Below are 72089 nucleotides of genomic sequence, written 5' to 3'. Positions count from 1 at the left end.
AAGGATTCCATATACTATGATACTCCTGTTTTTTCCCTAAATTAGCGTACACTGCTTTTTCCATTGTTTTTTGGAAGTTTATCTGTGCTTGTATCTCCTTCCATGATGGAATTATACTTGTTTTCCATCTCCTAGCTAGGCATATCTTTACTGCCATTAATATATGTATTGTCAATCTATTAGAGTAGGTATTACTATCTGGTAGCTCCAAATGAAATAGGAATGAGTGAGACGTTAATCTAATACTCATTCCATAGATTCTACCCAGTACTAAGTCCAGTTTGTTTTTCACTGGTTGTAACTTTGGGCAGTCCCACCAGATATGTAAATGTGTACCCGTGGTCCCATTACATCGCCAACATATATCACTAGCGCCATTTTGGAATTTAAAGAGTTTTGCTGGTACCATGTACCACCGGTGTAAAATCTTAATATAATTCTCATAAATAATAATGTTGTGTATTGTTTTTTTGGTTAGAGTAAGTGCCTTTGCCCATTCTTCTACACTGAACTCTTTATTTATTTCTAGTTCCCACGTACTGATTTTATTCATTTTATTCCTGGGTATATATTCATATAATATTTTGTTTATTTTTGATATTAGCTTATCTTTCCCATTTATAGAAACAATTTTGTCAAAGAGATCTTCTTCAACTCGTTTATTTTTCAAAATGTTTCTTATTTTCTGGTACGTTAGAAACTCGGGTTTTAAAAGAGAGTTTACTTCATAAATTTCTTGAAAGGTCTTTATGTTATTATCCATGAAAAAATCACCTATAACTTTGTATACTTCCTGTTTCCATTTACTCAGGTCTATATCATTTATATATCCCTTCAATACTTCTATTGGGGCGGAAGCGGAGATATTATTTTCGATTTTATATCTTTTTTTTAGGTAGTTCATATAGTTATATAGTTCTGTCAGAATATTATTTTGTACCTTTAATTTCTTAAACGCAGTTTTATCCAGCCAGATTAGAGCAATTGGATCTAAATTTTTCGGTATTCTTTCAATATTTACCCAGGGATTCTGTTCCAAGTCTTTATGCTTTGAGTTAATTAGATGCATAATCATAATTGCGTCATGTCTCATTATTAAATCTGGAAAGGATACCCCTCCCTCATTTTGTGTCCTACATAACGTCTTATATGATGTTCTTGGCTTTTTAGATCCCCAAACGAATTTCAGGAAGGTTTCGTGAAACTCAATCAATATTTTTTTTGGTATCCTCATTGGGATCGATCTCATTAAGTATTCGAGTTTAGGTAGTATATAATCTTTGATAACACTTATTCTTCCCATCCATGAGATATATAAAGGTTTCCATATGGATAAAATGTTTTTTATATCCTGAAGAAGAGGTAGATAATTTATCTCAATAATTTTATTCCATTTAAATCCCAATCTGACTCCCAAATATTCAATATGTTCAGTTGACCATTTAAATTTATACTTCTCTTTTAAAGTAATAAGATCTGATTCTGAGATGTTATTGTACAAAACAAGAGATTTGGTCAAGTTAATTTTATAATTTGAAAAAAGGCTATATTGTTCGATACATGAAATAACTGCGGGGATAGATGAGTTAGGTGAAGATAATGTGAGGATTACATCATCCGCATAAAGAGAGATTTTATGCTCTAAAGCTGCAATATTAATTCCCTGTATCTCTTTTGTTTGTCTGATCATTGCAGCCAATGGTTCAATAGAGAGAATATATAGCATTGGGGCCAGTGGGCATCCCTGTCTCGTCCCGTTATTTATCATAAATCCTTTGGAGTTCAGTCCCCCCCCCACACTTTTGCCGATGGTGATTTATATAGGCTCATTATTCGATCGTGGAAAATATCTTGTATACCTAGAGTTATTAAAACTTCCGACATAAATTCCCATCTTACTCTATCGAAAGCCTTCTCGGCGTCTAAGGCAGCAAAAACTGCAGGGACTTTGGTACTACTTGTTTTTTGAAATAAGTTCATTATTTTACGTATGTTATCGCTTCCGCTCCTTTTAGGCACGAAGCCTGTTTGATCTAAATGAATTAAAGTATGTATAACATATTTCAGTCTTTCCGCCAGAATCTTTGAATATATCTTAATATCGATATTTATTAACGAGATCGGACGGTAGTTGCTAACATAATTCGGGTCCTTACCAGCCTTAGGAATTGGAATTATATTAGTTTGTAACATTTCTTTAGGAAAATTCGTATTATTAGAGATACCATTGAATAGTTTATTTAATATATTAAGAACCGATCCCCCAAATTTCCTAAAAAACAAAGGGGTAAACCCATCTGGGCCTGGAGCTTTCCCTGTTTTTAATTCTTTAATATTCTTCTCTATCTCTTCATTAGTTATGGGAGCGTTCAACTCTTCTAGAATTATATTATCCACCTTTGGGAGTTTAATATTCTTCAGAAAGTCTCTGATATCAGATGTAGATACCTTAGGAGTATTCAGATTATATAATGATTTATAATATTCTTCAAAGGCATCACTGATTGATTCAGGAGACAGACAAACCTTATCTCCTACCACTATTTTCTTTATTAGAGATAGGTTTTTCTTGGGTTTTAATTTATTTGAAAAAACTTTCCCAACTCTATTATCTGTGTAATACCATGTTTGATTTAATTTCAATATAGCATTAGATGTTTTAATTTCTATTCTCTTTTTTATTTCTTCTTGGAGATCATTTATTTTTTGTGTATTATATTCTGTTACCTTCTGTTTGTTCTCCTGTTCTAGTAGTGCCAAGGAAATATATAAATCTTGTAATGGTTTACCCATCTTACGCTTTTGTCTAATCCCCATTTTGATTAAGACTCCTCTTATATAACATTTGAAGGTGCACCATAGAGTACCCGTATTTACCTCCACATTGTCATTATTTCTAAAAAATTCGTCGATTTTGGATTGCAAGAATTTATTATTCTCTTCAGATTTCAATATACCTTCATCTAATCTCCATTGAGGTCTATTTACCCATTTGTTTTCCTCAGTTATCTCCAAGGTTATTGGGGCATGATCTGACCATGTAATAACTTCTATCTTAGAATTTACAAACGTTCTTAAATTATATGCATCTGTGATAAATAAATCAATTCTAGAATAAACCTTGTGAACCTTTGAAAAATACGAATAGTCTCTTTCTCTGGGGTGATGCACCCTCCATATGTCATAATAATTAAATTCTGACATAAGAGCTTGGAATTTTTTAATTTTCTTCCTATCCCCTTGGTTTTTGTTATTTATTATCTGTTTTTTTGTTCTGTCTAGTTTATCATCTGGGGCCACATTCATATCACCCGCTATTATCAATCTTCCTTTTTGAATTTTAAGAATTCTTGAAAAAACCTTCCTGAAAATTTTTTGGGAGTATACGTTTGGGGCGTAGATATTTACTAATGTATACTGTATGTCATTAATCTTACAGATAATTATGATATATCTGCCTTCAGTATCCTTTTGTTCTAGTATCAATTCAAATTTTAAACGTGCAGCAATCATTATAGCGACCCCTCTCTTCTTATTTTTATCTAGTCTGGAGTCGAAAACAAGTGGAAATTTTGCAAATCTCCATCTTTGTTTGTCTCCCTCTTTCCAGTGTGTCTCTTGTGTAAAACAGATATCTATCTTTCCTTTTATTAATGAGTTATACAGACAACCCCTTTTCTGTGGTGAATTTAAGCCCTGGGAGTTTATTGAGAGCACCTTAATCGTCATGAATTACGATAGGTGATATGTTCTTATCAGGAGCGACCTAGGCCGCCACCCCGCTCCCGAACCGACATCGCTCAATCATACATTCTAACACTTCATACCATTTGAATCCATGCCTAGACTAATGCTAAGCAAATTCCTAGCTAAAGAAAAATATGAATCCAAACTAAAATATCCAAAAATAAAAAAACAAATTACTTAGCTAGATACTGTTGCTGGCGCGGTGAGGGACCTAGAGCGAGTGAGAGAACATATTATATTTTATCCCCAGTCCTTCCTGCGTAGAATTGGGACAACTCACGTAATTTCCTCCCTTATCCTACTATGATATTATTAATAGTCATCTTCCTCTACCCCCTCCCTTTATGCTTATGTGAACAGATCTTTTCAGTCATCTCTATTTCTTTAGATGTGTTTTTTTTTTTTTTTTTTAGGATGAACGGTATTCTTGCCCCCTTCTTATTTGGCGGGGACTAATATTCAATTTTAATCTCTCCTACCTATATAAGACTGTAAAGGAATAACCATATATAAAAAAAAGATTCCCCCTACCCTAATCTTTACAACCCCAAGTGAGTGGTTTATTTTAGTGTATAATCGTTTTTAAATCATTCTATGGTGAGTATTCCTATTTCTGATATCATTTTATCCTGTCATCTCTTTCGATGCTTTTTAGTGTGTAAATTTCTCAAATATCTATACATTTCCTCTCTGCATTCATTTATATTGTGAGTTGTATCTACTGATTGTATATTTTATTAGTGCTTATAACTTTAGATTTTTATTGTTTGTGTGTATATATATATATTTTTTTTTTTCCCCCCCCACCCTTCCCTGCCCCTAGCTACCTTAATTATTATTATGTCCCCTCTATAGTTACGAGAAATTATCTCCCGGATTCCCCTTTAAAATTCTTATCCCATAATTCTTTAACCGGGATAGTTCTCTACGTATTAGATTGGGATCTGATGGAGGCGTACCAAATAATGGGTTAGCAATCTTCCGTATGTCCGTCAGTCCTGCTATAAGGAGGTATAAATAACTCCTGCGAATTTTGCTTATTGCACATCTATTTCCTTGGGAGGGGGATATGTTTGTTGTTTTAATTCTCATATTCTATTAAATTCCCCTTAGTACCCACTTTCCTCTTTAAACTCCTCATCCCATTGTGCCTTGCCCATGATGGTTCTCTGAATATTGAGATGATATCTTGGTGGGAGACATCCCTCTTTATGGGATAGCAATTTTCCATTTGTTAATCTTCCCAGATATAAGGAGGTATATAGTGTCTCCTTCCATTCTTATTGTACAGCTATATCCTTAGTAGGAGGATATAATTGTTAATTTATTTCACATTTAATGTGGAAGTCACTGTGATACCCGCTTTTCATAATAGGAGGGAATGATTGTTAGTTTATTTCTCATTTACTGTGGAAGTCACTTTGGTACCCGCTTTCCAGAGTAGGAGGATATGGTTGTTAATTTATTTCTCATATACTGTGGAGGTCACATTTTTTTTTTTTTCCTTATTTACATATCTGTACATAGTCCAATCTGGATACCCAATTTATCTAGCTCCTCTGTTGGGTTCTTAGCCACGATTATTTTCATTAACTCGTGCTGCTCTGGAGATATTGATCGTCTTTGATCTTTCCGAGAAGGGACGTTTATTTTTGGTGAAAAGAGGGTATTTATATTTGATGTTTTATTTTTCTCCAGTTCCGTTATTTTCTCTTTTTTTGGACCCATTTTCAGGGGAATTTTTTTTTTTTTTTTTTTTCCCCCTCCTTAAGTATAGAGTCCTGGTAGAAGGATCTAAATAGAGGATTACATTCTTGAGAATGTTAGCTCAGTATTTACTCAGTATTAGCTCAAATTAATTCTGCTGCATTCCCGGTTGTGTCGTGGAATATTCTAACCACGTTATATGTTTTCCGCTATTACCCCAGGTGTCACTGGTTCGTCTGGGTAGTCTGGGTAGTCTGGAAAGGCTTATAGAAGCTTATAGAGGCTTTATGCTAATTGTTTTCTAATCATCCAAATTCATCCAAGGTATAGTACCCAGATAGTACCCAGATAAAAGGATCTGTATAGAGATGTTTAATTCTGGGGAGTATTAGCTCAGTATTAGCTCAATGTTAGCTCAATATTAGCTCAGGTTGATACTACTGCATTCCCAATTATATCGTGGAATATTCTATCCCCATTATCTGTTTTCCGCTTATTACCCCAGGTGTCGCTGGTTCGATCTGGTGGGGTCTGGAGAGGCTTATAGAAGCTTATAAAAGCTTATAGAGGCTTTATACTAATTATTTTGCTAATCATCCAAAATTCATTTATCCAATGTTTAGGAGTGTGTGTTGCTTAAAAGAAAAAAGAGGGAACATTTTTTTTTTCTAAACCTGTCTAAATTGCCAGTTGCTAGTTAAGCCTTGTATTGCTGAAACTATAAAAAGAGATTTAGCAGTATCTAACAACCCCCATATCTAATCTTGAATGATATGCAAATATACTAAAAAAAACCTATTCCTTTTGCGGTACAGCAGGTAGCCAAACAATTATTGCCAAATTGCCAAACAATTATATGGTGACAAGTGTTATTGTAGTTATTGCAATAATATTAATTTAAAATACTTGCGACCTCCATCGGCACCATCGTTTTTTTTTTTTCCCCCGCCAGTACTTGAGATGGGTTTGCCAGTGCTGCACAACCTCCCGAAAACCCACTGATACCATCCAGTGTCCAGCCAGCCAGTCCAGCCAGCCAGTGATTCAGTGTGCCGCCGGTTCAGTAAGCTGGTTCAGTAAGCCGCCGGTATCCCACTTGTCTGTTCAGATGATTAGCGTTCGTCAAACCGGCATTTCTGAGCCGTTCCGACCACCCCTGTACCGAAGCCTCTGCAGCGCTCTCTCTCTCTTCCCGCTCAGCCGCCCTCCTCGCGCACCCGCAACGTCACTCCGCTGTCTACGTCATCACGCCCACACCACGTCCATTACAATGAGATTTGGGGGAGTGGGTTGTAACATTTTACAGTCGTAATCATGTATCAGTTATTCCTCTATTCAGATTTTTTGGCTATTTAATTTGTCTGTTTAAACTAACAATTCATTTGTAATATCTATTTTCATCTATGTGTGTGGTTCATCTTACCTTGAGTATTGGGTAGTGTTATTAGATTCTTTGTTTTTCTTAATTACTATGTTTTAGTTAGTTAATTAGTGTTTTTTGCCATTTTTGCTTATATGGTTTTGTATCTTTTATAACTGCAAAAATAAGGGTTATATGTATTTTTTTTAAAGTAACACAATGTAGCAATAATTATCCATGTATTGTTCAACTGGGCCTCTGGACAGTCAAGCTTCATTCCTCCAATGGTGAGATAAGTATTTCATTTATATTTTCTTTTTATTTACTTTAGTGGATATGACCAGTTTTCTGTGGATTATTTGACATTATGGATTCAATTTTATTTTGTTGGATTTTCAAATGGTTTCATGTTTTTAACCTACTTTTAACCCCTTAAGGACCGGACTTTTTTTGCGATGTTGTACATTTGCGACCAGGCATCTTTTTGACACTTTTGTGGTGGTTGTGTTTAGCTGTAATTTTCCGCTCTCTCATTTACTGTTCCTATACAAATTATATATTGTTTTTTTCAGGACAAAAGGGGCTTTCTTTACATACCATTATTTATATAATCTCATGTAATTTAATTTTTAAAAAATGAAAAAATATGATGAAAAATTGAAAAAAATACATGTTTTTTGACTTTTATGTAAAAAATCTTTTACTCATCTACAAAAGCGAATGAAAAAAACTGCTAAATAGATTCAAAATTTTGTCCTGAGTTTAAAAATACCCAGTGTTTACATGCTTTTTGCTATTTTTTTGCATGTTATAGGGCTATAGGTACAAGTAGGATATTGAGGTTTCAAAACCTATATTTTTAAAATGTATCAATAGTGACATTGTAACACTATTATCTGTCATAAATCGCTAAATAACACCCCACATGTACATATTTTTTTTAAAGTAGACAACCCAGGGTATTCAATATGGGGTATGTCCAGACTTTTTTAGTAGCCACTTAGTCGCAAACACTGGCCAAAGTTAGCGTTCATATTTGTTTGTGTGTGAAAAAAGTAAAAAACTAAATTGAACGCTAATTTTGGCCAGTGTTTGTGACTAAGTGGTTACTAAAAAAGACTGGACATACCCCATTTGCAATACCTTGGGTTGTCTACTTTTGCAAATGGTATGCCATCATGGGGGTAATTCTCATTCCTGGGCTACCATACGCTCTCAAAGGCAACGTAACCAACCTGGCCATTTTCAATGTAAAAATATGACCCATATATTTGACCCTGTAACTTTCAAAAACGCTATAAAACCTGTACATGGGGGGTACTGTTATACTCAGGAGACTTTGCTGAACACAAATATTAGTGTTTCAAAACTGGAAAATGTATCACAACAATTATATCATCAGTAAAAGTGCTGTTTGTGTGTGAAAAATGCAAAAAAGTCACTTTCACTGACAATATCATCGCTGTGATATGTTTTACTGTTTTGAATCACTAATATTTGTGTTCAGCGAAGTCTCCCGAGTAAAACAGTACCCCCCATGTACAGGTTTTAGGGTGTCGTAGAACGTTACAGGGTAAAATACAGTGATAGCAAATTAAATTCTCTGTACTCTCGGCCTGGGTTGGCAGGCAGGTCCCTTAAATTGCAATCAATAAAATAACTTAATTATGTAAAAATATTACATAAATACGCACGTAGAATTTAAATATATATGCATATTTATATATTTGAAGTCTACGTGTATATTTATATAATTATTTATGTAATTTTGTATATGGACATATGAATAGCTCGTATTCTTTTTATTTATTTATATATACATAGATATATATACAATTTCATTCTAAGTGTATTTTGATGTAAATATATATATATTAATATCAAAATACAGTTAGAATAAAATTTTGTATAGATATATAATTTTTTTTAAAATTTTTATTATTATTTTTAATTTTTTTAGTTTAATTTAAATTACTTATTATTTGTAGTTTATAATAATATATACACAATATATAGTTATTATATATATTATATATATACACGTGTGTAATTTAATTATAAGTGTATTTTTATATTAATATATGTACATATTAATATAAAAATACACTTAGTATGACATTATATATATGATATTTAGACGTATATTATCTATATATAATATACGTCTATATATCATATATATATACACACATATATAATTATAATTTTTATTTATTAACTTTAAACTTTATTTTTTTTATGATTTTACACTAAGCAGGGAGACTGCCTGTCAGCACAGACAGTCCCCCTGCAGGCAGAGACATGGACACCTATTGTGACCATGTGGTCGCCCTGTTGGGCGATCACATGGCCACAGAGGTTAACACAGTAAAGGAGTTTAAGCATGCGTGGGATAGGCATAAGGCTATCCTAACTATAAGATAAGGCCAGGGACTAATGAAAGTATTTAGAAAACTGGGCAGACTAGATGGGCCGAATGGTTCTTATCTGCCGTCACATTCTATGTTTCTATGTTTCTATGTTTCTAATCCGCCATGGGGAGACTGTCTGGGCTGCAGGCAGTCTCCCCACAACGGGAGCACCGCCGATCGCCGCCGGGGGAACGACGGCGATCGGGTAAGTACATTGGACCGTTAGGACGGTTCAGGACCGTCCTCGGTCGGCAATGCAAAAATGCCGATGACGGTCCTGAACCGTCCTCGGTCCTTAAGGGGTTAATGTGAATTAATTGTGAAAAATATTTTAATTTTGTAATATTCTGTTTTCCAGGCTAATCATGGCAGCATATACACATGGGTTAGCTCCTCCCCTTACAGCCGATAGGACAGGAAAACCACCAAGGTTTTAAAAGGAGGCTCCATCCCTAAGGTCCTCAGTCTTTTTCCTGTCCTACAGCCCTTAGGACGTGAGCAATTTGCTCCCTTAACTTACGGACATGTATGTTTTTTTATCTTTATTACTTTATTTGCCTGTTTTACTGTAGTACATTATGCAGTTGTGCTTTTATGCTGTGATGCATTTAAGCTTTGATATCTTTAAACTAGTGCATTATACTGCTGTACCTTATTTTTAAGATTGTGGTACATTATGCGGTTGTGCTTTTGCTAGGAAGCATTTAACCCCTTAAGGACCAAACTTCTGGAATAAAAGGGAATCATGACATGTCCCACATGTCATATGTCCTTAAGGGGTTAAGCTGTGTTGCATTTCAGCTGTGTGGCATTTAAAACTGTTTCATTTAAATTTGCATTTAATACTTTTGCATGTATTGAAACTGCAGTACATTTGGAAAACTGCAGTACATTTGGAAAACTGCAGTGCATTTGAAGACTGATATATTTAAAACTGTGATACATTTTGAAAACTGTGTTACCTTTTATATCTTGAGGCCTTTAGACTGTGGTGCCTTTAAACTTTGACTTTTTGCACGTGGTTGCCTTTTCAACTCCCTTGCAGGCACTTTTGTTATCTATTTTGCTTCCCCTCGGTCCCAGTGATTTATTCCCGGTACCCTGGGTGTTTAGGGGCCATGTAGGCTTCAGACAGAGTCCTCTCCCTGGTCTCTAAACAGCAAACACACTCGGAATAGGCCCACATGTGTGCAGTTTGTGCCTTATTGGGCCTAATACAGATGACTTGCATTGTGGGAATACAAGTTGTGGCAGCCATCTTGGATAAGGGCAATTGCCAGAAAGTGCCTAAAATAAAGGGAAAAGTACAGTAAACCTACCACACTTATTTGGTAAGTATTTGCAGTGTCTCCAGACATGGATAAGTGCTGTCTTCAGCCTGTTTTAAAGCTGTTTCGCTGGTTTCTTATAGAATTTAACAGTGCACATTTTTTCTTAATACTTACCACAGGTAATATTTAGTTATTATTATTTGTCAGGTGTCTGATTCTTCACCAGGATCTGGTTATGAGGTGAAAACAGTGGAAGGAATCGGTTATGCACTGACTTCCTCCAGAAGGTTCTCGCTTCAGCATGACCTATCACTGTGCAGCCACATGACATGCAGGCAGGGCTTACAAAGTAAGTTCCAGAGGCCTTAGGGGTAAGAAAAGAGGCCAGGCTTTACCCTGTGGAGGAAGTTATTTCCAACCCCAGAACTACACCACCTAAGTTGCACACTTATGGATCATAGGTGGACGCAGACCTATCCTATTTTACGCCTACCATTGCAGGAGGCCAGCCAGCTGTGACTTCCGCTGCTGTTTCTACAAACATGAAATATGTGATTTAAGATCTCAAGGCTACTATGGAGAGAGATATTAAAAGCCAAGATTGAAGAGGCAGTCTGAAGTCTTCAGGTTACAACTGACTTCTTCACAGAAACTTCCCTAGATGTAACTAGGATATTCTCTGGATCAAATGGCTTTGTCTATAGCAGCTAGGAAAGCATTATGGTTCTATTTCTGGGATGATGACTCATCCTCCAAGTCTGCCCTCTACACCATTCTATTTGAAGGGGTGGTGCTGTTTGGGGAAACTTTGGATAATTCCATTGAATAGGCGAATGAGGGCTGCAAGATATTGGTACCTTAGGATGGAAGTTCCAAGGATCCCAGCTCCTCATAGTCATAGTCAGACCGGAGAACCTCCAGTGACCAGTATTTCTGAGATACATGGAGCTGCTGGCCCTGCAGGGAATACTCCAGAGGTGACTCATGGCAGTTGGTAAACCTGCCTTTCAAGGTTCTAATGGAGCTATAACGCAGTCGTTTTGCTCTTCAGCAATGAACATATCTCCTCCAGTACTAGGAGCCTCATTTTCCTGATCACACATACCTGGGCTCATCATACTCTGGAGGCTTGTGTGTGGTATCCATGGTCCAGATTGATATAGACTGGAGTTTTTTCTTAACGGGCACAGGAGTCCCCATACCAACAGGAGTATTAAGACCAATGAATCAAAAGGTAAAGCACTGAAGGAAGAAGCCTTCTGGACGAAGAGGTGATATTTTTTTTAGGTCCCAGAACAAGAGCAGTTCCAGGGACAAGTTTCGCCTCTCTTCTGGTGCTTAGAGGAAAAGCACAGGAAAGCCTACATTGGACATAAGAGGGGCCAACAAGAGGCTGAATGTCAGTCTTCGGGATGGAGTCAAGCAGATCCATATCTCAAGCAATCTGGAAGGATAATTTCCTTACCTCTATATATCTCAAGGATGCTTATTTTCAGTCCAATCTGCAGAGATCTTCGGCATTAGCTCCGAAGAGAACCTACCATTTGGCCTCAATGTGGCCCCAAGAATCTTTATATGTGCTTATAGTGTTATTGAGAGTCCAGAACTCCACCTGGTTCCATTAGCTGGAGGATCTACTTCTGATAGCCTTAGACCCTCAGAAGGCAGGCACACAGAGGTATATAGTTCTTTCATAACTCCTAAAGTTTGGCTGCTTGATGAATATCAAGAAAAGCCGTTTCAGACCAGCTCAGTGGTTGACATTCCCGAGTGGAAAATTCTATGCTCTGCTTTTCCCTATCTCGGGAACAGTTCCACAGATTGTAAAGGTTTTCTCTCCCAGTTTCTTCATTTCTGCTTGGTAACAGCAAGAAAATAGATACAACTACTAGGAATCCTGGCTTCCACCAGCAGACTTGTCAGATGGGCCCAATGGCATCTCGGGATTCCTTACAGATCCTTCCTATCTTGATCCAACAAGAGAAAGATTATTGGAGTCAGCCACTTACTATGTCCCCCATCAGTGGAGTTACACCTTCCCTGGCAGCTGAAAGAGGGATTAGATCTCTGAGTTTCCTGTGAACAGAACCTCATTGGTCGATTATTAGCTCGAATTCCAGTTTTTATAAGATTGGTTGCACAGTGTTTGGAACATGTTGCACAATATTTCCATTCATTTGTATGGAACTAAGAGTCATTTTCAAGGTTCTTCTTCACTTCAGATGCTTGCTGAAGAATGAGTGGGTCCAGATTTGCTCAAAAATCAATGCAACTGTATCCTATATTTACCAAGATGGGTCTCACAGATACGTATTGATGGAATTCCAGCCCATAATCAGGGCACAGAAGAACAACCAGTGGCTCAGAATACAATGGCTGTTTGCTAGAGCTGAATAACTGTGGACAAGGTGGATTGGCAACCAGGTCCTGACGTAACACTCTAGAGGAGCACTTAGCTGCACTTTGCTTCATATAGGCATTGATTTAAATCATGCCTCCACTGAGTGTGGTGAAGCCAATATGTGACGTACCACTGGTCTCACGGGCCCTGACTGAACCATTATTCGAACCTCTAGAATGAGCTTCCATGGTGGTAGCACAGAAAGTGCTGGTGGCTGGTACCCCAGCAAGGAAAATGGGTGAACTCCAGGCTTGATCCTGTGAACCCCCTTTCACTACTTTTCAACAGATATGGTCATCTTGCATTTGGCATCTGAAGATCCTGCCTATGGTGAATGCTTATCTAGGTCATTCTCTACCTGTACTGAAGGGTACCGATTGAGCGTTGATATCCCTTGTGCTTTGCTTCATGTAAGCAACAATTGAACTCAAGCCTCCGCTGAGGGTGTTGAAACCAATATGTGACGTACCACTGGTCTCACAGACTCTGACTGAACTTCTAGCAGGAGCTTCCATGATTTTAGCCCAGACGTTGCTGTTGCTGGTGACTTGTACCTCAGCAAGGTGAATGTGTGCACTTAGCTGCACTTTGCTTCATATAGGCATTGAATGAAATCATGCCTCCACGGAGTGTGGTGAAGCCAATGTGTGACGTACCACTGCTCTCATGGGCTCTGACTGAACCATTATTCAAACCTCTAGAAGGTGCTTTCATGGTGGTAGCACAGAAAGTGCTCGTGGCTAGTACCCCAGCAAGGAAAATGGGTGAACTCCAGGCTTGACCCTGTGTACCCCCATTCACTGAATTTCAACAGGATATGGTTGTCTTGCTGGTAGCACCAGAGATCCTGCCTAAAGTGAGAGCCTTTCAATGCCATTCTCTACCTGTACCAAAGGATTTGGGGCATTCTCCACTAGTACTGTTACAGCATCTCGTGGGCTTCCATGGCAATGGTCTCTGCTGAAACTTTGTAAAGTTGGCATTTGGACCTCTTTGAAATTGTTTGTCCTGCATTACATATTGGACATTGAAGTAATTCGTGAGGCACAATTTGGACGTCACGTCCGTTCTCTACCTGTGCTGGAGGGTATCAGGGCACTCTCCTCTCATGCTGTTGCAGCATCATGGGTTGCCATGGTAATGGTTTCCGCTGACACTTTTTGTTAGCTAGCATTTGAACCTCTTTAGACACGTTTGTCTGGCATTTCATACTGTTCGTTAAAACAGTCTATGATGCACATTTTGGTACTCAAGTACTTAACTCAGTTAATTCTTCTATCTATGTTGAATTATTCTGATTATTTGATTGGCTATACTGTCCCTCCCTTTGTAAGCGTGGGTATTCCCCATGTGTATATGCTGCCATGATTAGCCTGGAAAATGGAAAATTTACTCATACTTACCGTAATTTTCTTTTCCTGGCTATTATTCATGGCAGCATATACTTCCCACCCATTAATGTCTCTATTTATGTACTGTAGAGCTTGTAAACTGACTGAGGACCTTAGGGATGGAGCCTCCTTTTAAAACCTTGGTGGTTTTCCTGTCCTATCGGCTGTAAGGGGAGGAGCTAACCCATGTGTATATGCTGCCATGAATAATAGCCAGGAAAAGAAAATTACGGTAAGTATGAGTAAATTTTCCATTATTTTTTTTATATATTGGTGTTTTTTATAATTTATGTTTTATTTATGTTTTATTCTTTATTTATCATGTGGAGGTGCATACAATTGATGAACAAAAGCAATATGTCCACATTGTTTTGTAATATTTGATAACATGAGATCAAGTAGTAATTTGTGTAAAATATGTTCAGTAAAGGGGAAAAAAAACATAACACTATTTTGATAGGGGTAGTAAGAACATTAAAGAGCAACTTAGCTGTTGGCTATTCTTCCATTCTCTCTTCCATCCATTTAGACACACACTTACTCTCTTGTTGCACATTCTTCCCTCCCAATCTCTCCGGCTGCGTTAGGCTTTAAACTAGGGCAATCAAAACTTTCTCTCAGCATCTTGTACGGCTTTCTTATGGCTCTCTCCACCCGTGTTTGCTTCCCTCTCTTCATATTCATTTCCACACTCAACTGACATGTGGTCATCATTCTCTGGCATTCCGCTCCAGCCAGATTGGAAACTAATATAAATTAAATTAAAAAAATAAAAGTGTGTGAGGCATTCTGGTCTATGTGATTACATGCGGGTTGTGTTCACAACATCTATAATAAAACTGAGATGGTTAAGCTTAATGAAAAGATAAAAGGATAAATGTAAAATGCAACTCCCATCACGCTTATTCACTATGGACTGTTCTTGCTTTGCAACTATTCTCAGCTAATTGATTATTGTTCCTATAGAAGATTATTCTCATGAACTAATGTTACTTAATGCATCTCTGAAGAAATACTTAATACTGAACTTTGTGTTGTTGAATTACTTGCAATTCTTATTATTGGATTATTGCCTAAATTCAATTCATTTAAGTTTAACTCTTATTAAAACTTCGGTTGAATCAAGTTACCAGTGATTCTCTCTTTTCTTAAAGCTACAGTATTGATACTTAAGGATTCTCCATTTCTTTACTATTGTAATTAGGGAGTTTACAAGCTGCAGTTGAGTTCCAACCCAAATCACCCCTAGTAGCGTAACAGAATCACCAAGCCTCTAACAGACATCCCTGGTGACCGCTATGATTAGGAGTTTTTTAATGTCTCCTTTGGTGGAAGGTGAGGCATCAGAGTCAGATTCTACCAGATTCTACTTTCTGGTGTATTTCACTTGAAGTCCGCGGGACCCTGATTCTTTCCTGTGACACTTCGGAGTCACTTGAGCCTCGCAGCCCTTTAGACGCCATCTTGTGTTGTGGCCTGTCAAAGGACCAGCGAATGACTGGTAAGTGGGAGCTCTCTGAGTGGCCCAACTTGCGATTTTTTTCACCCCATGTCACTGCTGGGGGGTCAGAGTCTCAGTTGTTGCATTTACTCAGGATTTGGGGCTGTTTTCGTGGTAATTTGGTCAATATTTTGGTGGTGGGAACCGGAGCTCTTCACCAACATGCCTAGTTAGGATCGCAGCTAGCAACGCCCCCCCCATTTGATATTTTAACATTTTGAAAAATATATTTTAAAAGTTTACCCAAAGATATGAAATCATTTTAAAAGCATTTTTTGAATTGTGTTGTCAGCGCTTAGTAGATAATCCCCTTAGATTTAGTTAGGGGTATACACATTCACAAATGTATCTGCAACAATTGGAAACAGCAATGAAATACAGTATAAAATAAAAAAGTATCAATGTTGCTGATTGTAACAATGAAAATATTGCATGAAGCTAAATTATATCACAGTCCAATATGTGTGATTTATGGCAGGGTCCAAAGTGTAGGGAAGTCCACAGAATTATTGAAAACACAATATTGTGCTTGAAATCCCTTAAAAAAGACAGAAAATAAATATGGTGTAATACTGTATTTAATGTCTTAAAATAAAAAGGGAATGGGGGGGCGGAGCCAGCGCCTGAATGAGCAAGTCGCACTTCACCGCAGCTCTGAACGTGAGACTCGAAAAGAGGAAAATACAGTGCCAAAATTACCCTCTGGGACCCAAAAATCCGATCCACAAAGGACCCTACACTATGGGGAAAAAAGCTAAGAAGAGCAGAGCAGATCCCGGATCGGGGTCAAAAGATATCGACACTTTTATGCGCCCGTCTCAGCGGCAAGATCCCGCCAAGATGGCGCCGATAGAGGCCTATACCCCACAATCCTCAGACGAAGACAGCGTCTATGATTCCTTCCAGGTCCCCGACAAGGTACCTACTACATTTCAGCAGCCTAAAGACCTAGGCGACGCAGCACCCGCCACGAAAGCTGATATTAAAGCATTAATGCTGAACATTAAGGCGATGTTCGACGCCGATATAGCGCTTGTCCGTGGGGAAATCTCCACGCTCTCAGGCTGTGTGGTCTCCATTGAGGAGTCCCTCGGGGGCACAAAGATGGCACAGGCGGCAACAGACACAGCTCTGGGACTCTTACAAAAGCAGTGTGCAACGCTGACTGCACAAATTGCGGGAATGGAGGAAAAAACGAAAGCCAGAAGCCTGCGGATCAGGGGAGTGCCCGAATCGGTTGTGAACCAAGAGCTGCCTCACTATTGCAGGAGGCTACTAGTGACCTTATTGATCCTCAAGCAAGCAAAGCAAGCAGGGATTGACTCCTGCTTTCGCATTCCCAAAGCACCCAAGGCACCCGAAGAGGCACCCAGGGATGTGCTGATTAAATTTGTCAGGGACTCTGACCGGGGGGCCCTCATGGGAGCTACGAGAGGCTCTCCCACGGTTATATTTGAGGGAGCAAGCCTGACTTTCTATAGAGACTTATCACGGCATACACTTACCTGGCGCAGATCCCTCCGCCACATCACCGCGCTGCTGAGGGAACATTCTATCCCCTATAAGTGGGGACCCCACCGTTTAACTATGGAACACGCAGGCAAGACGATCCACCTGACACACAGCACCGAAGCACCCAAGTTTCTCCAGTCCCTGGGACTCCCGACACCTGCAGCAGCAACAGGATCCAGCCCAATATGGAACGTCGACGAAATAACCCCGTTTATACCCAGAGAAGCAACGCCGAGGACAACGAACTCCCTAACGCAGGATAAGCGATCATAAACGCAAGTGCACCTTCAACCTGTCAAACAGGTGCCCTACTACGGGACTATATATGGGACACTGAAAGTTAACTACATCTGCCGGGACTTCACTCTTACTTTGCAGGCAATGTAGCTTATGAAGCTGTTATTAAGTTTAGTTATTGTTTTTACACAAGTCAAGTTTCTAAATGTCTCAGGGTACCAGACATACTAACGATACTGGCTCTGCAAGCAGATGACTAGCGCTGACGGCTAAGCAGACCTCGCCCCCCTCAAGCCAGTGCGGGGTCCCTTACCTCTACCCAAAGGCTCCCCACTAAAGGAGCGATGATATACCGCACATCCACTCTGACACAATGGGACCCACACCAAAACTAACGGCCAATACACCCGCACCCCCCCCCCCCCCCACCTCCCATACACGTGCCCAGGCTAAGCCCGCAACCCCAACACTTCTGAGCAGTGCGCATAACGCTATTCATTAGCCCCCTTCGAGATACTACATGTTTCCACTGTCCCTAGCACGAGGGAGTGAAGCAGGAATTAACTTATAAAAAACGGGTGGACTAGCACCTGTGCAACTATATCTGTTAACTGTTGGTTATATGGAATGTAATTGATGCATGTTATCCTTTATGCGCATGTTATCCTTTATGCACATGTTGTCAAACGAATTTCATACTTGCATACCAACTAAAATAAAGAAAAAAAAAAAGGGAATCCCCCTCCCCAACATAGAAACCCTTACAGGAAAAAAATGTGGTGCTTATTTCTAAGGACCACACTAAAAGATTATCTGGCTGCAGTCTCTCCTCCGTTCCAAATGTGCCGTCCGGTTTGCAGATGAAAGCAGCATTTGCCTCGTGCACTGGGGCAAGCTGTATGTCCGGTAAAGTCCTCCTCTCCGCAGATGTAACTCCGGTTGGCATGGAAAGCTAGACGTACAGGGTATTGGCAGCCACACAAAGAAGTATAAAAACAAATAAACACCTAATCAACGCGTTTCGCCCCTCTTGTGTGGGCTTTTTCAAGATAGGTGTTTCGTGTGCTGTTCGGCGGTTATATACCGTGCCGGGAAAAGCACATTTAAATCCTTAAAGGTGTATACATTTACTTGCACATATCAAATACTATTGTATAGAAATTGTCCTTGGAAATACAATTTGATAATCTTAAGTAATAGCAAGCTATGCATCTTACTTGATTTAACAATTAAGAGACAATTTGTACAAATAAAAAGGAACAACAGAACTCTTTTAAAACATATATGGTTACACATACATATTGCATAATATTATACAATTCTATCCATACATGTAAAACTAAAAATTCTCAACTCATTCTTGGGAATATATAAAATAATAACCAACACAAATCTTATTCTAAAATATATGCAAAAGATGCACACAGAAAATATGCAAAAAATATTGAAAATGCATATCTATTTTCTATTTAAGTGCTTCATTTTCAAATGCTTTTTTCAAATGCTTTTTTCAAAAATGTAATAATTTATTGGATGGATAGGTTAAAAAAATACAATAAGTGGTTATAATGACAAATAATGCTGATAAACTTCTTGTCTGTTGGTAACTAGAGGTGCAAATTATCCATAATTTCTCTATAGGTATTAGATATATTTATAGTATATTTGCTAATTCTAGTTCAGCATTTAAGCCCATAGGGGCTAAAGTTTTTAAATTGTAAATCCAATACATTTCTCTATAGGTTAAGATCTTATTCAGTTCGCCTCCCCTCCAAGGTATTTCTGTTTTTTGAATACCACTACATTTGAGTAATGTCGGGTCGCTGTTATGATGTGTTTTAAAATGACTCGAGAGGGAAGGTTCATCAAAACCTTTTCTGATATTATAGACGTGTTCCCTAAGTCTGACTTTTAGGATTTTTTTCGTTTGTCCTACATATTGGAGGCCACAAGGGCACTCCAACATGTAGATCACTTGTTTGGTATTACAGGTGATGCACTCTTTAATATCAAACACTTCTTTCGTAACAGATGATATAAAAGTGGTGGGGTTTTCTCCTTTCGGGTTTAATTTACATATATTACATGTACCACATTTATAAAAAACATTTTTTCCTATTAAAAAATGATTACTTTTTACAGGTTTGTTGTAACTGTGTACTAGTTTATTTCTTAATGTAGGTGCACCCCTAAACACTATCCTTGGTTTTGGGCAGGATTTAAACTAGAAACGGATCCTGACACAATAAGTGCCAGTGCTTTTGTATACTCTTTTTTAGGAAGCCAGCTTGGATACTGTAGTTAAAGACTAGGGGGCGTAGGTCTCCCATAATTTCATTTTGTTTTGCCTTTTTGGTTTTATTGGCAAAAAGTGTTGAACGGTCTATGGTTTGAATTTTTTGAACGGCTGTTCTTAAGCAATTCTCATCATAGTTCTTTTCCACGAATTGTTGTTTAACCTTTTGTAGTTGTGAATCGCACACATCTGTACAGTTCTTCTTCACTCTCAAAAATTGACTAAAGGGAAGTCCCGATAGCCAAGATGGATAATGACAACTAGTCATGATGTAGCTGTTCACATCTACGCTTTTAAAAAAGGTTTTAGATTTCAAGACTCCTTGTTGGTCTGTATATAGTACCAGATCTAAAAAATCTATATCCGTGGAGCTGTATTTATACGTAAAAGACAGATTATATTCATTATTATTGATATAGGCAAGGAATTCCAGTAACTCTGGTTCTTTCCCCTTCCATACAAAAAAACTATCGTCAATGTACCGTCTATAGAAGACCAGGTTCGCCCCCCACTGGTGACCCTGCCAAATAAACAGGTTCTCCCAATGAGCCATAAAAATGTTGGCATAACTAGGGGCGAACCTGGTCCCCATAGCGCTACCATTGACTTGAAGATAAATGTCCTTTTCATACCAGAACAAAAATATTAGTATGAAATCTATACACTCAATAAGAAATTCCACCTGTTCTATCAGCATAGTGGGGTCCTCATACAGGATTTTCCTCACTGCCTTGATTCCTAGATCGTGCTTGATGACAGTGTATAAAGATGTGACATCACATGTCACCATGAGGAAGTCTTCTTCCCATTTCAGACCTTCTACGTTTTTTTAGCAAGTCCCCACTGTCTCTTAAATATGACCTGGCTTTCTTCACAAAGGGCTGTAGGATCTCATCGATATATTGTGATAGATTACATGTATAGGACCCTATCCCTGAAATTATAGGTCTACCTGGGGGACTCTCTAAAGTTTTGTGAACATTTGGTAATTGGTAGGTTTACAACACAGGTTTTATCGGATGTACAACCATATCAAACTCCAATTCTTTTTTATTTAATATATTCAAAAACCTTCCTTTTTTCTAAAATATTAAACAGACTCTTCTTCATGTCTAAAATGAGTTTATAAGTGAGTGGATCATTGAGTATTTTTCTACACTCTATGTCATAATCTTTGGTATTAAGAATAAACGACCCCCCCTCCCTTATCTGCTGGTTTCACTGTGATTTCCCTATTTTCACATAGCTCTCTTAATGCTCTTTTCTCCCAAATGTTTAGATTCTGTTTATGTTTCGGTACTCTTCTCGGTAATTTTTCTATATCTGCAATGACTGCCAAATTGAAAGCTGACATAGGGCCACTCATTTGGTTCATTGGACAGAACTTCAATTTATTTTTTAAGGTGGTATGATGGAAGTTGTCGAGTATGTTGTTAAGTATGTCCTAAGGCATACTTAATAATTCATGATATGGAATGATAGGTATGGAACAAAGATAGGACTTGATAGTGTAGTATGCTATGGTCAAAAAGGAGTAGGATAAAGAAATGCACTTACTACACTATATTGGTGCCTAATTTAGCTCCACTTAGCTCCTAATTAAGCTTCATACAGAGCTCTTATTAAGCTCCACTTAATGCGCTTGAGTGGTACATCCCCGCTTATGAGTATTCTGTAAGATATGTAATGAATCATACAGAAAAGAAAAAGACACCAATATAGTTTAGTATATCTGGTAAATCAGTACTGGATCAGTAAATAAATCAAAATGCACTCACATATTCCGATTCAGATACATTTGGAAGCTCTGGAATATGTCAGTGCATTTTCATTTGAATTCTAGCAGTCACAGTTGCACTATTTGTATTTTTTCTTTTTATAACAGAATACATAGCCCTAACAAAATTATAAAGGAAAGTATACTAAATTTTTAGTACTCCATTCATATATTGTTTTGGATGTTTCACTCTAACAATTTCTTTTTGCGTATTTTATATCAAGTGTGGTTTATGGGAGTTATACATACATGAGTGCAGTAGCAGCTTGTACACTTATTTGTTAGATTATTGTTATAAGCATCTCTGTTTCACACTTTCATCATTTGTTTTGATATTTGTTTATAATTTATATTGTAATTAATTCCCTGAAGATTGTAGTTTGGGATTTACACAGAATACATTTGTACATTTATAGGAGAGATGCATATGCACATTTCCATCTGGGTTAATCATTATATTAATCAGAGGTAAAAGGAAACACTTGATTGTTTATGATCAGATTTTGCCAGGCTGAACTGGGTTTGTTAGATTAAATACAGCAATGTCTAAATGAGCTCAAGAAGCCCATTAGACACAAAAAGGTCCCTTGTAATATGTAAAAGATAGAAAGAAAAAGAACAACTAATTATTGCAAAACAGAAAAGAAAAACTTACATATCCAAAAGAGACATAAATGAAAATAAAAAAAATAAAAAACACCCTATAAAAAGCCAAAAGCTCGAAAGCTGAAGGGGAGGTAATTCTAAATCCTATCTCAATGTTGCTTTTAATACAACCTAGCGTCTCTCCCAAGAACCACAAGCTACAGTGAGACATTGACTTATTTAGTCTTACTTATTAATGTGGGTTAACCCCCATAAGTGGTTCCCTTAGCATACCTTCTAGTTTATTTACATGCACTAAGTTTTTGATCTCGGTTTGTGAGTTTATATTTTCTGTTCACACCTTCGCCTTTCTCCACTTTTCAGGCTGCAAATTTCTAGAATAAATCCTTGTTTGTTTAATATTATAAAGGATTATAAAAGAAATTAGAAATACAACAAAAGTTACATAGTTTCTACTAACTGCTCTGTCAGATAATCTATGATAAAGGGAAAGGAAAAGAGAAAGAAAGGATTAGTAAAGTAATGGTGGAGGGAAAGGGAAGCAAAGAAGAAAAGAAGGGTGAAAGAGAGGGGGGAAATGGTGCCTTAAGCACATACAATAATGTGGAGATCTAGAAGGCAGTTAAAAGTCCAAAAATAAGGAATTATATAAACTGAAAAAGAGTCATATTTACTGAGTCACCATAGAAACAACTGATGGGGCAAGTCAAGACTCTTACCTCTAATAGTAATTGAGAATGCAATTTATAGGACCTAGATTGGTGGTCCAGAACTGGACTAAAATATCTATTGCTAGCTTTTTTTTTTTTTTTTAGGAAAGGCTCTGTGTATGTTATATTATTGTTGAGTATTCAGTTTGATTTGGTGATTTATCATTTATGTTGTAACAAAATAGGGATTATATATTTTGAAAACGGGAAAGGCATACTGGATACAATTAAAAAATCATGTTTTTTTCCCCCCTCCTTTCGCTCTCTCTATTTCTCTATACATGAACAGAGTTACCACAGGACACATGTCCATGCATATTATGGTTAAGACACTCATCCCCAGGGCTAATCGAGACTGTATTTTACAGGACTCCAATAATTGGTCCAGTTTTGGACTAATATATCCACTGTCAATCTTTTTAGGAAAGACTTTATGTGTATGTTTTATTATTGTTCGGTTCTTTGTGATAGTGATTTGTGATGGTGATTTGGAGTTATTTATGTCCTTTTCTCTCTCTCTCTCTCTCTCTCTCTCTCTCTCTCTCCTCATCCTTACAGTCCCCCCTCTTACTTGCCACTTGCTAAAATTGCAATGACCTTTCTTGTGGAAATATTAAGAGTATTTTTTGAAACTTGAACATTCTGCTCGGATTGTAACCTCAAACAGGACTCTAGCGAATACTTAACTCTCCTTGTTCACTCAGGAGTTATTTTCTAGAGTTTTAGCACTTCTGAACCACATGCAGGCCAGAATTGATTTTGAGGCCTATGCATATGGGCAGGGGCGTACCTAGAGAGCATTTTCCTCCGCACCCACTCCCCCATCTTTAAAATGTAGAAAACACCCAAATATATTTTATTATTTCAAAAATACACCCCCTTCCATAAAGTATACACCCCTATTCACAAATAAAACCCTGCACCCCCCTTCCATAAATAAATACACCACCCCTTTAAAAATAAATCCCTGCACCCACCTTCCATAAATAAATACACCCCCCTTCACAAATAAAATCCTTCACCCCCTTCCATAAATAAATGCACCCTACTTCACAAATAAAACCCTGCACCCCCCTTCCATGAATAAAGACACCTCCCCTTCACACAAAAAAGCCCTGCACTCCTTACATTCTGGACTCACAATTATAGATGACTCGATGGAGAATGCTGCTCTCTGCTCCGGCCTCACTACTGCCTGCATTGCTGACCTCACATCAGAGTGGATCCTTCTGCTACTGGAGTTCCGTGAATGCGGATAGGCGACGCCCGTCGGCGTGACGTGGAGCGCTTCAACACTCCCCCCCCTCCTTCCAATGTATATATTGCTGGTCCCTTCCAATGTATCCTCTCAAATACAGCCTTAAGAAATGTCAAACATATGAAGAAGTGATTCACTCATTGGACTATGGGTCAATGTAGGTCCTCAAAAGGCATCAGTCTTAATTTATTTAACAATTTTGTTCCATAATTAAAAAAACAAAAAGGACACTTAAACTATGAAAAGTACTATTAATCAATGGAAATACAGCAAACATACTACAGTGGGACCTCGGTTTACAAATTGAATGCGTTCTCTGGGACATTTCTTATTGCGAAAAATTTGTAAACCTATGCGGTTCCCCATAAGAATGCATTGAAAACCAATTAATCCGTTCTGGAGGTCAGAAAAATGTTTTGACCTCCACAGACACAGAAGCGTTTGACAGGGTAGACTGGGAGCTCATGATTGGTGTACTATGTGAGATGGGTATGGGTCCAACATTCTTGTCCTGGATTTCAGCTTTATAATCCAATTTGTGAGCTTGATTTAGAATTAACAGAGCCTTAACTGAGCCATATAAGATATGCAACGGAACATGGCAGGGCTGCCCCCATCCCCTCTCCTTTTCTTGTTGATGCTCGAGCTGTTCCTGAACAGAATAAGTGGCAACAGGGCCATACACAGCATGCAAGGGGCAGCTGTTTTCAGAACTTATAATGTGCTCCTTGAGCTTAAAGGAACTATAAAGGCACCAAGACCATTTCATCTCAATAATGCAATGGTTAAATTGCAGGTTTAACCTTCCTCTAGTGCCTCTATTATGTTGGTCAGATAATCTCAGGAGACCTTCTGATGTGCTCTACACATGCATACTAGCATGCCAATGCTTTCCTATGGAAAAGCATTGCATTTACTGATATCATCAACATTTAGGTGCCTGGAGTGTCCCTTTAAACCGCTCTCAAACTTTTCATCTTCTTAACACTAAATGTTATATGTAATCTAAATCTGACATTATACCCTCTAAAACCTTGACCCTAACCACTTATAATATTATATTTACCCCTGCATACATTTACACTATACTCACTGATTCAAACTCAATACATTAAAAGCTGAGCACAAATATGCATATACAAAAATGTATATATTAGGTACTGTTTTGCACGTGAGACTTTGCTGAATACAAATGTGTATTTTATTGCAGTAAAAGCAAACAATATTATGACATTGACAGTTAAAATGTCATGCAGAACTAAAATAATAACATTTCTTATTTTCTCCCATTTTTTTCATATTAAATTATGTTTCATAGCTAAATATTTGATATTAAATGAAAGCCCTGTTTCCCCTGAATAAAATTATATATAATAAGTGTGGGTGCATTTAATATGAAAGAGGTGAGTTACGGTTGGACAGATATGTAGCGCAAATGCCAGGTTTTGTTTACGTTTTGTTTTGTTCACAACGTGTACATTTTGCTAAGTCCTTAAGGGGTTAAGGGGTTAATATATATTCTTCAGGTTTGCATTGTCTAGTTAATAAATCCATTATACTCACTTTAACTGCCTCTTTCTAGTTTGGGAAGCAGGGTGTGCCTTGGAGTTTTGTGCCTACAAGGTCCTGACATGTGAATCTAGACCTGACAGCCTTCATAAAAAAAAAACATTCTGTCCACTACTTTCTGGAATAGTATTTTGACATCAAAAGGCACACTTCTTGAAGCTCAGGAGGATTTTGCAATGTGGCATGCCATAGCCTTAGCTTGCCTTAGGGGTGTCAGGGAAAAAAGGGAAAATGTATCCATACTTACCGTAATTTTCTTTTCCTGGTCATATGCCATGGCAGCACAATGATGGGTAGCTCCTCCCTATCCCTAATTAGACAGGAACTAATTAAAATAAATGTATAACTACCTCCTCCTATCCCCTCCTCCATCAGTCTTGTTACTAGCAATATCCCAGGGCGGGACCTTTGTGCTGCCATGGCATATGACCAGGAAAATAAAATTACGGTAAGCATGGATACATTTTCCCTTTTCCTGGCCATATCCATGGCAGCACAACGATGGGTAATACCCAAGCAATAACCAAGGGAGGGAAGAATAAATAAAGAATCCATCATATGCAAAGTATATTGGTACCACAAACCAAGTGACAAACACCAAAACTTCAGGAATCAAGGGTTTCATACAGAAAGGACACTTTTAGCAAATTGGTCCGAATGACCGGCTCTGACATCCACTTGGTAATGTCTGATGAAAGTAGTGGCGGAGGAGCAAGTGGCAGCTCTACCAATCAGTTCAGGAGATACCTTGGCAGAGGAGGCCCAAGAGAAGGAAAGGGATCTCGTGGAATGAGCTTTGAGTCCATCCGGGACTGGAGCTTTCAAGGCCTTATAAGCATGGCTGAAACAATCCATCTGCTAATGGTAGATTTAGGCGCCTGACTGCCCTTCCTACATCCGTTATAAAGGACAAAGAGGCCTGGAGATGAACGCCAAGGGGCGGTTCTGTCAATGTAGATTCTGAGGCATCTCACCAAATCCAAGGAGGAAAGATCTCTGACATCATCTACTTGTGGAACTGGATGCAAAGCTGGGAGAACAATTTCCTCGTTAATATGAAAATCAGAGGTGACCTTAGGCCGAAATTCTGGGATAGGACAAAGGACGACCCTGTCCTTGTGGAAGACTGTGGAAGGCTGACAGAGCATGAAGTTCCGAGACCCTTCTGCCTGAGGTCAAAGCCACCAGTAAGGCAGTTTTAATGGAGAGGAAATGCACTGAGTCTAAAGGTTCAAAGGTGTGAGACTTTAGAGCTTGGAGAACCAGAGGCAAGTCCCAAGTTGGAGTGAACGGCTTAATCGGAGGTCTGATTTTTAGAACAGCTTTAAGAAACCTGGCCATGTCCGAATCAAAGTCCCATTTGTGGTTAGTTAAAGCCGACAAGGCAGATACGTGAACTTTCAAGGTGTTGTAGCTCAGACCCTTCTCGAGGCCAGACTGAAGAAAGTCTAAGATATTCCCTGTGGATGGACACTGGACCGAGACATCCCTCGAGGAAGCCCAGGAAGAGAAAGCATCCCAGATTCTATAGAATGCGTTAGAAGTGGAACGCTTCCACCCTGAGTAGGGTGTCTACCACCGCATGAGAGAAGCCCTTATTCAACAGTCTTTCCCTTTCAACCTCCATGCCATCAGGTTGAGGGAGGATGGGTCTGGGTGAAGAACAGGACCTTGACACAGAAGGTCTGGGACTCTCGGAAGACTCCAGGGTGGCGCTACACAAAGGCTCTGCAAAAGAGGAAACCAGGGTTTGCACGGCCAAAACAGGGCTATGTGTATGAGAGAGACACGAAGCATCCTCATTCTCCTTAGAATGGGAAAAATCAGAGGGAAAGGGGGAAAATGCATACCCCTCTTGAAATCGCCAGTTGCTGGAAAGGGCATCCCTCCCCAGGGCTAGAGGATCATTGTCCTTCTTGAAGAAACACTCCACCTTCCTGTTCTTTTGTGACGCAAACAAGTCCACTTGAGGAAGGCCCCATCTGTCCACTATCATTTGGAACATGTCGACCGACAAAGGCCACTCTCCCAGATCGATTCTGGATCTGCTGAGGAAATCGGCGATCTGATTTTGTTTCCCCGGAAGATGAATTGCTGTGAGGCCTGTCACGTGTCGTTGGGACCATGACATCAACTGATGCATAAACACCATCATCCTGCGGCTCCTGGTGCCACCCTGATGGTTGATGTAGGCTACGACCGCAGCATTGTCTGACTGAATCTTCACCCAACGGTGACGAATTAACAGAGAGAAGTGTTTCAGGGCTTTGAGAACAGCAAAGAGTTCCAGGAGATTGGAAGGCAAGTTGTCCGCAGGGAACTTCCACTCCTCCTGCGCAAAGTCGCGTTGACAATGGGCTCCCCAACCCCAATGGCTGGCATCCATCATTATTACTATCCACAGTACGTCTCCCAGAGGGAAGCCCTTGGCTAAGGAGACACTGTTCAGCCACCAAACCAGAGAATTGTGAACCGACAACGGAATCTTGATGGGCTGGAGTAGACTCTTTGAGGAGAATTGGAGGAGGAAGTTCACCTGAAACCTCCTCATTCTCCATTGTGCCCACCTTCTCAGTCCTATCGTGGAGGACATGGAACCCAGGAGACTCATCGCCTTCTTTGCTGAAGTCACCTTGATGACCAATTCTCCATCCAAACTTTAAGCGCCCTGGATACTGACATAAGGGCCACAGCTGGGTGTAGGCCAGTGCCTGAAGCCACATACGCTTTGTAAAGACAGAAGTCCATCTTTCTGTCCATAGGGTCTTTGAAGGAACCCGCATCATCAACAGGCTAACACACAATAAAAGGCATGCAAACGACAAAGCTCAGCTTCCTACCTTTCCACAGCTTGAGAACTGCACCAAAAAGTCCCAAGACAACTGCAAACAATTTCCAGAATGGCTCCAAAACTCGATGCAAAAGCCGCTCCAACACCTCCACACTCGACGCCACGTGCTTCCCACAGGCTCCAGCATGCAGGGGGCGGTGCTATAAACCTCCCAGGTACAATGCATCCTGGGGAAACTTGCTTTGTATTGCGAAAAAAAATTGTAAACCAAGGCATTATTTTCAATGGATTTTCATTTGTAAACCAAAAATTATGTTAACCGAGGTCCCACTGTATATATAACGCCAGAAATTGTAGCCTATTTCACATCCCAACATACCTTCCAATATATATTTTTTAAAGGCATAGGTTTTGATTTGTCTGTTACACATTTTAAATCTCAGTTTAATTAGTTTTTGTCTCTTTAATGGATAATTCAACTCTGTCTACTTTCTTTTTAGGCTCATTCTGTGAGTGAAAGTCTTATTTGGTTCTTTTCTTGACATTGAAAATTAGCCACCTGATGTACAAAAGGCTTCCATCTTCCTCTTTATCGAGAACCAAGAACTCTGATTACAGGAGTGTTTCCATAAGCTTCTTGATAATTTAAAAAATAAAATTTTCAGATTTATTGTCTTTCACTTTAGCCAAAAAAAGGAAGAAGCAAACTGGTATGTTTGGATAGAAGGAACTAGGAATTTTATACACATGTTGTCTAGGAAATTAATGAATTACTTTCTATTAGAGATTAAAATGTTAGCAATGCACATGTCCTTAACCAGAGTGGAAACAATTTTGTTGAACTTTAAACCATTAATACATTTGAAAACATTGATAGGCTACCTATGTCTTCCAAGAGTTAGATTTCCATGAGATATGTAACTTTCATTTATGTACATTGTTTCTTGTTACATGATATATATATTATTGTAATGCATAGTATAATTTTATTATTTGTGCTGAAAATAAGGTCCATGTTACTTTTAAGAGTTTAAGAAAACCAGCCCCACCTTCATTCACCACAATTCGTTTTCCTGGCACTGCAGGTCCCCTCTCCCTCCCACCTCCCATCCCCGGTTGCTGAAGACCCCTTCAGTGACTTACCAGAGGCAGCGACATGTCCCACATCGCTGCTTCTTCCTACGCTCATGCTCCTCCCCTTCATCACGTCAGCCGGTGGGGGAGACTGATCACGCCCGCCGGCGGGGGAGACCTAATGCGCCTGCGCAGCAATGCAGAAGTGGTCTGGGTGCCTGGAGTGCCCCTTTAAATTGCTTGTGTATTGCTACTGAGCTTGTGTGTTATCGCTTTGTAATAATTGGGTGAACATCAGAGATTTTTCTTTAGAGGATGTTTTTTCTATATGTTTGTCAAAACCGAGCCACTTAACATTGCATTTAAATATTTAAGCAGTACACCCGCAGCCCTGGAGTACAGAAGGATACCTACCCATACCCTCTCGATTATCTCCACTCCAAGTCAAAGGATCATAGGATTCTTTTTTTTTTTTCTTAAGTCTCAATTCACTTCCTCATAAACATAGTGATAATTTTGCAATTGTTCTATGTAATGGTTAGCATTTAGTAATAAGTTACCAAGGGATGCCAATTTTCTATTTTCCCTCTGAACTTTGTGATTATGTTTTATAATTACAGTGTTGACAGTGATATTTCAAATTGAGCAAGATTTTTTTGGACTATGACCAGTGTATCGTTTGAGTTTTATAGCAGGACCAGGATTGGCTGAAAGATTTCAGATGCTTTTTATCTGACAAGAGCTCCCTATAGAATTTTGAGTTCATAGGTGTGCTGTAAGTCAGGCTCCCCAAACTCTGGCCCTCCAGATGTTGCTGAACTACAACTCCCATGATTCTATGAATGAAATAGGCTGAGAATCATGGGAGTTGTAGTTCAGCAACATCTGAAGGGCCGGAGTTTGGGAAAGTCTGCTTTAAGTGCATGAATGTCAAAGGTGAGTGCTGTATATGAATTTAAATGTATTTTGAACTGAGTTTTGAACTCTTTTTATTCTTTTTTTTTTTTTACTTTTAATGTCATATTTTTCTAGTCTTCGGTATATGTATCTAAATCACGGCAAAAATGCATCATGTATGAGAACTTAATTCACTTAAGCTGCAATTTTCTCCTTTACGCCCTTATTCTGGTGTTTTAAATATTCGTGCAATTTAGGGTTAACGATCATTCAGGCATCCAGTGCATTCAGACAATAATTGTTCAGGAGTAATGTGCTGACATGCCAATCTAAATTTAACATGGCAATTAAGCATATGATGTTGCAGGCACATGCCACGTCCTCAAATGCTAAATCTAAAACTAACAGACTTTTCAACTGCTAACATAACTTTATATTATTTTTGTGGCAATTTATAATAATTTTCTAAATAAAACCCACAAAGGAAACATTATAATTACAACATTTCAAGGTTTTCATGAAGTCAGCTGGTCATTTGCAAAATGTACTCATTCAATGCTTGATTACTGAAGAAAATGTTTATAGGGAACACTGTTGATTATCATACCAAAATATTATGGTGATGTGCACCTTTTTCAGGTATGTGTCCAGGCTGCCCAATTCATGCCCATATTCTGCTTAGTCTCTATCTTACTCTCATTGATGGTGTAATTAATAAGGATGCAAGGCCACAGAAGGCCCTGTGTGAATTTAGTGGCCCATTTAATATTCATTAAGTTTTATTGCTGCAAAGTTCTGTTAATACACTCTTACAGGCCAAACATGTTGAGTCCCTAGAAAACAAATTACATAGGATAAGAAGGAGGCATAGATAGATTTGGGCCTACATATGGACTGTCACTCCTGAAGAGAAAACATACAGGGTTATTTACTGAAGTAAGAATTGTTAAAAAAAAAAAAAAAAAAAAAAAAAAACTGTAGTACAAAGTAATGAATAATGTGTACAGAACCAACACATTCAAGTATTTTCTGCCTTTAATTACAGTGATGCCACTAAAAGAAATACACACTGTTATTCCTCACATTTAATGCAAGTGAATATTTACTGAAAAACAAATAGTCCCTTATTCTAAAAGAGACTGTTGGGTATATTTATACATACAAGGAGCAATTTCAGTAAAAAAAAACATAGGAATTGTGGGAAACTGACAACAGAACTAAAAGGTCTAGGCCAAAATAGCCAAGCTGGGAAAATTCACCATCACAAATATTTTTTCAGTCAGACTTTGGTTCTTCCCTATTTCTGATTTAGTGAATAAACATGTTAAAATGTTAAAACATAAAATATCACTACGAGCTACATCTAGGTAAATGTATTTGTAAATTATACAGGGTTAATTTGCAATCTAGCATCTGTAACCAATTGATAAAATTTTGTGACCTTTGACTAGAATCATAGGACTGTTTTCAAAGCAATAACAAGCCAAATTTAATGGACAATTTTAGTGCCAAGGAAACTAGGAAGCTTTATTAAAGGACACTGTAGTCACCAGAATAACTACAGCTTAATGTATCTGTTCTGGTGAGAATTGTCAATGCCTCGTTTTGCTGTAAACACTGACTTTTCAGAAGAAAAGGCAATGTTTACATTACAGCCTAGGGACACCTGTAGTGGTCACTCCTCATATGGCCATTAGAGGTGCTTCCTGGGTCTCAGTGTCTCCACCCTCTGCATGGAGACAGTGAACTGATTGGCCAGGGTGGTGTTTGACTCCGTCGCCGGCCTGCTCCCTTGGCTGAGATCATCAGAATTGACAATCTCAGAAATCACCACTTCTGATGATGTCAGCCTCCTTGGCTGATGATGTCAGCCTCCTTGGCTGATGATGTCAGCCAAGGAGGCACATCAGGGACAGAGCCAGCATCAGCAAATCAAAATAAAGGCAAGCTTTTACTTTATTTAGGTGGGGGCAGAGGGGATAGATAGTGTTTTTAACATTATAGGGTCATAAATACATGTTTGTGTTCCTGACCCGATAGTGTTCCTTAAAAAATGGGCCCAACTCATAGCTGACTACTTTCTCTCACAGTTTAAGGATTATTGAAAACAAACTTTCTCTTTTGCAGCCTTATGCAAAGTACATAAATGATCCCAATTGGTGACAGGTGCATCATTACTCTGTTATGTTCTATATGGACATTGCAGTGTGTCTTTCTTTATGGTGCCTGTAATCAGACATTAATTGTTTAACAAGGAATCATTAACCCCTTCACAGCTTTAGGACATCCCATGCCATTAAAAAAAACAGTGGGGTTTAACGACGTTAGGGCAGCATGGATTGTCTTGTAGTTCTAGTGTGAGCAGAGTTAAATCCCTGCTCACACCAGGGAGATACTAATTATCAATATATACTTGGAGCTCCCCTCTGTCAGCTGGGACCAAATGTAGTGGTCCCAGACTGCTAGATGAACTGCATGCAGTGCTCCAAATGAGAGCTGTATTTAATTATATTTAAATCACTGAGACTGTGCAATAGAGCTCAGCTTTGAAGATTCTAAACCTACCCCAGTCTAAGGGTCTCCCTATATGGCCACCCGCCTATAATTGACATTGTTCTTTACCAATTGTCCAGCACTGATCATTGTGTAATTGGTAGGGACAGCATGCAGGAGCTGCAGCATTATAGGTTGATCTCTTGCAGCAATCTTCCAGTGCAGATCACTCACAACTTACATCAGGAGAAGGAATGCTCCTGAGTTAGGGTTAGTGTTACAGTTATGACTAACGTTAGGGTAGAGTTACTGATAGGGTTAGCATCGGGTTAGGGTTAGTGTAGGGTTAGTGCAAGGCAAACTTTTTGCTATACTTTTGCATTCGGTGATTGTACAAATCACAGTTCTTGTGAATATAGGCCAATTAGCCTATGCCACACGGATGTATAACCAAGCAAACAACTAGCGTGATGACAAAATATGTTTGTTTGATTCAGTATTTTGAGTTCCGCCAGTAGCACCAAAAAAATAGAGATGATTGCTGGAAAAAGTTAGCTAGGGGACAACCACTAAATGTTCATTGTATTCTCAGTGAGAAGTGACCAATAGACAGGAAAAAAGTCTAGTTTATGATGGGTTCGGGTTAACGCTGGTTTAGGGTTAAGGATAGTGATGTCGCGAACATAAAATATTCGGTTCGCGAATGGCGAGGAGCTTGTATGGTCTTTTAGCACAGGTTGCAAATGGCATCGCTGTTGTCAGAGGCAGAAACACAAAAAAAATGCCACACTGCTGAGCTCTGCAATGATGGCATTCTGGTGGTGGCAACTGCATGCGTTGATTGGCGTGCTGTCTGGCTGACCCCGGGTGCTGATGCATGCTGTCTGACTGTACCACTAGCTCCTTGCGACGACCTCCCCCTGCTTCCAACTCGTCTCCTCCTCCTCCTCTCTGTCTCCCCATCTGAACTTTCCCCCTGTTCTTCTTCTGTTCTAGCAGGCACCCACGTGACATCCACGGACGCATCGTCATCATCAACCGCTTCACTTATATCTGACAACTCAGCAAAGGAAGCAGCAGCGGGTACAACATCATCATCATCACACCGTACGTGTGTAATGCTGCCTGACTGAGACATATCCCTGTTATCTACATCCTCTGGCAATAATGGTTGAGCATCACTCATTTCTTCCAACTGATGTGTAAATAACTCCTCTGACAGATCAAGTGAAGCGGCTGTGGTGCTAGTGTTGGTGGTGGCGGCAGGCGGGCGAGTGGTAACTTGAGAGGTGCCCGAAGCTAAGCTGCAGGAGGATGGTGCGTCAAGGTTCCGAGCGGAAGCTGTAGAAGATTGGGTGTCCTGTGTTAGCCAGTCAACTATTTCCTCAGAACTTTTCAAGTTCAGGGTACGTGGCCTCTGAACACTGGGCATTATTCTAGGGCCAAAGGGAATCACAGCACCACGACCCCGACGGTCCCTGCAGGGTGGCCTGCCTCTGCCTGTCATTTTTTTTTCGATTAGTGGTACTATGCGTGCAAGCTACTGTGACAACAGATATGAGTGGCACTGGTGTGACACTGTGCCCTGGCAGGCCCTGAAGTGCACACTCGTGAAGGAAACTGACTGCTATTATATTACAGTCCAAAAAGTTTAGTTTTTTTTAAATGCAAGCTATTGGGACACCAGATATGAGTGAGTGGTGGCACTGGGCAGGCCCTGAAACGCACACTCGTGAAGGAAACTGACTGCTATTATATTACAGTCCAAAAAGTTTAGTTTTTTTTAAATGCAAGCTATTGGGACACCAGATATGAGTGAGTGGTGGCACTGAGCAGGCCCTGAAACGCACACTCGTGAAGGAAACTGACTGCTATTATATTACAGTCCAAAAAGTGTATTTTTTTTAAAAGGCAAGCTATTGGGACACCAGATATGAGTGAGTGGTGGCACTGGGCAGGCCCTGAACCCCCCCCCCCCCCCCCCCCCGGTTGAAGGAAACTGACTGCTATTATATTACAGTCCAAAAAGCTTAGTTTTTTTTAAATGCAAGCTATTGGGACACCAGATATGAGGGAGTGGTGGCAGTGGGCAGGCCCTGAAACGCACACTAGTGAAGGAAACTGACTGCTATTATATTACAGTCCAAAAAGTTTTTTTTGTTAAATGCAAGCTATTGTGACACCAGATATGAGTGGTGGCACTGGGCAAGTGGGCACAGTATACGCTGTGAGCCTGACACACATGCTGGCAGACAACTAACTGCTATTCAATCTATTACAGTCAAAATTATTTTTATTTTTTTTTATTTTTTTTTAAATGTACACTACTGTTACACCAGATATGAGTTGCACTGGTGTGACACTGTGCCCTGGCAGGCCCTGAAACGCACACTCGTGAAGGAAACTGACTGCTATTATATTACAGTCCAAAAAGTTATTTTTTTTTTTTAAATGCAAGCTATTGTGACACCAGATATGAGTGGTGGCAATGGGCAAGTGGGCACAGTATACGCTGTGAGCCTGACACACAGGCTGGCAGGCAGGCAACTGCAATTACATTACACAGAAGAAAAAAAAGCAGACTGATGTTCTAGCCCTAAAAAGGGCTTTTTGCGGTGCTGTCCTTACAGCAGAGATCAGATGAGTCCTTCAGCACTGTAGTGGACACTGAATACACTAGCCTAGCTATCAATTTCCCTATCAAATCAGCAGCAGCTACACTGTCCCTACTCTCACTAAGAATGCAGCTTCACAATGAATGTAAAATGGATGCTGTCCAGGAGGTGGGAGGGTCTGGGAGGGAGGGTCTGCTGCTGATTGGCTGGAATGTGTCTGCTGACTGTGAGGTACAGGCAGGGTCAAAGTTTACTCAATGATGACGAATAGGGGGCGGACCGAACAGCGCATGTGTTCGCCGTCTGTGGCGAACGCGAACAAGTGATGTTCGCCAGGAACTATTCGCCAGCGAACAGTTCGGGACATCACTAGTTAGGGATAGTGCATATTTAAGATTAGGGTAAGGTTGGGTTAGATGTACAGTTAGAGTTTTAATGTTAGCATAAGGTTAGAGATAGTTGTACTTAATGTTGTGATGCATAAACATATAGAGTATTAAAAGACAGCCATTTGAAAAAATAATATATAATATACATAGGTGCTCTTAAATTCTTAAAATGCAGTGGAACAAACTCAGATATTTTCGGTTTTGTTTTGGTTCAGAAGTTGGACAAGTCTAAGTCTGTGTGACTGTTTTATATGAATTAGCATAACTCAGGGATGGGTTGCCATATAAAGCAACCTCTTGTAAAATCACTGACTGGGTCCCATAGAAACACTCTCCGAGACACATACACTCCCAAACAGACGCATGCACCAAAACACACAAATACAAACTATGAGACACACCGACACAAATATAAATATACCTTGACGCACACGGATACATTCTTAAACACGTCTTAATTCCCATTATGAAAGTGCTGGCCGTAGACTCCTAATGGCAGCCATGTCAGAGGGCAATATGCCACAGACTTGTGCACCGAAAGAAAAAAAAAATAATCGGTTCAGTCGAATATGTTCATCTAAAAAAAAAAAATGTTTAGAGCAATCTGAATTTTGTCCTGCCGGTATTTCAGGTAGATCCATTTGTTAATCTGAAATTATTCAGAATGGGAAAAAAACTTTTGGAGGTCAATGTGATTGGCACATTAGTTAAAGGACCACTATAGGCACCCAGACCACTTCAGCTCAATGAAGTGGTCTGGGTGCCAGGTCCCCCTAGTTTTAACCCTGCAGCGTCAAATAAGATCCCCATAGGAAAGCATTAAGTAATTAAGTAATGCTTTCCTATGGGCGGGTATGAATGCGCGCAACCTCTTGCCACGCATGTGCATTCGGATCCACTTGGGAGCTGGCGTTGGCGGGGGAGGAGAGGTTACCAGTGCAGAGGAAGCCCGACGCTGGATTAAGGTTAGTGGCTGAAGGGGGACCCCAACGTAGGGGAGCACTCCAAGAGACTATAGTGCCAGGAAAACGGGTTTGTTTACCTGGCATTATAGGATCCCTTTAATATTCCCCCTCTCTCCATGCTACAGGTGGGGTATATCTACTAACCAGTGAGCATGCACCGGCCTCCCCCCCCCCCTCCACCCCCCCATTTCATCACCCATGGACATCTGGTGGGGGCCTAAAATTAAATAATGGAAAGTGGACAGGTAGGTCCCTGGTATGGGCGGGCATCCTAGTGTTCCCTCCAGCCCCACCCTTTAGCAGGCATTGAAAAGAGACAACACTTTATGATAGCATGTCCCTCTGTTAAAATGGCAGTTAACTAAGCAATAAGCATTTCAGATTTTATGTGGAGCACTGAATACCATATTGCAAATTTGTGACTAAATGCGACTTTATAGATGTGGTGGAGACTTTTTTCTAATATTTGCCTAAATGTTGCAGTTTGGTACAACCACACAATTCACCACACTTGATTGTTTAGTGAATAAACCATTTTATTTTATTAAAGGAACGTATATATATAATTTATATATTTGTTTATTTTACTTTAAATGAATGGGCTCCATTTCTAAAATAAATACAAAGTTCTTTACTTCTTTACTTTATTTCTTTACTTTATTCTGGTGCCAGTAAAGAACTCCACTGCAGCTCAATCCTTCTAAAGTGAGATCAAATGCTGTGATCTGTGTTCAATCAAATTCTTCATATAGAGAATAAATGAGGACCAACAGTGAATGTGCAGCTATTGCCACAAGTGTTCAAACCAACACGTCTTCTCTTAAAGCATTGGATGGACACAGTGTCAGCCATCAAGATATTTTGCATGCTGACGCCAGACATCAAATAAAGTAAATAAATTAATCTCTTTCTGTTGGAAGCTCCTTGCAATTATTTGGCAACCACGTGTAGGCATGGATATTGCAAGCAAATTAATTTAAAATATCCCACAAGCAATACGATTTATTCGAGATTTGTATTAAAATACATCTAATAAGCAATATGGAATAAATAGTAGGATTGAAATAATTAGATACGAAAACAACAAAACAATACCCTTAATAGGAACGCAATAATGACAAAATGATACTGGTAATAATACATTATATCACTAGAGGGCATCTGCTATCTGTAATATGGTTAACTGCAAGGGAGCTACTTTGAAGACATACTCCAAATACAATTATCAGTCTCTATCAGTTATTTCAGTGGTTATTTAATTAGGAATTTATGTATTTTACAAATTATGTTGGTTTAACAACAAATGAGGTATTTTTTGCAATTTTCTGCCATCCTCTTTTCATTGGATGTAGTGTTGGATACAGTGTTGAGGAAATTTAACTTCCTCATTATTCCTTCAAAATAAGTATCTGGTATTTAAGATTCTGATATGTTAAATCGCATTAACCCTGTTTTTTTTTTCAGACAGCAGGATGAGTACCTGTCATTGCAATGGACGGCTATGCGAGTGAGTCCAAGGGGTTGAATCTTCTTTAGTCATTCAAAGATTTTGGACAAATTATAGACAAGTTAAACTTTACGGTGAAGATGCAATAATAAGAATCTTTCTATATTTGTTAAACTGCTTTAAACAGTTTGACAAAAAATAAAGGAACTACACCATATTGACTATAATATACTATGGAGGCATATTTCTTTAGAGGGACACTAGTCACCAGCTTAATATAGTTATTCTGGCGCCTACAGCCTGTCCCTACAGATCCCTGCAGATTTTTTAATGTACACACTGTCTTTTCAGAGAAAAGTCTGTGTTTACATTACTGCCTAGCAGTAGCGTAGCTATTGGAAAAGGGGGGTAGGGGATACAGGCGCACAATTATCAGAGAAGACACCTTCTCAGCTGATATATATTGGGGGAGAGAGGATACAGGCAGCAGCGGTGAGAGAGCGCTGACGTTCCTCACTACTCCCTCGCACCCTGCAGTGAAGCTGGAAGATGGAATATGGACCACAGGTATAGAGGTCACAACAACTCTCGCAAAGGTAGAGAAGCTGGATGGGCCTAAAAACCACAAAACTACAAAACATAACTGTACATACAAACACCTTCAAACACATGTACACCACTGTTTTTAAAGAGCAACAGTACATGCAAACATACAACTACATTTAAATTTCAACACTACACACAAATACATACAAACATTCAACAACAAAAAAAACATGCTTGAATTATTACCAGTTATTTTTTCTTTTGCTTTATGAAGTATTTATTCATAAAAATGGTAATGCACTTTATCAACAAATACTATAGTCTTTACATGTGTTGAATTAGCCTTACGACAAGATAAAAAGAGTGGATGGGGTGGTACATGGGGGGGCAAAATGATGCTGTTCCACAGGCAACTGTAAGTCTGGTTGCGCCACTGCTTCCTAAGGACACCTCTAGTGGCAGTCACTCAGACTGCCACCAGAGGTGCTTTAAGGGTAAGTGCTGCCCAGTGTGAAACACTGACGTTCTGCATGGAGACACTGAACATTCCCCAAAGAGATGCATTGATTCAATGCATCTCTATGAGGAGATGCTAATTGGCACAGTGTGATATTTTGCTGCTCATGCGCAATGCTCAATAGCCTCCCAATTCTCTTTAATGGGAAAGCATTGAATTGGCTGAGATGGTCAAATTTAAAGATCTCAACCACAAAGGCAGAGCAAGGCAGGGCCATCCATGACATGACTGGCATGGCACTGCAATAAAGGTGAGTAAAATAACTTTTTAACCAGAAGCAAGGGAGACCAGGGACCTAAAATGTGTTTGTAGAACTGTATGTGTGTGAAGGCTGCTGTGTGTGTGTTTGTTTGTGTGTGTGTGTGTGTGTGTGTGTGTGTGTGTGTGTAGCTGTGTGCCTATGTGTGACTGTAAATGTGTGTGTGTGTGTGTGTGTGTGTGTGACTAACTGAGTGTGTGACTGTCTGCCTCTGTCTGTGTGGTTGTGTGCCTATGTGTGACTGTGTGTGTGTTTTTTCGCACAGGGTGCCTAAAGGCCAAGGCCAGCCCTGGCTCGATCTATCCCAAAGTGCCCACATGGACATCCTGTTTTCCTCCTGTTTTGGAGGAAGCCGTTTATGGACCCCCAAGGCGGGCGGCTGTGAGAATATCAGGGACAGCAAGAGAGCTGTAATCCTCCTGCTCTGCTCCTTCTCGAGCCATCTACTGATGCCGGGAGCCGGAATCTGACGTCATATTCTGGCTCCCTGCATCGGTAGACATCACACATGTGAGCAGAGCATGAGGATTACAGCTCTCTCGCCACCACGTTCCCTCACAGCCACCCGCCTCACAGCAGCGCCACTGGACCCCAGGTACGGATCCATTCCAGCACTCCCAAAGTTAGGGAGGCTGGGTTAACAAATTAAAATAATAATATTAGTAATTTCTGAGTGTGTGTGAGAGAATGTGTGTGTATGTCTGTCAGTGAATTTGTATGTGTCTGTCTGTGAGTGTCTGTCACATCAGTGAGAGTCTGTGTTTGTCATTGAGTGTTTGCGTGCCTGTCAGTGAATGTGTGTATGTCAGTGGGTGTATCTGTCAGTGAATGTGTGTATGTCAAATCAGTGAGAGTCTGTGTCTGTCAGTGATGTGTGTGTGTGTGTGTGTGTGTCTGTTAGTAAGTGTCTGTATGCTAGTGAGTGCACGAGTCTCTGAGAGTGTGCTTGTGTCAGTGTGTGTCTGTCAGTGAACATGTGTGTTAGTTAAACAGTGTGTGAGACAATGACTGTCAGTGAGTGTATATCAGTGAGGGCATGTTGGCTGTTAGTCTGCCTATCCACACAGTCATCCCCACACCCTGCCCCCCACATTATTACCTTCCTACACCCTGCCCCCACACTGTCACCTACCAACACACTTCACCACCCCCCACACACACACACACTGCCACCTTCCTACACACTGCACCCCATATTTTCACCTTCCTACACACTGCCCTGCTATACTGTCACCTTCCTACACACTGTCCCCACTACTGTCTCCTTCCTACATACTGTCCCTCCCCTTCCAGCCCACAGGTAAGAGGCAGGGAGGGGGGTTAAGCCCAATTTAATTTAAACGGCTCACCCCCCAGCACTTATCCAAAAGTACATGCACTTCACAGACACTACTACATGCACATACACTAAATCCACTGCACAGACACTGTATCCATTAGACACACTGTATGCACCACAAACACTAGTTACACTATACAAACACAGACACTGCATCCACTACACACACACACACAATGTATTCAATACACACACTGCATACAATACAAATGACCTCAACAACATGGGAGAAGGGGGGAGAAAATACATGAAAAAGAGGGGAACAGAGACATGGATGGTGGTGGGGGGGGGAATGGATTCTTTAATCCATAGGGTAGATGAGAGCTGAACTAGTAGGCAGTAGGGGTCAGGTTGACTACCAATGCTTTAAGTAAATGTTATATGGTAGCTGATTGCAATGCACCATAACCATGATTGGTCAGATAATTTTACGTACCTTACACACGCTCACATAATTTATTAAATCCATTCCATGCAGCAAACAGTGATTGAGTAGGAATACAGTAGTATATTCATTTTGCATTACACTAGCTCAAAATTATTACTCTAATTATCTTGAAATAGTACTTATTAACACAAGGGGAATCATATGAGTAAATTTAATATAACATTTCATAAACTACTACGCCACCTGTTGTAAAAAATAAATTAATCATAACGCACATACGGATCTGTAAATTACAAACTTCTGTGGAAAAGGTCCAATCTAGAATGGAAAGAAATGTGCAGTTTTAAATAGATTTCTTCTAGATTGGATTGGATCCATAAAACCAACAATCTCAGTACAGGGGCAAAAACACCAAAAATTCAACCAGCTGGACATTATCTGATTGCCCAAAAATGCAAGCAGCTGGACATTCTGTTCAGCAGGCTGGATTGACATGCCAAAGATGACTGCTCCCAGTGACAAACTAGATGAATCTTTTGAGAATATGAGAAAATTAGTTGAAATCTGTCTGTTGTTACAGATACCTCCTGATTTTTTCTGGTCACTATAAACATGACCTTGACAAAATCAGACATTTGCTTAGTATCATTGACTGCTTGTGACCTACTGACCCATGGTGCTATTTTTAACTTTATGTAATTTAGAACTTTGACCATGTGTTTTCTCAGTTACACCTGATCGGCACAGGTTTACACCAATCCCTAATGCTATTGCTATTTTAAAATGGACACAGCCTATGCCAGTGATGGCAAACCTATGGGACGCATGCCACAAGTGGCACGCCGAGCCCTCTCTGTGGGCACGCAGCCATAGGGCGTCGGGGGATGGGGCTGCTGGCGCTGGTCGGCAGCAATGCAGAGTAGGCACCTGCCTGCCCAAACAGCAGACGCCTACTCTGCTTTCGTGTCGGGAGGACCTGGAGGCGCAGAGGGAGGGATCTGGGAAGCAGCTCTCCTGTCCTCCCACAAGTAATCTGTGTGGAGCGTTGCTGCGAGTTTCCATGGCAACGCTCCACACAGAAATGTGCAGGAGTACAGGAGAGCTGCAGCCAGGCACATACTTACCACCACCGGACCACCTGGGCTGGCTGTGTGTCTTTTATGTATCTTTACCATCCCCCCACACACAGCACCTCTACCCCCACACACACAGCACCCCCACACACACACACCGCACTCCTCCCCACACACAGCACCCCACCACACACAGCACCCCACCACACACTGCATCCCTACCCCCCCACACACACTGCACCCCTACTCCCACACACACAGGACTCCTCCCCACACAGCACCTCCCCCCACACAGCACCCCCAACGCATACAACACCCCCCCACACACACAGCATTCCTCTCCCCACACAGCACCCCCCACAAACACAACGCACTCCTCCCCCCCACACACAGCACCCCATACACCCGACATACACAGCACCCCCTACACACACACAGCACTCCTCACACACAGCACCCCACACACACACAGAAGCCCTCAGACAGACACACAGCACCCCTCACACACAGCACTCCACACACACTCTGCACTCGTACACACACAATCACATACTCTGCACCCCCCACGCATTATGTGTGTTTGTATTCAGCAGTCTGTATTTATTCAGCAATTTGTATGCAATTAGTAGTCTGTGTGTATTCAGCAGACTGTGTGTGTGTATTCAGCAGTTTGTGTGCATGTATTCAGCAGTCTGTGTGTACTCAGAATTATGTGTGTGTGTGTATTCAGCAGTCTGTCTGTATGTGCTTACAGCAGTCTTTATGTATTCAGCAGTTTGTGTGTGTGACGGACCGCCTGGCACTCCGACCGAGTGCCACCGCCAATCGATGCACCTCGTGTTCACCGAGAAATTCCAGCACTCCACCAGACACCATAAGCACTGCAGACCCCACTTCAATGCAGCTGCATCAGGGTCTCGCAATGCAGCTGCATCAGGGTCTCGCCGTCCTTCACCCACCCTGGATCCAAGACTGGGATCCAGCTTCCAGTGGGCAGACGTCTTCTACTCCAAGAGAGCGTAGCAGGAACAGCTCTTATAAGAGCTAGTGATTATAATTCCTGGGGAGTATAGTGATATAGCAATCCCCAGGATAAATACAGCCATTTCCCCCACACATGAGATGAGACTCTATGTTGAGGGTAAGAAGGAACATCATTTTAATGGAGGCACACTGGCCTTTTATCCAAGTTTCCCAACAAGGGTGACATCCAGGTGGACCTTTTTGGGCACAGGGACACAAAGTGAATAAACCAATAAGAACAGAGTCATACAGTGAGACACTCCCATACACAAACAATAGAATCCCTCCTCTGTGCTTGGGAGATAATTGAATCAGGAACTGTACTAATCTAACCCAATTATCTCCAAGCACAGAAAAACATAAAAATTTTATAAAACCCCAAAAAGTACCTTAAGAACACATAACCCCCCATAATTACATCCCCTGATAGCCCTGATCTGAGTGAACAACATATCTAAAAATCACCCAGATCGGTTCAGGGGTTCAGCAGTCTGTGACTGTATTCATCAGTCCGTGTGTATGTATTGTATGTATGTACTGCATTTGTTGGAGATACTAATAAATATTAGCGTAATTGTATCTATTATTTATAGCATTATTTAAAATTTGTATCATTGAACTCTCTGTTGTTGTGTTCTTTTAAAACAAAAGATGTTAATTAGTTCGGACTCAAAAAGGTTCACCATCACTGGCCTATACCTTAGCTAAAAAGACGACTGAATGGCAGTGTTTTTGAGTGCTTCTTGCAGGAAAAAAAGGATATGTAAGATTACAGTATCTAAAATGGGCATTATTATCAGTTGATCCAAAGAATCCTATTGCCACTTTTTAAAAGTCTAAAAAGATTTTTCTTTTTACAGCTCTATGGCAAATTGTTACTTTTTTGTGTTAATCTATATATGCAGTGCATTGAGAAAGTGTTCATAATCTTTTTTTACATTTTTATAAACCCCTCCAGTCAGTACTTCTATGTGTCTCATTCACCTCCCTGGCCCCTTCAGGTGTCTCATTAACCCCCCCCCCCCCCTTCCATGACCTCATTAACACCAGCACCTCTCTGTGTCTCAATAATGCCCCAAGCCCCTCCATATGTAGCACTAATCCCCCAATTTCCCATGCATCTTATAAACCCCCCCAACCGCCTCAATGTTTCTCATTAACCCCCAATCCACTCCATGTGTCTCATTCACACCTACCTTCCCTCCATGGTCTCATATACCCACCAGCCCCTCCATGTGCCTCATTAACGCCTCCCAAACTCTCTAGGTGTCTCATTTACCTTCCCCCCAGACCCTCTGTGTATCTCATTCACCCCCCCCCCCAGTTTCTCCATGTGTCTCATTCCACCCCAGCCCCATCTATGTATCTCACTCACACACATCTAGCCACTGCATGTGTCTCATTTACCTTCCCAGCACTTCCATGTATTTCATTAAAAACCCCAACGCCTTTATGTGTCTCAATTTCCCTCCAGCCCCTCCATTTATCTCATTCGCACACACCCTCAGCCCCCCTCCCATTTCTTATTGTAGAGTGACTGAGCTGCAGATCGCAGTAGAGGAGCTTCTGTTCCTCTCCCCGGTCTGACAGGGAGTGTTTCTGTGCTCTCTGTGAGCACTTCCTGTCAGACCACGTAGGGTAACAGAAGCTCCTCCATTTGTGCCCCCCTCCTGCTGGTCACCTTCAGGCTAGTGCACCATAGGTGGGCGCACACTGGCCCAAAGGTATGGAAGGCCAGTCCGGCCCTGATGGCACACCCCTAATGCGTGCCCCCCACCGCCCCCTAATACGCCGCTGCATCCTACTGCATACTACAGTCGTTTAAATAAAATGTTTTCCCATCAAGCTACACTAAATACCAGATTTGTGACACCATTGCATATATATTGTTGAGGATTATGTCATACTTATGACATAAGTATTCATACCCTTAAAGGGATACTATAGGCACCCAGACCACTTCATCTCAATGATGTGGTCTGGGTATCATATCTCTGCAGTTTTGTCCCTGCAAATCATTGTTGTACTGCAGAATGTCTATGTTTACATTGCAGGATTTAAATGCTTCTAGTGGCTCTCACTTTCTATTGAAATCCAATGGTCTCACATAGACGTAGCACTGCATTTTGCCACGCCTGCGCAATGGCCTGCCAATGCTTTCATGTGGGAATGCATTTGATTGGCTGAGATTATCAAGCTCAATGATCTCAGAGAAGTTAACAGCTTTTTAATCCTTCATGTGATGACCTGGGGCCTAACATTTAACATTTGTATTCATTGTGCAATAGTGTTCCTTTAACTCAGTACTTTGTAGAAACACCTTTAGCAATGATTTTAACCTCAAGTATTTTTCGGTATGATGCAACAAGCTTTGCATACCTGGATTTGGGTTGTTTCTGCCATTTTTCTTCGTAGATACTCTTAAGCTCTGTCAAGATGGATGGGGACCATCGGTGGACAGCCATTTTCAGGTCTCTCCAGAGATGTCTGACTGGGTTCATGTCCTGGCTCTGTCTGGACCACTCAAGGCCCTTAGCCACCCTTGCATTGTATTGGCTGTGTGCCTCAGACTGGGCTAACTTTTGGCCCAGTCTGAGGTCCAGAGTGCTCTGGATCCGATTTCCATACACACTTGTATTCCTAAAGTAATAATGTGCATGTCCCTAGTTTTATATAGGTGCCACCCCTTTCCTATAAATGTAAAGAAATAATGCTCTTTACCTTACTTTTTCCTGTAACAAGGCTCACTCTGAGCTGTTCACCTCTCCACTTCTACAGCGTCACGCAGGAGGCATGGCCTTCTCCAGTATGGTCCAATCCAGTGCTCATCATGGAAGAGTATTGGGGAATGGGGAACTGATGTTCATGCATGATGAGCACTTTGTGCGCATCCAATTCTTTATAGGTTAGGTTAGAGGAAGCATCTCTAAAGGCCATATTGGTGGAGTGTTGAAGTGATGGTTGTCTTTCTACCTGTTTTGTCCAGTTTGGCTGAGTGGACAGCTCTATGTACTGGTTGTTCCAAACGTCTTCCATCTAAGAATGGTGGAGGCCGCTGTGCTCTTGTGAACCTTCAAAACAGCTGAAATATTTTTGTATCATTCCCCAGATCTGTTCCTCAACACAATCATGTTTCTGAGCTCTGCATGCAGTTCCTTTGACCTTATTGCTTGGTTTTTGCTCTGATAAATATTTACAGCTTTGAGATCTGATATAGACAGGTGTGTGCCTTTCAAATCATGTCAGTCAGTTGCATTTGCCACAAAAAGACTCCAATCAAAGTGTAGGAACATCTTGTAAAATGAGATGTAAATGAGTTAAATTTGCCACAGCAAAGGGACTGAATACTTATATTAATGTGATCTTTCAGTTTTTTCTTTTTAATAAATGTGCAAAGTTTTAAAAAAAAATCTGATTTTGTTCTTTATCATTATGGGGTATTGAGTATAGATTGATGTGACAATCACAAAAAATGTGTGCAGCGAGTTTCACTATAAATATATCCAGCCACAGATCCGGGGCCATTGCAGGCCTTTGTGTTAAAGGGGGACCCAGGAGACTCTCTGCTTCCTCCTCCGCTGGGTCTTTATCTCATGAGCCCCAGTTGTCAGAGCGTGGTAACCCACGACAACTCTCTGATACCACATAGTGACAAGACTCACGACATGGGTCTGCTGTCAGCACATATGATGGAGTTAAAAATGTGGAACCTCTGCAGTACCAGAGGACCACCGGGGGATGTGGTGTCCCCTTTCACGGCCACAGATATAGGCAGGGGGAGCTCAAATGCAGTTGCAAATAAAAACAATGATAAAATATAATATAAACTGCTCCTGTCTCATCCCCAGAACACAGCCACCCCCCCCCCCCCCCACTTAACAGTTGCACACACACTGCATCCCTTACACACCCACTGCCTCCTCTACACACACTACAATTATATCACGTACACACACTGCATCCCTTATACACACGTACAAATGTATTTAAATCTATTTAGGTGCTATTAAAGTATGTGTAAATCTCCTGGGTCTTTTTCTACGCTTTGAAGATCTAATTTTATCACAAATTAGTGTTAGAACATGATAGGATCATATAAACATTTTTAAATATAAATGTAAAGTACAGAATATCACATAGGTCATTATATGTCAATTGGACAAAGCCACGAGAATGCTACTCAAAGAGCTAATATTACAGATAACATTAATTTAAAAAGGACAAATCATTAACATTAATAATAGAATTACAAAGTGTTTTAGTACCATACTACAAAAATGTAATGTGTGATATATCTTTAGACTTCTGTCCCAATAAAGTAAGCCTCATATAACCTTCACGACGTACATCCTCTGCCCTTACGTTTGACTTTGTGAGGACACTTATGTTTAGATTTAATGTCACTTTTCGTTTTTTCCATGTGGTGTTCATTATCATATTTAAGAGAGTGGTAATTAAACTCAGTTATGCCACAATCCATTCCATGCATTCTTACATTCTTCCTTTAAGATGGAACTTCCAGCAATAGCATTGTAGGCATGTGTAACAGTGTGCCTTACCCAGAAGTGTTAAATGTCAGACTAATTGGGGATGAGACCTTTATATACCTAACCAAAACTGAACAGTATTGTTATAAATGCTCAAATTAAATAGGCTAGGTTAGGATGTCATAAATTAAACACAGGCACATACATACATATTCCCCGTGTTTCAATTAATATGTCATTAACTGGAATAGACAAAACCGAGCAAATATAAACTAAAATTGATTTTAAAAAGTTTGAAAACTTTTTTTAAATCAGTTTTATTTTTTTCTGTTTTGTTATGTTAATGGTATTTTACTTGAAACATGGGAAATATGTATGTGGTAACATGGGAATTACATATGTATGTTTGCAGGTTTAAGCACGATACAGACTTAAAGCATTCCTATTTATATAGCATGCCTAGTTATATAGCTTACCTACCAACAAGTGTCCTGACATCCACAACTGCCCCAAGTTGTCACACCATATTAAGACAGCTTGACATGTTTCAATGGGAATGCATAATGGCATTCCTTGTACCATAACCTCTACAAGATTTTGCAGTGGTTTTAGACATTGTGGTGTTCTCTTAACTAAGAGATTTTCCCAGACATAGTCATGTTAGATTGAGGGATATCTCCAAACAAGCCATAGTCTTTAAAAGAAGATATTGTTTTATTTTTGTCAATTTAAAGGTTTTGTTATATTTATAATTTTGTGTATTGATGAACCCAGCAGGCTGCAGTGGTTATAGTACTTGGAGTGCTCCTTTAACACCCTAGTAAGAGTGTCGGGTTCAGATACAAATGAAAAGGCATCACAGTCAATATATTGCAAATTGATTTATTAGCAGAACATAATGTTTTAACACCAGGGTTATAGACTGACACTTCTCAGAAGATTGCAAAGTGTACTGAATGAAGCTTTACTCAACACTCCCGTAATCAAAGAGTTAAACAGTAAACATTTGCGTATATATGTCTGCAGAGTAACATGGTTTTCATACTTATCAATTACATTATATATAAAATTAATGGGTGGCATATTACAAAGTATTCACAATGTTTCTGTTTGGAAGTACAGTGATTGTCAGCTCAATTACTTAAACTTTACAGGTCTTGTTTATCAAAGCAAAACAGTTCCTAATCTGGGAAGCGCTAAATGTTGAGGTATATTGCATGGGTTGCTATGGTGATACCTACTCATTTAGCACTTTGTTACAGAATACCACCATTTCTTTTCCCTTTATAAATATAGCCCTGTATACTTTAAGGGTTCCAAGGTCACAGTGAGGACGATGTTTTATATGGTCACATATAGTCTGCTGACTTTGCTTTAGGTTCAACATTTTTACTGTCCCTGTTCCCAGTAGACATCATAAGCGCTAATCAGTAGTCAAAATGTTACTCTTCAAATTAGCATATAAATTAAAATCACAATTTAAGCAGTTATGCCGGTCCTTCTTCTGTATTTCCAAAATATCTTACATGGCAATAACAAAATCATTTCACATGACTGCAACAACAAATCCAGTATTTTTTATTTTGTGTATGACATCTTTATTTTATTTTTGTAATGAGATGCTGTTTCAAGATCCAGTCCAGGGGTCATAAAACAAATGGGTGGTAACAGACAATGGGTTCACATATTGAAGTTGCGATAGGTTGATATTTATTCAACACCCTTCATGAATTCCAGGAATTCTAAAAGATATTAAAAAAATATATATATTTATTTCACTTTCAAAGTTTTATACATAACAAACTTATTATAATTATGTAATATATATATAGTAGACTTGGAGATTTGCTATGTTCCGAACTGTAATTCATCCGAACCTGGGCTAACTGAGTGATCGTCTGAATTGCAGAGCCTTAAAGGATCACTATAGTGTCAGTCAAACAAACTTGTTTTCCTGACACTATAGCATCCTTATAACCCCCTCCCCCCCCCCCCCCCCCACCCTTAGGGCCCCCCTCCCTTGGCACTGAAGAGGTTAAAACCCCTTCAGCTACTTGCCTTTATCCAGCGCCGGGCTCCCTGGCACTGGTGACCTCTCCTCCCCCGCCAACATCAGCTCCCGAGTGGAACAGAATGCACATGTGCGGCAAGAGCCGTGCACGCATTCAAACAGTCCATAGGAAAGCATTTCTCAATGCTTTCCTATGAACGTTCAGCACGCTGAATGCGAATTTCTCTGAAACTGCTATGTTTACATCTGATGGGTTGAAACCTGGGGGAGCTGGTAGCCAGACCACTTCATTGAGCTGAAGTGGTCTGGGTGACTATAGTGTCCCTTTAAGTTGAAATGTAGATGAATCACAAAACAAACTAAGTGCACAATCGACGAGCATGTTTGTTTTGATTTATGATTCAGAATTCCGCCCACGGCACCAAAAAAGTAGATGATTGACAGGGAAAAAATTATTTATGGCTAGATGACTTGCTGAGAATTCAGCAATAGAGGGAGAAAAAGCAGGAGCAGTAATATGTATATATATATGTATATATATATATATATATATATATATATATATATATATATATATATACACATAATATATAAATACATAATATATAAATATAATTTTTACTGCTCCTCATTTTCCCTATTTTGGCTACTTTTTCTACTTGATGTGTGAAATAAATGGCAGGAAAACGCACCTATCAGCGTATGCAAAATATAATATATACATACTTTTTATGATAGGTATATGTTTTGCAGTACACTGATTGGCTTGTTTTTGTGCTCTTTAGTACGTCCAATTCATTTTCCAGAATCTCTTTACGGTAACAAGATTTGGACGAGTCGAACCACCATATTGCTCAAATTCTGCCTTCATGAAAATGTTCTGCCAAAACATTTTTATTGCACTGTACACGTCTAGTAAAGCACTCCATTTCATTTGCAATCCATTAAAACCATCACAGTCAAAACAGCTCATTCATGTTGAGCATTATAATGACAATATTATAGGGGTTACTAAGTATGAGTAGGTTGGGTCCTTAGGGTGGGGAGTACTTAGGAATATGGCATAGGATAATTAATATAATAATCTAGTTAGAATTTAGGGGTTTAGGTACGACACAATGTCTTATATAGTGTACCTGTACTCTGATGTAGACTATATCTCTAATCATTCTCAACCAGGTGAGTGTCAATGCAATAAAGTGGGGTGCAACCTGCACTGTAATAAGGCACTATATTATAGATGGAGCTCACCATCACATACTCATTCAGTCCAAAATTATTGACAAGAAGGGCAAGGGGTTAATTCGTTAAAAACTTAATTAACAGCACATGTGCAAAATTTCGATTTAAAAATAAATAAATAAATACAATTTCAGCTGAATATGGCTTTTTTATTACCTTAAAAGTCACAATCAATTCAATTTGGTTTATAGACCACCATATTTGTGGCTCGTCAGTTGATACTGAACGGAAACTCTCATCATCCTCTTCCCGTTCTTCATGTCTAATAATCAGTCTCCCAAAATATTTCTTATCGCTTGCATTTATATACACTTCCTATGTTTTCATAACTCTTGTGCTGCAATCTGTCTTACTGCCATCTAAAGATTTAAATTACACATAAACCGAACAATCCCTGCTTCTAAGATGTTGCGAAAGGTTCTTTATTTGGTAAGGAAATATTATCACTCTTAAGAGCTTATCTTTTAAATTGGAAAATAACCAACAAACACATGGGACTCTCCTGATGCCAAAAGACCAGCCCTTCCTGAACAGCCATGTTACAATGCTGTCAGCCATCCCATGTCTGCCCTATTAAGGGTTAATTGACTTGTAGGGGTCATAATAACACCCTTTTCTGGCTCATTAGGGTAATTCATTAAAAACTGCCTTTTGGCTAAAAGCAGAAATGTGAATTGGTGGCAGGCTTGCCTCAACGCAGAAGGTGAAATTACATTGAAATGGGCATTTCAGTGGTACTAAAAACAATTATTATTATTTAAACATGCTTTAGGTTTTAGGATAGTGCGCGGGATAATGCACCGGTGGCAGACTGACCACTGGTGGCATAGTACTCCTTCCATGCAACCCAAGTCCACCTTTATCCCCATCCTCCAGGTCCCACCCTGCAGTGAGGAGTTAAGTCACCAAAGTAGGATCATGCTGCCAGGAGAACCTAGCCTCAGCACAGGATTTCATCATCATCATTATCAACATATGGATAGGATGGATTAGATAAAATGAGTCTTACTTTACAAAATTAGATCTCCATTTTACTTACCATCATAATCAATTCTGCCGTCATTATTTTTGTCTCCATCTCTCATCAGTTCTTCGATATCATCTTCAGTAATTGTTTCTCCGGTTGCTTCTAACATGGTTTTAAGCTCATCAAGATCAATGTACCCATCAGCATTTCTTAAAATCAAAATGAAGCATCTTAAAACAATATTTTTGCAAAAGACAATACAACTAGATCAACTCATTCACCCTCACCCTGTGTTTTCTCGCTACTACATTACATAGTTTTTTTATAGGACAGCCAATTTAAAATTAAAGTAGAGTTCTTACATGGCATTGAAGAAAGATGATGCCCAAGTAAATTACCTTTTGCCTAATATAGGTAAGGTTAATTTTGTTCTGGCTCTACAGATATGTTTATTCTTTCTCTAGAAGTACTGTCATTTAATAGGCTTCTATCTGCACATTGGTGATTTGCTCTATGTGGCTTTGAGAAATCTGTAATATAAATCACAGAGTGGTATATGGCCAGTAGTAACACACCAGTTGACCCAAGAATTAACATGGAAGTCAAACCTGTATTATGCTAGTGAGTCCGTAAAGAATAAAAAAAAAAAAGACAATAACAATTGTACCGACAGAGGTTATAGTGACATAAAGTTTTAGATCGGAAATAACTGAAACTGGTTGTTTCACACAAGCACGCAAGCAACAAACAATAAAACAAATATAATCCTTTTAGACTAATAACATTACTTATTTTATAATAATAACATCTAGCTACATTCTCTGAGCTGTGATTGGGAGGGAGATTTCACACGAAATATGGTGTATCCAACACAGTCTGATAATGGGCCTAAAATAAAATATATGAATCAAAAGGATGGTAATAGCGAGAAAGAGGGAAGAAGACATGATATAGCAGGGCAAGTTGATTAGTCCAGCCAAGTGGGAAGAGTGCAGACTGGATGTATATGCAGCCCTCCAGACCATCCCATAAATTCTGTCAAAATAGCATTCTTACTTGTCAAACATTCGGAATAGATCTGATAGTTCTTCTTCTGATTTTCCTTTGCTGTCATCTTTCATACATCGGACCATCATTACCAAGAACTCATCAAAGTCTACCGTGCCGCTACCTAAGGATTAAAAAAAAAATGCTGTTAGTGTGACGCCAACTCTTTAAGGTGTATTATCTTAACATGTTTTCTAATTTAAAGCTAGATAAAAGCAAATATAATGGACCTCCATAAATATAGAAATTTGAAGGAAAAGCTTCTCAGCATTGGAATCATTTTACGAAGCTGCAGTGTTCATTTAAGATGTGTACATCATTTATAATCAATAGGAGCCGTGACTGTGTTTGATTTAACTGATCACATTACAAATCATGTAAAAACATGCAGTAAAGCCTATCATCACTTGAAGGCTTATCAATAACTAGGGCTGTTAAACTGATTATCCATAAATAAAATCAGAGGTTCTTGTAAGACTTTCTGGTTTCTTGGTTACATAATACAGGGATAGTACTGGTCTACAAAAAGCTAACAAAGGTTGAAAGCTTCTGATAAGGTGCAAGATATAAGAAATAGCATAACTGCATTACTCAGATAATGGAAAAGTATGGAGATTGATAAGAAGTAGTAGACAAGTCTTACAGGAAACACATTGCAAAGTTCCATAACGTATACCCGGGTAAGGAAAATACTCATCACAGGGATTATCAAGAAGGCAATGACAGCTTTATATAAGCTGCAAGAATTTGTGGAAGTAACTCATTACAGCCTACACATCAGAACAATTTCACATATTGTTCACACGTCCGAGCTGTGGAGCAGAATTGCAAGATGAAATCTGGTTCTCACAAATAGATACTAGAATATCTAAGCCCACATACATGCATAATCTCCAGAAACAATATAGGAGACAGTTTTATGGCCTGATGTGCCCAAAGACAAACATTTTGGTCTTAATTCAGCTATATTCACATAGACTTGGCAAAAAGTCAGTCCTGATCATTAATCAAGGAGAGCAAAAAGGTATGATGGGAAATTGATGGTATGCAACTAAACTTGCAGATCAGTGGTAGGCAAACTTCGGCACTCCAGATGCTGTGCACTACATCTCCCACAATGCTATTACAGCCATAATGCTGACAAAGCATCAAGGGAGGCGTAGTCCACAAGATCTGGCGTGCTGATGTTGAACATAGTGGAAATGTGAATGGCATTAGTAGAAGCCATACAACTAGGTATCCTTGAGTTCATTTTGTGGCACCAAATGGGCTACGTGCATTTTGGCCATGCTTGAATGGCTGGAGCAATCCAGCAAAGCAGAATACTTTTGTACACCACAGCTCAGAGTAATATTTCAAATCAAGAACACACATCACCAATCACCATACAAATATTTTTCCAGATAATGAGGAATTGAACGTTCTCCTTCCTTATGGCATCCCAAGCAAAAAGCATGTTTTTTTATTTAGAAAAACCTACACTTATTGACAATCCTGCTGAATACAATCGGAAAAAAAAACTGAATGTAAGAGTGGTTATGTCCCTTCATATATAATTTTAAAGTGAGCAATACACAAAATACACACGTTATTCAAAGTCATTTATATTTATCTTCTTTATGTGCAATGAATAGACTGGCTACACTAAAAGACCATTCTGAGCACCAAACCTCCACATGCCAAAGAATAGATTTTGATCAGTTCACAGGTGACCTACTACCTTTTTGTGTTAAACATTTTTTTTGAAAATGTTAACATTTAACTGGAGTCCCCCAGAAGCATTTGCTTGAGCAGTAGTGATAGGCTGAGAGTGCCAATTGATGCTCTCAGTTACTACCAATGGCTGCCCAAGGTGAGTAATACTTGCCAAAGATACATAAATTTCAGAAATATTACTTGCTATGGTCAGCCAGTGATAGGCTGAAAGCATCAGCAGCCAGAGGAAAGAAAGGCCAGACTGGCACTTGGGGTACTCCACTTAAGAGTTAAACTCTTTGATAATGGTTTAACACAGGGTTCTCCAAACTTTTGCCCTCTAGATGTTGCTGAACTACAACTCCCATGATTCTCTGGCTATCTATTTCTTTCAAAGAATCATGCGAGTTGTAGTTCAGCATCTTCTGGAGGGCTAGAGTTTGGGGAATCCTGATTACTGCGAAGAGGTATGAAGGTGCCGGTGAACTCAAGTTACCATAACTTCTTTGACATAGAATATATTAGAATATACCTGTAACATAAATTTTAAATAAATCAGAGCATCACATAGAAAGATTTATACTAGTTATTGGTGATTTTCAATTATTTATCTAATGATTTCATTTCTAGAGGAGTGAAATTCTCCTTTCACTATTAAAGTCAATTTAGTTACTTTTTACCTGCATCTCTAACAAATCCCGTGTGATGCTGCATTTGTTTTACAAAGTAACAGACATTAATGTAAATGTATGTACTCACCATCTTCATCCACCTCATCTATCATCTCCTGAAGTTCCTCAGGGGTGGGGTTCTGACCAAGCATCCTCATTACTTTCCCCAATTCCTTTGTGCTGATACAGCCATCTTCTGCGTCTTGTACGAAAATATCAAAAGCTGCTCTGAATTCTGCAGGGAGAAAAGATTACAGAAAAGCTCATCATGCAAATTAAAAAAAATAGACTTAAACATAATTTGTATAACATAAATGGAATCGTACTTTCTTATGTGGTCAGTTAACACCTAACTTCTAAAAATAGATAGGTCTGAAAACCTCAATAAAAAAAATAATAGGTTGAAAAAAAGAACTGCTTTAGAGCTACAATGTCAGTTGAGAGATGGAACATGTTTAAGAAGTCTCACCACATCTAGTTTTTAAGGGAATATATTCCCCTGAGAATGACCCATGATTGGAGACATGTTTTGGCCCTGACACTTGATATTTTGAGTTTTTTATTAGGTTGTGATTTAGGGAAACCAGGCTGCTTATTGCTTCAGGGTTTCTTACCATTTTTCTGCTCCTCTGTAAGTTGCTCAACCTAAAATAAAACAAAGGTAAGCATGATTCACAGTTGTCATGTATTCACTTGGGATTCTAATATTTTTTTCATTCAAACACAGTTCAGACTCAAGCAGAAAGTGAAATCTGTATTTACAGTTATGTTCTTTGCAGGCAACCAAAACAGAACATTTCAACTACTTTTGTCTTCCTGATCTAGTTTCATTAACAATAAATTAATCAGGTTTTTTTTCCTATTATTAATCTGTTTTTAGGAATGGGGACACTCTCGGCCAATCAGCGGAGCCCCTATCTGCAGCATTCCAAGGCTCCCTGTTTGAAGAATATAACAGTGGAAGGACAGTAATACAGCTAACCAGGCTAGAGAGAACACTTGGGAGTTAAGCCATTCGTGAGCAGTATAACCCTTAAAGAAAGGCTGGTGCCAGGGACTTCCGGGCACCATAACAACTTCATTCTGATATGCCCTGTGCCCAGCCTTCTGAGTTATTCTATAATTATTGACTTGTATTCTTTAGTTACTCAAAACAATAGCGTGTTACTTGCCAATAGACATTCTACTAGAAATTAGCTCTGCAGTACATATGAACCTAAACAATTTTTTAAACGTGTAAATGTGTAAATGTTTAGCAAGGAATAATAGATATAACTGTAGCAGCTACACATCACAGCAGCTAAACACACAATTGTTTCATTCTAAGTAAAACACTACAAATCTCCTCAATGTGATATAAATGACCTTTCTTCTTAGGCCGGCTCTACCATAAGGTGGCACATGTGGCAACTTTAGGGCGCACTGGCCCAGGGGATGTACATCATCCATTTTAACGGCTGTGCTGTGCGCTCTCCTCCTGCTGGTCAAATGTATCATGTGCACCCCACGGGCCAGTGCCCCTTAAAGTGGCAGCATGTGCCAATCTTTCAGTTACTGCAAAGTGGCCAAACCGTGGACCGGTGTGGAGGAGCTCCTGTATCACACAAGGGGCTGGGGGAGAAAGAGGCAGAGGGGGTGAGGAAGGGGAGAAAGAGACAATGTGCTTTGGGGGAATATTCACACAGAGGGGCTGGGAACAGGAGAACGAGAAACACAAAAGGTACTGGGGGAGAAGCAAACTGAGGGGATGGGGAAGGGGAGAAAGAGACAGACAAAGGGTCTGGGAGAGGGGAAGAGAAACGGGAGAGGGGAAGAGAAACACAGAGAGACTACAGAAGTAGAGAAAGAGACACACAGAGGATCTGGGGTAGAAAGAGACACACAAAGGATCTGGAGTAGAAAGAGACACACAAAGGAGCTGGGGTTAAAAGAGAAATACAAGGGGCTGGAAGGAGGTAAGAGACACACAACAGAGGGGGTGTAAATAGGGGATAAGATATACGAAAGAGGGTAAGACATTTAAAAGAGAGGATAAGAAACACAAAAGGGGGATTAGGGGACACACAGGTGAAGGTGCATTTTGGGGTAACAGGGGAGGTGACAAAATGCATCTTGTTTAGCCAAAACTCCTTGCACCGGCTATATTTATATAGCAACAACATATTCATAAAATCATAGTATGAGGATAATTGAAACCAGTAGTTGATACAAAATATTACCAGAGAAAAGAGGTGAAGAAAGTCCTGCTCAAACAAGCTCACCATTCTAAATAACAAACCCTTAATACCTTAACACACAGCATTTGACTTAGCATGTAAATTTTACAAGGAACATAATAAGAATTCTTACGAAATGTAAGTAATTTGCATTTTCTTTCTTTTGTTAGTACAGATCAGTTTCTATTTAATAAAGCTTCCTCATTTTTAAGCAAAGAGTAAATATTGTATAACTATTCCTGTGGCAAACAGTAAAGAAAACTATAACAATAAAAAAGATAAATAGAGGAAGGCAAATAATAAAAAAATATCTTTTCACTAACAGGGTTATTTACCAGAGTGAGAATCTAAATAGAATTTAAAATTTAAGATCACAGTAGCCAAACTAGAAGTATACCCGACTTCAATTTCAGCTATTTTGAAATTAAATTTCAAATTCATTTTGAAATCTCATATCAGTAAATAAACCCCTCTGTGTGTGCTATAAACATATAAATATGGGGATCACCTGTGTATGATATGATATTTTTAGATCACAGATCTTCTGGGTTGGAAACTTACACATTTTGAAGAATTGTGAGTAGTTCCTTGGAAAATGCATCAAAAATATTGTCAATATGTTCAAAAATAAATTAAGTATGACATTTAAGCATAAACATGATGTGAACTAAGGGACTAGCACTATTTGAAGAGACTAACGGATGGGGGTGGTTAGGCTGCTTGTTTTGCTTTGATTATTGTTTTACGATTATTACTGATTTATTGGTCCCTTTGAAAAGTCCCATTTGCTAGGCACGAAACGCGTAGGACCCACAGCTAATTTTAAATATTTTTTATTTATTTAACTTTGGTTTTGTGTGTACCACCCGGAGTCCTGTGAATGGATCCAGGAAGGGCTCAGAATCCCCCCATCTCCATTGAGGGAAGCACCTTTGGAGTGCATACTACTAAACTCTTGTGAGTGTACTACTACAGCGCAATAATCATTTTTATACTGTATTACACTATGTTTCTTTTATTTTTTTGTTTCTAGTTGTTAACAGCTGTATCCCATTTTCTGTGTATATATATATTGGTTGTCAAGGGATTATCCATTGAGAAGTAATCTGAGGGAAGCTGTCTTTTTATAGATAAGTACTATTTCATTTCATTTCATTATATCTTCGTTATCACCTCAACACGATACGGTTTTGAGGTGAGGGATGTTTTTAAATATGAGGTGAGCCTCTTAATGTGGTTTCATCTGCACATTTTGCAAGTATCATGTATATAACCGATGGAAATTTGTATAGAACTCACTAATAGTGGTGGGCTTATATACGATATGACGTACAGTGTGACTAAGTACCACAATTTGTATTTTCCTTAAGACAGGTGATTTTAGGTAGCATTGCAAAATATGAGACTGTCATGATAGATCAGTGATACCCTAGTGATGTGTCTTACACTTTCAGTATGCCTTTTATTAAACTCGCAGGCGGCTCCCTTCCTATGGAATAGCCTGCCGACCGCCATCAGACTCTCCCCTAGTCTTCAATCGTTTAAGAAGTGCCTTAAAACCCATCTCTTTAGAAAAGTGTATGGCCTCCCAGAGTAACTTCTACCTCATATACCTGTCTCTTGCTCTCTCCTAAAGGGCAGCACTTTACTCTCTTCTCCAGCTTGGCTTCACTCCCACCTTATTTGATTGATATTTCCTGTCCTGATGTGTTTTATACCCCACCTCCAAGCTCTTTTAAGCAGGGTCCTCTTCAACCTATTGTTCCTGTAAGTTTCCTTGTAATTGTCCTATTTATAGTTAAATCCCCCCCCCCCCCCCCTCATAATATTGTAAAGCGCTACGGAATCTGTTGGCGTTATATAAATAGCAATAATAATAATAATAGCTATATCTCTGGTTTAAGAACATTACAGTGTATCATATATTGTCTCCCCTCCCTCCCCACTGCTCTTTTTTTAGTTTTTATATCTGTGCGGTTCCCTTAATGTATCTATTGTAAGACTCTCTATCTTAGCATCAGCATATCCCATATATAATGAGCATGTTGGGTGTATCCTCAACTTGTTATTTAATTTGTATTTATTTTTTTTTTTTTTTTTTTTTAATTCTTTATTTTCTTTGTGCAAGGAATAACAAAGCATCAATCAATGCCACAACAGCATTTTCAAAAGCATAAACAGCATGGGTTTACATATATGGCATGAGGGTTTCTGCACATTTTTTTTTGATAAGATATGAACTCGCTATTCCGTCATTAATGCCTTATTAAGTCGATTGTCGTATGAGAGGCAGACAAAGCTTAAAATAAGAATAGCAAAACTAAGCTGGGTGCATGTTGGTCTTCCATAATGTATACTTCAGTCGTCTGAGTACAATAGCTTAGGGTTGGTGAATGTGTTTAATTTCGTCGCTTAGACCTCGGGCCCTAGGAGCAGTCTTGCTTCATTCGCTTAACTGTGCTCTGGTATGGCGTGTATGTTTTATGTGGTAGTGAGCAGTGACTGGCGGTCCGATCAGTCCAGTCGTAGAGAGACAGGTGGGTCATGTGTGGAGTGTTATGTCCATCTCTAATGAGGTCGCGTTGCCTATGTAGATTAAGTGTGCCTATTCTAGTCCTGCATGTGTCCCTAGTCAGGTTAAACATCATTTAATCATGTATTTATGAGTTCAATAAGTAGTGGACACTTAGAGACAAGCTGGTGAGATTCATATGCTGGGTGTTCATAATTACGGTGTGGTCCATAGGCAGGCATCTTGATGGGGTATAGCACCAGGCATTCTGTCTCAGGCTTTGGTGGCATAAAGTTCCTGAGGGGAAGGTGGCGAAAGGTAAGTCTTTCATTTAGACCAAGTCCCTCTTCAGACGGACGGGATCTGTCTCTCCTCTGCAGCTGCTGGTGTGTGTTGTCAGGACGCTCAGGCTGTAGTGCTGGGCGAGACTTCTGCTTTACCCACTCTGCTTGCGTTGGTGTCTCTGGCAGCGGCAATGTGGACGGTGTACATTGCCCTCTTCCTGTGTTGGCGTGTCCCCTAGTGCAGCGGTAGTTGTGGGACGCTACTTTCTCTCTGGGGCGGTATGTTGCTCTGCTTGCAGAGGTGAGGGTGTTCTGGGGACCCGCAGTCGGGCTCTGATGGGCTTGCCTCTGCTGGGGTAGGCGGCCTGCTTAGAAACAGGGGTGCTTGTGGTGAGCCGCCATTATGGATGAGCAGCTTGGGGAGGTACTGGTCTGGGCTCCATCCCACGTGGCCTCCGCCATCTTGGCGTCCGTGTTTGGTGCGCGGGTTATGGTGGCCTTGCTGCTTCGCTTGGCAGACCTGTCGGTGGTCGGGTCCCGAGGGTGAGGACCGGGATCACCCCCCCGGTCCATAGGGGGGGGTGCGGGGCCGGTTCCCCCACAGGTCTGACTCTGAGCGCCGGATGGAGTGCGGCAGGGCAGCGGCCGTCCGCCCCGCTCGCCTCCGGAGTAGGCCGCTATGGAGTCAGGTCGGCTTCCTCCTCCAGGGGACTGAAGCCCGTCGGGCCAGCCTCACCCTGGTTCCAGGGTACTCCGCCCGATGGGGGCCGCCGTCTCCGGTCAATTTAATGCTAAATTCCTGTGTAGTTTCGCCTCAGGCTGCAGGAGCTGGTCCGACATGCGACCAGCTAGCTCGGCGGTCCGGCCCCGCCCCCCTGTATTTATTTTTTTAATACAGCTGAATGAGGACGTTTTTAGCACTTCACAATATGTCTGTGAGCTGTTGTATTTTTTTTTATATGAGTCTATTTAATACCATATATAGAGAGATAAAAATGGAAATGTGTTGGTGAAGAAAAACACCGGTCAGATCAATGTTGGCAGAGTTATTCACTAAAGTGAGAATTTAAAGTGAATTTTAAATTTAAGGCCACAGTAGCCAATCTGAAAGAATAACTGATTTATTATTTTTTTTGATGGGGGAGTGGGGGTGGAGGGGGGGGTATTTTTTACCTTAAATTTGGAATTACTGAATTCTCACTTTAGTAAATAACCCTGTGTGATATTTTGTATATTTTTATTACCCATACATTTCATTAGATCCGTGGGAGTATCTTCTGGGCGACATATAGCTCATTATCCTTATAGAGCTAATAAGTCAATGATTGTTAACTTCCAAATTGTGTACATGGAATTAACTTGAGGACACAGTCTATAATAGGAAAAGATAACTCAGTGACCAATTCTTGAAGTGTTATATTTTAATATCGCTCCTTCTCCAAACAATAGGAACCCACTAAAATAACATGGGGGAGACCCTGACTCAATGTTTAAGAACTTTAGAATTAAACATACTATACCTAAGGGGATCATAATTAAATATTATTATATTTCTGTGTTCTTCTGAACTGCTGCTTTTGATACTATGCCTATAAACACAAAAAGTGAATGTACAAAAACAATTATGATAGTCTGAGATACCCACACCGCTAAGATGCCCCCTAACATGTGCCAGCATTTCATGATGAAATACCCAGTCCATATCAGGCCTTTCCTGATTGGCCCCATCTAAGATTACCAGAGATGTGTCACCCTGTGTCTCAGAGATAGGCTCTCATTACTCAGCTCTCACTATAATTTTTAGACAATGAGATAACAGTTATTCATTACAATGATATGGAGCTGAAACATGCATGTTTAATTGTATAGTCTTTTTTTAGAATATGTTTTACTGAAGACAACTCACAATAATAACAATTAAATCTGCCTAAAAAAATATCTATTTTTTCATAAATGTAATGTACATATTTTAAAGGGACATCTAGGTACCCAGACTTGATAGGTGTTATGTGGCAGTTTGGTTACAGATAGTAATTCTGGGTGTTTTGTTTTGGTTTATTTTTTAAATAATCTAACATTTTACTGTGTAATAACATCCTTTCTGCCTCTGTCTTCCAACACACGGTGTTTCTCTTTTTCTCACCTTTTTTGATGGGATAATTTCAGCAATCCTATACAAATTACGTGATCATGATTGGATACATCTTTTTAATGAGAGCTCACTGCAGATTCTGCACAACATGTCTATTTGCATCAAAGATAGGAACTTCACTAAAATGTGAGTATCTGGTTCGTTTTTATTGCTTTATTTCATTTTTATAATTTATTGTTTTTTCGTATACATCTTCTAATAAAAAATGAGTCCGCTCAGGCCTGGAGTATCCCCTTAAGAAGAATGGTAAAATGTATAGATTGAAAGGTAAACAACAAAGTATTGCAACAGCAGCACAATAATTGATTACGTTTGCCTTTATTATTTGGTGTATTAAAATAACAGCTGAGGCTTTTTATTGTTCTGGCTTTCAAGCTGAATGGGTGAATGGGTGAGTCACAATTGGCTCTGCATAGGTTTAAGATGCATACCCCTGTTGGTCTTCTGGTATATTTAAAGTAACACGATCCCTTAGCATGTGTTCTATATTTAGGGACCAGATACAGGAGTAGGAGAGAGAAAGATAAAGTATTTGATTGTTCCCAGTAACGCCACAGCACTGGCATTTAACATTAGGCCTTTTATCTACTCTAAGCACTCAAACTTGGCACCAGCATTCGCATTGTGATAGAGACGTGAAATTCAAACCAAATTTAGCCGTCGCTTTGCATTACCTTATCAAGGCATGAAAGGTGCAGATACCACCTTCCCTGCTTTTATCAACATTAATTTATTTATAAAGTGAAAACTTATTCACTCACATTGTAATAATTTTGTTCAATGTTCTATCATTAATTTATTTTTACACTGTAATTAGAAATATAAATTTTAGTGTTAAATGAGGATTGTTACACTTGTTTACCACGGTGGGTTAATTATTAATTTGAGAGCACTATATATATTCCATTGCACGATGTAAAAGAAAGAAAGTACAATCTACAAATTCATGTTTCACAAGTATAACAAATAACTACAATTATTAAAATGCAAAATAAAAAATGCAGTTTTGGTTATTTTCTCATTGGTCCATCAGCCTATTCACTATGGTTAATTGGCATTTGAGGCTAGGAGTAGTCTAGAATAAATGGGCCCATTGAAGTAGCATTCAAATTATAGAGGGATCATACAGGGCTGGTGCAAGGATTCTCGCCGCCCTAGGCAAAAATCCATTTTGCCAGCCCCTTGTGAATGCAACTACATTCCCTCAGAGGTTTATTCACTAAACTCTGAATTTCAGTGAAGAGACATTTATGGAAAGAGGACACACTGAGTAGATATTAAAGGGAAACTATAGTGCCAGAAAAACAAACTTATTTTCCTGGCACTAGAGCTTCCCCTCTGTCAAACACCCCTACCTCGTGGTGCAAAAGGAGTAAAAAAAAAGCCTTCCATCCCTTACCCGGGTCCAGCGCTGATGTCCCTCAGCCCTGGCTCGGTTCCATTTTCACTCCTCAATGGCCGCATTGGGATTTCCCCATAGGAAAGTATTATACAATGCTTTCCTATGGGGTTCTACGTGACGCTGGAGGTCCCCACGCATAGCCACTAGAGGTGGAGTTAACCCTGAACGGTAATTATTGCAGTTTGTTAAAAACTACAATAGTTACTTTTGAAGGGTTGAAGGCCCTGTGACAGTGCATCCAGACAACTTAATCTCATTGAATTGGTTATAGTGTCTTTCCATTCAGTGTTAAAGGGGCACTCCAGGCACCCAGACCACTTCTGCTCATTGGAGTGGTCTGGGTGCCAACTCCCACTACTCTTAACCCTGCAAGTGTAATTATTGCAGTTTTTCATAAACTGCAATAATTACCTTGTAGGGTTAACTACACCTCTAGTGGCTGTCTACTAGACAGCCACTAGAGGTCACTTCCTGGTCCACAGCACAGGAAACCTGTGCTAGAGCGTCGCTGGACGTCCTCACGCTGTGTGAGGACCTCCAGTGTCGCTCACAACCCCATAGGAAAGCATTGAAATTATTTTTCAATGCTTTCCTATGGGGAGACGTAATGCGCATGCGCGGCATTGCCGCGCACGCGCATTAGGTCTCCTCGGCCGGTGGGCGGGATCAGTCTCGCCCACCGGCCGACGCAATGGACAGGAGGAGCATCGCGGAGGAGGAGACAGCGGCGAGGGACATCGCCGCTGCCTCAGTTAAGTGACTGAAGGGGTTTTCACCCCTTCAGTAACCGGGGATTTGGGGGTGGGAGGGAGAGGGACCCTCCAGTGCCAGGAAAACGGATCGTTTTCCTGGCACTGGAGTTTCCCTTTAAACAAGAGCACATCCCCTCTGTGCTGTTTGGACCAATGATTAATTGTTAGCTTGAGCAGCAATGGGCAGCGGTGATTGGCTGAGAGTGTCAGCTGACTGCTTTTAGCCTATCAGAGCTCCCATCACTGGTATGAATCTGTATGACTAAAAGGAAATGTGTACTTTCTGCCTTAGCCACATCTCCGGCAGGGGCCGTGGTTTTGGTTGGCCAGGGAGCCTTATTTAGTGTTAAGCTGCTCAAACATCTTTCAACACTGAATGGAGAGACGGTGCCAGGGGATTACAGACATTATAACCAATTCAAAGAGATTAAATGGCTATAGTGACTTAGTGTCGCTTTAACAGTGATTCAGCACACCTGAATCCTGCTTACCAGTACAAATATTGTGAATAAAAAATGAGGAGCAGAGAAGGTATTAGGAATATTAGTGGAAGGATGGCACCTATATACTCATATTGTCATGCCCACTATAAAAAGCGGCAGTGCTTGGTTGTGCCTGAGTGAATGAGTAAGAGGAAGCATTCTATGAAAATATACACAACGCAACATGACACAGTCCAGATTAAATACTGAGAGATTCTGGCATACTCAGCTGAATAAAGGGTCATTTTTTCCATATATTGCTCTTTTCTATATTTTTGGGGTGTATTTTTATGCAGATTTCCCTGATGATGCCTTATGTTGTGTCACTGAGCCTTTTTTTAGAATATGCATCTATATATCTTACCTTCGTTTAAGTGAAAATGCCAGGTCAGCTGTTGTTATTCTTCTGATAAGTTATTTCTCTCTGAATAATAATTAGTTACAGTCTAGTGCATAAAATCATATTCTGCCTTTAGTAGAGACGATTCTGCCTTTAGTAGAGACATTGAACTAATGCTGAAAACTAATGATGCTCTGCAAATATTATTATTTAAAAACCTCACAGCACACCCTTCTCATCATGTTTTATTTTTTTTATTTATAAAGCCCCAATATATTCCACGGTGTTCTAAATTAGAGGAGCAGGAGATGCTGATGGCCCTCCCCAAATGAACTTACAATATGGTTTCATGTATTAATCATACCTCCCCACATTTCAAAAATTCACATTTTAATTTTAGGGGTGTGAGTGGGATGTGGTCATGAGCGCATGAGAGTCATTCTAAGACGGTGACGGTGGTTGTACTTCCTGTGTCACAAAGGGATTAAATATGTTCATTTTAAACCGAGTTCACTGCCATGCAGTTGTCTCAAGGATCTCAAACGCTAACCCACATATGTTGACCTACAACTACAACTCCCAGAATTCTTTAAATGCAATAAATGGCCAGAAAATCAAGGTATTTGTATTATGCAGCTCCAGAGTTTGGGACGCCTGCCTTGGATCAAATCTAACAACATAGGAGGATTTTACCTCTGAATTGTGTCTATCTCAGTGGTTTCCAATCCAGTCCTCATGGCCCACAGGACTGGTTTGGGAACCACTGGTCTATGTAATTCCTCCCCGTGTCTGTATATTACATATTATGAATGTGTAAATTATATAAATAAATTATAGGAGGTATATAGGGACACAAAATGTAATAGGGAAGCTTAGAATGCGGCATTCACTTCCCCAACCTTCTCAAGGACATTTTGGGTGAGTCATGACACCCAGATTCTTTAATAGGCTAAAAAGTGTAATTCCCTTGTAATAATGATATTGCACCAGCATTTGTGCCAAAAGTTCCCACTTTGGAACACCTTCTCCACCATCCACGCTTTTGAGAATACCAGGGAAAGATGTACTATGAAGTCATGTTTAAAAGTATTTGTGCTGCACAAGGCTTGAATTCCAGAGCATTCCTGCCCTTACGTAAACAATTCAGCATTGCTCTATAGATGGCAAGCTCAGTGTGACAGCCTTGTAACCACCGGTAATACAATTTGCCTGTCCACACCAGCACACACCCACTCCCCTCGGCCCCCCACCCCTCCCCATTTCCACCTGTCCATCTCCAATTTCAGCCGTTTCCAATGTTTTTGCGAATCAGGAGTTTTCCAGTCCCCAGGTCTCTTTTTTTAGAATCACCCTTTTGCCATGCAAAGAACAGTGAAGATGTTAAGGCTAGTCATTAGATGCCCTCTGGCCCCATGTTTATTTTACTCCCAATCTCTTCATTCATGAAAAAAATTGTACCGTAGACTAGAGAACTTTTTTTTTTATATATAAATTTTCATCTTTTATATAATATTTATTCATCATACTATAAGGGAAATATCCCTCGCTGTACCAACCAGAGACATATCACATTCTGTATCATGCAGCACTTGATAAATCAAAGTCTGTTTACGGAGGTGAGACATATAACAAACTATATCATTCTGCAGGATAATTATCACGCTCTGTGGTGGTTGGGGAAGTTTAAAGTTTGTGGCGTCAATTTGAATTTGACTTTGAATTGACTAAGAATTCCCAACAAAGCTCACTTATGTAAATAACATTGACTTTGTTTTTGCTGCAATCTGATCACATGCCATCACCATATCCTTATAAGAAAAAAAAAAAAAGGATCACACACAATATAATTTTATAAACTAGGCATTACATGTACTTTTCGCTCAAGTTTAGAAGCACAACAAAATCAGCATTCTGCTATAATGTATAAGACAGCACTATGATTCACCTGTGCAGAGGCGCTATAACAATAACCATTCCATTAATCTGCTCACTATTTAGAGCACCTGCTGGGCTATGTACCAGGGCCTACATCTCACAGATGAAACAGCTATTTATTAATGATACCACCGGCTATATCAGTCTGCCTTGCCATTGTTCCCTGATCCATTGTTCCATATATAGACGAAGAATGCATACCCTTTGTAAATGGCATGAAATGTAACCCCAAGTGCAGACAGCAGGCATACATTCCTCGCTCTACATTCCAATACAAAGTTTCTTACATGTGGCTTCTACAATCCGATCTAGCATTGTTTTATTAATAGCAGTAGGCATAAAAGCATACAGCCAAACATTTCAATTTTTAATGCACAAAATGTATAGTGTGGATTTATAAGCAAATGTTGGTTTTGCTTTATTAGAAATATAAAACATGCATTTAGAACAGAAAAAAATGAGGCAAGGTCCAATTAACCCCTTAAGGACACATGACATGTGTGACATGTCATGATTCCCTTTTATTCCAGAAGTTTGGTCCTTAAGGGATTAAACAGAACATGCAATTCTTAAAGAGTTTAACCAATACATTTATATGTTTTTAGTGAAATAAATCCTGCTTTCCAAGAAGAACCATAATGATTTAAAATCACTATTATAAATATATGGGGTTTTTTTCTAATTCATTTACAGGGGTTGAGAAAAGGTTGATCCCTTGGTATGACAGCTAAAAATACCAAGCAAGTAGGTAAGCATGGGATACATAAAATATAACAGTAGTCGGTTTATACTATGATCTTCCCCCACCCTCAAAATAAAAAAAAATAAAAAACATCTCACTCATTAAAGCCTTGATGCAATGGAGTGGAACTGTGAAATTATAATGTATGGGCTGTGTGGGTTGTCCATTTGACACACAACCAGATCACGCAATTCTGTTGTGAGATCAATGTGTTATATCCACAAAGCACAGCACATCTTCATATCAGAAAACCTGGACGTGGGAGTTCTGTAAACTAGTCTTAGATATGAAAACACAATGTTAACCTCACTTCAATTAATAAAAAGCAGATATTTAATTAATATCTAGAAAAGTGAAATGAAGAACACATTTTTAGGAGGAATATTATCCTGCTAATTGCAAACCCCAGACCAAAAAAAACACTGGAAACAGTTTCAACGCCAATCCTAGTCCTTAACCCCTTAAGGACACATGACATATCTGACACGTCATGATTCCCTTTTATTCCAGAAGTTTGGTCCTTAAGGGGTTAAAGAGACACTATAGTTACCAGAACAACTGCAGCTTAAAGAAACAGTGTGCAGCATTGGTGTTCAGAGTCTCCAAGCTCTGCAGATAGACGCTGTACTCTCCCCATAGAGATGCATTGATTATTAAATGCATGTCTATGAGGAGGTGCTGATTAGCGCATCATGGTGGTTTTTCTGCGCATGCGCAATAACCTCCCAATGCTTTTCTATGAGAAAGCATTGTGTTAGCTGAGGTCATCAAGACTGATTTACACAAAAATATGCAATATGTAACTAAAGCTGGCTCTGGTTATTTTCTTTCCAGATCAACTCTTTTGAAAACATTTAGCAATTTGGTTTTCTTTCACTCAAGTTAGTTGTTTAATAAATAGTCCTCTGAAGTTCTTTTACGGCATCTGGGCAGCAGTATCTTCAGCCAACCAGAGAAAGCACAACACCAGTGAACATGATAGGTTTTTGTTTATGCTATTCGTGTTGGACAGTTGGTATTGCAAATGCTGGCTAGAGAAATTTCAAGGTCATTAGCTTGAGTGTTTGCATATCAGGCTTGGGCAATTGTGATTTACAATGCATGTACAAGCTGTGCTTTACATACTATATATTATGTATCAAAGCAGTTTGCTTTTAAATAGTAAATAATATTCAATGTCTCATTTTACATTAAAAAAAAAATGTGATGAAAGGAAATATCTGATTAATGGAAAATACTGATAATACGTACTGTTTAGTGGTATATGGGGGAAAGAGGGATTATTCAATAAACACTTCCAGTGTAGTTTCGATAAAGTTTAACTGATAGAGATACAGAACTGAGTAATGCATAGCATCAGACACGATAGGATGATACAAAATTAGAGAAATCTGTGAAATAAGATATCCACTTAACAGTGAGCTATGGTGCTTTCATAGCTGGGTGGAAAAATTCAGGCAAAAATTAAGAAGTGGGAAAAGTCTTACTGTCAGCCAAATATATATATATTTTAAATAAATAAAAAATGAAATAAACAAAAAAGCAGACATATATTGTAAGACCTATAATATGTTAATGGTGGACACTACTATAAACCTTGGTTAATTCGTTATTTTTCTAAGACAATTTAGAATTGATAGTCTTGCAATTTCCCTTACATATTTGGCAGTTAAACTTAATGTAAATAGTGTATTACATACCGCTGCTTTGTAAATATCGTCCATGGTGAGTGATGCTTATCCCAGGAGAGATGATCTTAGTGCTTAAAGTAACTTGACAGAGCTGTGCTTTTATACATGACAAAGAGAGGTACTTAGATGTCACACACTGTTTGCTCCTCCTAAAAAGCACATAGTCCTCCTGTCCTATCAATTAACAGCCTCTGTCAAATTCCCATGAGAATACAAGAGTGACTGATATGTGCTTCACACTTACAAGAGCATTTATTTATAAACACACAGTGAATCCACTGGTTGGAAAATGATTTATTTCATTTTGGAAAGCTATATATATATATATATAATTAAATAGATTTTAAATGTATACTGTATATTTTCATAGTTCTTTCAGGATGACAGGGGTAAAAAAAAACATTAAGTGCAAAGTATATTAAAATAAACACGTTAATTGTACGTACAACTCACTTGAATATAAAATGAATTAAAATAAATCACAATACTAAAATAGAGTATATGTATTGTATAAAGCAGTTATATAAGTAGTAAAATAACTAAAATTAAGTTCCCATTGAACAACTCCCCAGAGAAATAGAAAGATAATATCAGTTTTATGATTGTATTAGCCAATAATGACTCACATTAAACTTCTTAAAGGAACACTGTAGGCACCATAACCACTTCCAGATTGATTAACCAAATTGTAGTGATCATGGCCCCTCGAGTCCATGGACACTCTCAGCCAGTCTATGCCCACTACCTCTGGTATTAATTCACAAACAGAGGATTCCGCACTCACACTTAGTAATCCAGGTGCTTATCAAGGCCAGGGTTGACAAAACTCAGTTTAGTAGATAAAATAAATTAGGTCCAGGCACTCAGGATTGCTGCCGGTGTATTGCAATGTTTTGGCCTACACAGAGGCCTTTATCAAGCTTGTTTTAATAAACCTGCCTTCCTGCAGCAATCCTAAACGCCACTGTCTGGACCTAATTAATTTTTTTACTACCCCTGGTATGGTATGAAGCAGAGAATAGTTTCCCCTCTGTCATATGGAAGGCTAGTTTTCAGGCTGCCTGGGGCTGAGAATCTCTACTGAAAGTGAGCAAAATATGTAATAGTGATGCAGAACTCGGGGCTCACATATTCCAGGCACCATAACCACTTCAATCTTTTAAAGGTTCATTCTAAGCAACATGGCAACTTTTTCTTACAGAAGTGGTTATGGTTTGAAGACCTGCTCTATGTAGTCTATGTTTTTAAAGTTATTAATTTCCAGAAATAAATACTTGTCTAGGGCCACCTCTCTTGATAAACCATCTGAAATGCTCTCTTGTTGGCCTACAATATTAGTTTTGCGCAACTTTTTGCGTCTGGCGTAAAAACACACAGCAAGCTAACCCCAGAAGCTTTGGACAGGTAAATCATTAAGGGGTGACTTACACACAAATTGTCAAAGATCCAGGTCTCAGGCGAATTAATTCTCAAAACCCCTTATAAAGAAAAAATAAATAAATCAGTTCTGGGTTGATGTCCCATAAAATTGAGTAAAAGTAGTTAACTGTTCTGCTGGACATATTAGTGATGTCGCGAACACAAAATTTTCGGTTCGCAAACGGCGAACGCGAACTGCCGCAAACATTCGCGAACCGGCAAACCGGGCGAACCGCCATAGACTTCAATGGGCAGGCGAATTTTAAAACCCACAGGGGCTCTTTCTGGCCACAAAAGTGATGGAAAAGTTGTTTCAAGGGGACTAACACCTGGAATGTGGCATGCCGGAGGGGGATCCATGGCAAAACTCCCATGGAAAATTACACAGTTGATCCAGAGTCTGGTTTTAATCCATAAAGGGCAGAAATCAGCTAACATTCCTAAATCACAATGGATATGGATTGACACCTGA

The 72089-nt window shown here is 39.6% G+C and overlaps 1 protein-coding gene across 1 annotated transcript; it reads right to left on the bottom strand.

The window, feature by feature from the left end:
• Positions 1-48923: 48923 nt before the first annotated feature.
• On the bottom strand, positions 48924-70311 carry TNNC1 (troponin C1, slow skeletal and cardiac type). Its single transcript, XM_063426653.1, has 6 exons — positions 70208-70311; positions 56305-56335; positions 55779-55925; positions 53334-53448; positions 52350-52486; positions 48924-49799 (listed from the first exon to the last, which is right to left on the bottom strand). Exons 1-6 carry the CDS (start codon positions 70229-70231, stop codon positions 49768-49770), a joined length of 486 nt encoding a protein of 161 aa, XP_063282723.1. The 5' UTR covers positions 70232-70311; the 3' UTR covers positions 48924-49767.
• Between the last annotated feature and the right edge of the window lie 1778 nt (positions 70312-72089).

Source organism: Pelobates fuscus, chromosome 7, assembly GCF_036172605.1.
Source record: "Pelobates fuscus isolate aPelFus1 chromosome 7, aPelFus1.pri, whole genome shotgun sequence".
NCBI classification, from domain to species: Eukaryota; Metazoa; Chordata; class Amphibia; order Anura; family Pelobatidae; genus Pelobates; species Pelobates fuscus.
This window is presented reverse-complemented; position numbering and strand designations above follow the sequence as displayed.

Bases quoted from the DNA above. Each gene is read 5' to 3' on its own strand.
- TNNC1 (XM_063426653.1), bottom strand. From the start codon at position 70,231: ATGGACGATATTTACAAAGCAGCG. The intron at 53,449-55,778 runs GTGAGTACATAC...TTTAATCCTTAG, and splicing joins AGATGAGGTGGATGAAGATG to GTAGCGGCACGGTAGACTTT. The intron at 52,487-53,333 runs GTAAGAATGCTA...TTTGATTTTAAG, and splicing joins CTATTCCGAATGTTTGACAA to AAATGCTGATGGGTACATTG.